This window comes from Photinus pyralis, unplaced genomic scaffold, assembly GCF_008802855.1.
Source record: "Photinus pyralis isolate 1611_PpyrPB1 unplaced genomic scaffold, Ppyr1.3 Ppyr1.4_LG1, whole genome shotgun sequence".
NCBI lineage: Eukaryota > Metazoa > Arthropoda > Insecta > Coleoptera > Lampyridae > Photinus > Photinus pyralis.
This window is the reverse complement of record NW_022170249.1, coordinates 19,036,167-19,107,799: the sequence shown is the minus strand read 5'-3', so window position 1 is coordinate 19,107,799 and position 71,633 is coordinate 19,036,167. Positions and strand designations below refer to the sequence as shown.

The window sequence follows — 71,633 nt, the reverse complement described above, 5'->3', positions numbered from 1 at the left end:
GAATCATCACCTGAAGGTGTGTAATCTTTATCATTAATGGAATCATCTGAGTCAAAAATGGCTGCATCATTATTAATCTAGAACGCAAATGAGTGTAATATGGGAAGATTCTGATATTAACTGGTCACCTCCTCCGCTTGCTGGTCGTCCAAGGGAGTCACAACATGTCCATTACTAATCTCTGACACTGCAGTATTCCCTGAGCATCCTGGTAAATCTAGCGTTGTTGAGTTCTAATATAAAAATAAGTACATAATTGTTATTTAAAGTTAAATCAACTTACGTTATGTGCCTCTAATCCAAAAATGGGATCATTGTATTTCGAAAAATCTACCTCTAAGTCCAATAAAAAGGGTTGATTCGTAGAATACTAAAATAATAAAAATTCAAATAAATGACAATATTATTTGTCGTGAATCATGACAGATTCATTTAGACTTACTTCTTGTAATATTACGTTAGGTACCAACTGGCAATTTTGAAGTTCAGCATACGTTTTCTTTGGTTTAGAGGTGTTCTAAAATACAAATACATCTAGAGATTATAAAACCAAGCGTTTGTTTACTCGAACCTCACTCTCTTTCGGATCCTCGTTTTCAATGTTATCTTTATCTAAAGCCAACTTTACTAACTTTTTTGCACGAGACATAATAACAAACGAATGTGCAATACTCGCTCAAGATACAATATTTGTTCACTTAACACCAAATTAATCTGTTGCCAGCGGAAACAAACACACACTTCACTGTTGTTGGTAGGAAAGCAACTGCGTCATAATTATAGCGGCAAAATAGTTTTTGATGCTATAGAGCCATAACTGTTGTTTGCGGCGGTAGCGCACCATGATGCGCAAGTATTCAAGAATCATATGGCCACAACTGACAGTTACGGCTCTATTGCACCACAATACTATGAACCTGCAATAGGGAAATATCTTACACTGCATTGAATAATATTAAAATGTTACATATGGCTATATTGCAGTGCATGCGTTAGACATAGAAGAACAGCAATATGGACTTAAGTGAAAATTTGAATTTTTTGCACTTATGGCACTATTGAACTAGATGTGCGATATCTCAAATGTATTAAATCACATGGGGGCTATTCCTCTTGCGAAAAATGTACTGTGTCGGGAACATATCTCAACGGAAGGGTAATATTAAATAATATTAATTCTACCTTAAGAACAGATGAGAGTTTTAGATTAAAACTAGATGAGGAACATCACTTGGGTGACTCTCCTCTATTACAATTAAATATTGGACTGGTGACATCCTTTCCAATAGATTATATGCACAATGTTTGCCTTGGAGTCACTCGTAAACTTCTAAATTGATGAGTGGCATTTACAAAGTTAGATTATCATCCCAGTCAGTTCAAATTATATCTGGGAAAATGGTTGCATTAAAACATTATATTCCACAAGAAATAAACAGAAAACCTCGCCCCTTAAGCGAGTTAGCTCGTTTTAAGGCAACGGAATTTCGTAGTTTTCTTTTGTATATAGGACCTATTGTTCTCCCTCAAGTTGTCGATATTGCTATATATGAGCATTTTTTATTACTGCACGCGGCGATAGTAATCTTATGTTCAAGAAAACATATAGTTCAATTTGGGTGCGACTCTGCTTTTCAACTTTTGAAAACCTTTGTACAACACAGCGAGCATTTGTATGGTGCTGAATTTCAAATTTTTAATGTACATAATTTAATTCATTTACCAGCAGATGTTGCCATGTATGGGCCACTTGACTGTTTTTCGGCATTCCCACTTGAAAACTTTTTAGGACAGTTAAAACGGCTAATTAAATCTCCAAAAGAACCATTAAAACAAATATGTAAACGACTACAAGAAATTAGCTTTCTTATTGATGAAAAGCAGCAGTCAGGTATTGATATTTGTGGTAAACCCCAAATTGAACATTGTCAAGGACCAACGATTTCATTAGCATATTGTAAGCAATTTAAAAAGGTTCATTTCAAAAATTTCATATTGTCTATTTATTCATTTTCTAAATCTGATTGTTATTGTATGATTAAAGACAAGGTTATTCAAATTCATAATTTTGTGTCACAATTAGAAGGTAGTATTTTGATTGTTTGTAAAATATTTTGTAGATACTCATCCCTGTATGAATATCCTTTTAGTTCGGCAAAGCTAAACATTTTTGTTGTGAATGATCTATCAGTGTTACAAACTTGGCCACTATCAAGTGTTAGTGGGAAATGTATTCTTTTTCCACACATACAGGGATATTTTTCTTTTCCTCTTTTACATACACTTAATATATAGATTAAGAGACAATGGTCTTCTACAGTAAGCAATATAATATTTTTTGTATTTAATATAAGTCTTTTGTGGTATTCAATATATATAGTTACGTTATGTGCATTTTTATTTATTACCTATATACATATATACACACACGTCAATAGTAACGTATACATCACGTCAATATTGACGTAATATATCAGGTCAATATTGACGTAATATATCACGTGAATATTGACGTAATATCACGTCAATATTGACGTAATATCACGTCAATATTGACGTAATATATCACGTCAATATTGACGTAATATATCACGTCAATATTGACGTAATACATCACGTCATTGGGATGTGACATAATCACGTCATACCTACGTCCAAGTCACGTCTTTTATATGTCATTAATGACGTTCTATATGACCACAAAATGGCGTGATATTGACGTCATCGTGCTAGCTGGGTGGGATGTCATATCATATTTAATTGCTCTCATTGCGAATTATTAGACTTCGCATAGAATGCATACCTATCTCGTTGAGAAATGAATGAAGGATTAAGCAGCAATGCCGACTTCCTACATCATAGTAATAAATCTGTGATCATAGGTAGTAAAGCCATGCCATTTTGACCCAGTCTCAGTCTTGGATTTTGCGTGTTGTAGCGTTTCTTTAGCATTTGAATTTCGAAAGTTGGAAAATTTTTAACATTCCCCCCTGTAAGAAACTGCTCCGTTCGTCCCTTCCTGCTACTGAATTAACGGTTCTGAAAAAACGGAAACGATCCCGAAATCTTTACATTTACCCTGACCTACAGCGTCGCGCTCGCGGGTTCTTTTTGCCTTATGAACGAACGAGAGCGGTATATTCACTACAGTGGTCATGTATTTAAATTCAAATGAGAACCCGCCATGTTTCTCCGCCATCTACAGGCGAACCACTGCACTTGCGTTTCGCTTTCGATCTAAATATTGTGGGAAACACCACTAGGGTCACTTTATAATGAAGAATTTTCGTACAAATTTCCTTTAATTGACCATAAAATCACTTGAAACTTATGTGTTATCTTTGTAATGACCCCAAGAAGGCAATGACGAAAATTCATGGATATTTGATTTCATAAAAAATTAAAATTGCCCATTTTCAAAAATGTAATTAACCTATTTATAGCCAATGTAGATCGATGAAAATTCGTTACCTCCTGCGCTGGTCCTTGCTAATTAATATAAAAAATTGGGCTGATACCACAAACGGTTTTTAAAAATTGTACAAAAATCTAAAGGCATGTTTTAAGTGTGTTTTCTACGCTGATCCCCACCACTCCGGCAGCGCGCTCTTAAGGTATAATTCATATTGACGGCCAGTCGTTTTTGATTGCCTTTTTAGCTTCTGCTCTACAATACACAAAAAATCTAGAATATTGCGATAGATGTAAAGAAATTAACAATATAATATCCTTTATTTTTTCCAGTCTATCAACATACTTTTTAATAATAAGTAAAATCACTTTTGATTGTCATGGCTCCCTTCACGAATGGCTTCTGCTAAATTATTTATTGCAGATGCGAGAGACTGCAAGCCAAGAGATATATTTTGAAGTCCATCAACAGTGGCAAGTGTATGGTTTTCCAACAATTCTATAAAATGTCAAATAATTCAAATCCTGTACTATGATAAATGAATTTTATATACAGGGTGACAATTTGAAAACTTACCACCCCCCATATCTTAGTAAATAAACGAGATATTTAAAAAAATCAAAATCCGTTTCGGTAATTCGAAGGGGGAATCACTATCACAATGACATAGTTGGCGACGCACCTCCTCACACCCTCTGCGCCCAAGCCACCCCAACTTTTAAATCTTAAATAGGGACCCCCCATGTGTGATACGTCGTTGGAAAGCTCTGAAAAAATGCTTTCCAACCATACCAAATAGCATTACATTTAGGTTAGTAATTGTCGTGCAAATCAAAAAATAAACATGGAAAATCGTATTTAACTTGAACTTCCAAAGCCGACTCGACAGCAACTCATTTTTGATCGCCAGTGATAATCTATTCTCAAACTCTTGTCGAACCTTTCCAATGTTGGTTTTGCAATATTTCGACATTCTTGAATTATTCTCTGTCTTAGTTCGTCTAATGTTCGCCGGTTGCGTTTTAAATACGACAGATTTCAAATGTATCATATTAGTTTATTTTTTGATTTGCACGATAATTACTAACCTAAATGTAATGCTATTTGGTATGACTGGAAAGCATTTTTTCAGAGCTTTCCAACGACATATCACACATGGGGGGTCACTATTTAAGATTTAAAAGTTGGGGTGGCTGGGGCGCAGGGGGTTGGAGGGGGTGCGTCGCCAACTATGTCATTGTGATTCCCCCACCGAATTACCGAAACGGATTTTGATTTTTTTAAATATCTCGTTTATTTACTAAGATATGGGGGGTGGTAAGTTTTCAAATTGTCACCCTGTATGTGAATTTATATAAACAATTAATTTATTCACTAATAAAGAACAAATTCAGTTTTCCTGTTATCCAAATTATAAAATAGGTAGGTATTTAACGTTGCATAAAAAGAGTTAGGTGCATAAATTATTTATAAATGTTAACATATTTACCATTAGGTGTCTTTCTTGGTCTGTTTTTCTTCACTGTTGTGCCTTTTGGTTCCACAATCGTTGAAGGACCAGCTTGTTCCATTTCCTGCTCCAGATCTTCCTCCTGTTGATGCTCAATTTCAACATCTTGTAGTTCCAGTACGGTCCCTATAGTTATATTATCTTCGACAGGGAGCATACCAAGTTCAGTTATGGTTTCCATACCCGTAGCTACAGTTGGCAACCCAGATAATTTGGAGCACCGTTCTTCTAAATCCGTTAACGTTGTACCCTCCCGTATTTCTTTTTTTTTCTAAGTGCTTGTTCACAATGGACATAAGCGTTACAAAAACATAACAGATACATAAAACATAATATTGACATAAGACATAATTTTACGCAGGTGGAGAAAGTGTTCACAGTGACCGTAAGATTATAATTATCTGCGTAGGCGAAAATCCAAAATTTAAACTCGGCAAAACGTCAAGAACATAGCAATATTATTTGTGGTGTATATGTGTGTGTCACTGAGATGGATGGAAATTTCAACAGTTTTATTGCTTTTACTGTTAAGAAGACAGAGAGACAAAGTTGTTACAAAACAAAAACGACGTTGGTGGGTCAGACCTATAAATCGAGACCGAGAGAAAAGGGGAGAATTTAAGAATTTAAGCGTGTCTAGAAATGAAGCTGCATGATGAAGAATGGTTTTTTTCATACCAGGATTATTCGATCACCTTAATAGGTCTTTTGTCCCCTTTATTAAACAATTAGGGTTTTAATCGCACCAAACTAATCAGTAATTCGACGTCTATATGTTTTCCATACCGTGTTGGATATAATCAAAGAACAACACACGAAGGACCAAACAACACCAAACTATGAAATAATGCGCCAAAAACTATGTACCAATTTAAAAATAACCAGATTATGTTGGCAGAAGAGATGTCATCGACGTTAGACGTAGTAACTGATATGTCAAACCAACAGCGCAGTGCTGCATCTTTGTACCCAACAGAAATACACCTAATTCCACTAGATTTTTCATAAAACCTACGTAAAGTTGAAACCGACCCAACTTTATGTATTTTTTATGTACCCTTTCGGTAGGACATAAAACATACGCAAACATTTACAAAAAAATAAAAATTATGTAATCATTGTGAACACCTACGTTGGTTTGCTACTATTCAACATTATGAATTATGCATCTGTTATGTTTTTGTTACGCTTATGTCCATTGTGAACAAGCACTAATATGTGATTTCCATACAGTAAATGCATATAAATTATGTAAATAAGTCCTTAAAATTAATATACTTGTTACCTACATTTTTCCAGCCTTCTCCACTTTTGGTACAACCTCCTACAGCGTTTACTCTAGCAGCAACTTTCTCCCAGGCTTCTTTTTTTTACTTCAGATGTTCCTTTCCATATAAAATGGTGTTATTGCATTCCACAGAGTCCATTAGGCACATTAACTGTGCCGGAGTAGCTCTTTTTGTGTTTTTTGTAGTCATATTTAATTTATAGATGAAATGAGCGAAAACAAATTAGGAAATTACGAAACGATTTCAAAGTATGGTTAGAAGAGTGAGATTTAGGTTAGAATAACTAGATTTATTTGAACTACTATACATATTTGCAGCGTTGCCACATAGTAATTATTGACAACTTTAATGTCAATTAGCAGTCTTATCAACGCTGTTACCGAATACCAAATATTTTCAACATTGAGAATATTAGTTGATATCAAGTCAACTATTGACGGTAGTCAACCACGTTAGTGAATAGATCTGAATGTGCATGTTGTTTTAATTTTTCTTGAATTGTTATTCGTAAATATTTTATATTATTAACCATATTTTTTTTTGTATTGGTGGGGAAATGCTCCTTCTGCACACTCTAGAAGGAAGTTCCAGAGTAGTGTGGGGCTCTCCCATTTGCTAGGTATACCCACTAAAACCCCACCTAAGGCTTCGGCTGCTGAGGCCATTTGCCTATCACCCATTTTTATTACTTTTCTTTGAAGAGTTTTTACACAGATATAGACAAGTACGACGAACGAGAACTAAGCAACATACATACATACTAATCTCGCATATCACATTTCATTCGAAATTTTTTATTTGTTTATTATAAATTTTTATTGTAGGGGGTCTTTTAATATCCATTTCCAGTATCTTCTAATTTTTTTCTTGAGTTTTCTTCAATTAGGTATAAAAATTTTATCATCTGCATATGCAATTTTTTTGACATTCTCTTGAAAACTATTGTTAAAAATAATATTCCAAAAAGTAGGTCCTAATACTGATCCTTGTGGACAACCTTTACTGATTTCTTTTGTTATTTTCTGATATTTATTACTATAAACTGTAATTCGGTCCGTTAAATAATTTTTAATAATTTTCTGTATTGATAAATCACATTTAATTTTTCCTAATTCATATAGAATAGCCGGCTACCACACATTATCAAACGCACCGGCTATATCTATTGATATTCGTAAAACATATTTTTTTTCCGAATTGTCGGAGTTGTAGTTTCGAAGTAATTGATCTACCCCATATTAGGCACTATCCTCATATTAGGAGACTTTCCTACACTGCATACACAGCTTTCGCCGTTTCTTTGAATGACACTACATATAATAATATTATCTTCACTGATATCATAATCTATCAAGTTAGCCCCCGAAAATGAAAAAAAATATATTAAGACACATTTTTTAATAGTGCTGGGATTGTGCTACACTGTGCCGCAAATATCTAAATTTGTGCAGGCCATAAAAAAAATAACCCGTGTTAAAAAATTCGGAGGCTAACTTGACGCTCAGCCCCCGGGTTTTTTTACAAATTTCAACTGATTTCAACCAAAATGAATTGTGCTTGTTGCATAATTAATTGTGCCGTTAAAATTTGTTTGATGCAGTCAGCCGGTAGCCAGTTTTTATAAAATCAATTCTGGGGGGTTAACTTGACGCTCAGCCCCCGGTTTTTTTTACAAATTTCAACTGATTTCAACTAAAATGAACTGTGCTTGTTGCGAAATTAATTGTGCCGTTAAAATTTTTTTAATACAGTCAGCCGGTAGTCAGTTTTTATAAAATCCATTCTGGGGGGTTAAATTGACGCTCAGCCCCCGGGTTTTTTTACAAACTTCAACTGATTTTAACTAAAATTAATTGTGCTCGTTGTGTAATTAATTGTGCCGTTAAAATTTGTTTGATGCAGTCAGCCGGTAGCCAGTTTTTATAAAATCAATTCTGGGGGGTTAACTTGACGCTCAGCCCCCGGTTTTTTTTACAAATTTCAACTGATTTCAACTAAAATGAATTGTGCTCGTTGTGTAGTGAATTGTGCTGTAAAAATTTTTTAATGTAATCAACCGGTGGCTGTTTTTTTTATAAAATCTATTTTGGGGGCTAATTTGACGCTGAGCCCCCGGTTTTTTTTAGAAATTTTAACTAATTTCAACTAAAATGAATTGTGCTCGTTGCGTAATTAATTGTGCCGTTGAAATTTTTTTTATTCAGTCAGCCGGTAGCCAGTTTTTATATCAATTCTGGAGGGTTAACTTGACGCTCAGCCCCCCAGTTTTTTCAAAAATTCAAATTGATTTTAAACGCAATTAATTGTGCTTGTTATGTAGTAAATTGTGCTTTGTATTTGCATAGTTATCTTCCTTTCAATTTTAAATCTTAGTTTCATAAATAACACAGAGTGAACCTAAGGGACTCCGACATTCCTCAGACAAGAAGAGCACGTTATTATTGTTATATTTCTATTAATGTATCAATTTTGGGCGCCGCGAGTCTGGACGTAGTCTAAACATCCGTGGTTCCATTGTTCGATGTCGCAGGTTATTACCATCGGCCCGGGACTGAAGGGAACAGTCTCAATCGTATGCCTCATATGAATAGTTGATTTTAATAATATTGTATTCTTTACCGTATATCGAAACTCGAATAATGTTCTTTGTTTAATAAAAAAATCATATTTTAATTTCGTTTACGTTTAATTATATTAATATCTTATTATAAAAGTTATATACCTAAAATATTCGTACTTTCTAAATAATCTAAATACCAAACTGCAAGCAGGTAGTTGTTAGATTTGACATTTTTTCACGTCATAGTTCAAGAAACAAAATTTGCGATGTAAAAGGAATGGATTAACAACTTCTACCCCGAGTGGTATATTCAAAGAACGTGTTTTCTTTTGGGATTAGAAAACAACTACATTTAATAACTGCACAGGTTACCTAAATAAGTCGTTAGCGTTATTGACAGTATTTATGCTTCCTTAAGTCGTTAAGTCAGTAAGCATTTTTACGGTTGTTATTGTACGTAACAAAAAACACATTAATGTTAAATCTTAAGGCAAAGCAAATTTACAAAGTCAAGCGTTGTAACTTGAAAAATAAAAGGGTCTCTTTATAACAAAAATTTGTCATCGAAGTTACGTATTCTTTTTCTTATAAAATTAGAAGTATGTTCGAGAGTGCTTTGTGCAGTACACACTACACAGTACACGTAACTGGTTGAAAATATTTGTTAATTGTGGGTCGTACTACATTGTTATCTATTATTCCACTCTTAAATATGGTTAAAAAAAATTCTAACTTAGCGAACGAATTCGCAACGTTTGCGAAATACAAAGAGGAATTATTTTGCTGTAATGGAAAAGTAAATCCACCTTCCCATTCTGTTTGGAAAATAATCGCAAAGCAATTAAATTACGCTTACACTCCAAAGTTATTATATACTGTTATATTATCTAATCGCTACCAATTTAGAAGTAGACTTCAAACAAAAATTTCAGAGCCATGTAGTCAACCATCCATAATAGATGACGATTCAGATGACAACATAGGCATTACTTCTGATGAAAAACTAATCAACAGTATAGAATTCTCATTGACAATATCCTCCCAAGAATGGTTAAACATTATTCCTGAATCAAAAATGTATAGGGACGGAAGGTTATACGATATTTTACCACCTGAAAAGTGGGCAGGTCTTTTAGCTTCTCATTTTTGGGACGTTACTAAGATTAATTGTACCCTTAGTTTTAAACGTGCTAAAATTAATCAAGGAGAGCATTATTTACTAGTTTTTGGATCATGTACTACTTGCCAATCTGTCTTAACTGGAAAGTTAAAACATATGCCGCAAGGAAATAGTAGAGTAGTCATTCGTTGCAGTTATAGTGGTACTTTTGAATCTTGTCGAAGTACAACAAAAAGACAACTTAGAGGACACCAACGAAACATGCTCGCAAAAACCATAATTTCTGAACGGAAGACAGTTAGTGGTATTCGCAAAGAAATGGCCAATTGTATGATGGATTATGGCGATATGGAACCAAACATACTATCTAACAGTAACGTATTGAGAAATGCTGTATATGAAAGCAAAAAGGATGATAGGTTCCATAATGACCCAATAATGGGAATTTTTATAATGAAGTACTTATATCCTTTTAACAATTACATTAAAGATATTGGTCTGGATCGGTTTTATGTTCATTATTGGAGTACCCCTCAAATTCATCTGTATAATCATTATTGCAAGAAGGTCCCGTATTCAAAGGTGTCGGTAGATGCAACAGGAGGACTAGTAAAAAAATTAATTCGACCTGATAACACAAAAAGTCGAACGCTGTTACTTTACGATGTCACTTTAAGAGATACTGTAACTAGCACTCAATACTCTGTTTCAAACATGTTATCAGAGAGACACGACTCCGATAGTATAACACATTGGTTGAATTTTTGGATTCGAGGTGGTGCAATTATTCCTAATGAAATAGTATGCGACATGTCCCTAGCGTTACTATCGGCAATAGTACGAGCGTTCACAGGATTTTCGTCATTAAATAGTTACATAAAGTATTGCTTCAATTATCTAACTGGATTACAATCTAATTTTGAGGTACCCTGTTATGTCCGTGGCGATGTGGCTCATGTAGTGCACATATATTGTCGTTGGCCGTGCCTTAAAAATGCATTGAGAAGAAGTAGACAATTTTATAAAAGATGCATGGGGCAACTTATTCAAGCAAAAAATATGCTAGAAGTGGAAAATATATTGAAAGCAATATTTACAGTTGCCCTTTCTGAAAGTGATGGTGTTATGTATGGAGAAGAGACACCTTGCCAAACCAGCAAAAATTTTTTATTAAACCTAATCGGGAATGAACTGGCGACAGAAGAACTGCATTCAGAAGAGCAAGATACGGAGGATGTCTGCGAAAAGGAACACTTTGAAGGTGAAGAAAGTAACAACTTTATGCAATGGGGAAAAGAAATAGAAAATGAGGTCCGAATCAAAATCTCATCTTCATCGGGAAATCATGATAACGCACAGTATCTACCTGAATTAGTTCCAAAGATCATAAAATTATTGCAGTATTTACCAATATGGTCTAACGTCTTATCAGGTGAATTTCCATTAGCCAAAAAAAGTGCTTCGGTCGAAAGCAACTTTAGTGAACTAAAAAAACGAATCTTTTCAAATTCTGTACTACCTTTGCGGTTAGACGCGTTTTTGTCTAAACACTTATTGGCGCTTGAAGGAACTATGAAGATTGCATCTTCTAAAATAGAAAACGTTGTCCTCCCGGATGCTATAAAACTCTCGGAAGCTATAAAAACTAAAGGTGACTATATTCGTATAATTCATAAAAAATACAAAATAAATTAATTTCAGATAGCATACATGGCAACGGTGATGACCATTTATTTGTACATCTAGTGCAGTCTAAAGACACAGAAGGTAAAGTATTTTTTTAAACTAATTTAAACATATCGCTTTTCTATACATATGCAGGGCAGGGTAATGGTAAAATAACAAGTTTGGAAATGGTATCAAAACAAATAATTTTTTCTCAAAAATTTTGATGTTGAAAAACTTTCGAATGGCGGCTATTCTTAAAAAAATAAAAATCGAATTTGATGTTTACCTTTTTTGCCAAGAGTTATACCCAGTTTCACAAAGGCTGATTAAAGTTAACAAATGGGTAAGTCAGTGATTATTGATTAAAGAATATGATTGGTTGTTCATTTAGCACTACTATCCAATCAAATTACTGAATCACTGACTTAATCATTTGTTAACTTCAATCAGCCTTTGTGAAACCGGACATTAGTATTGCTAATTATCTGATACGAGTCATTTTTGTGGTTTTTCATAACTTCAAGAACTCCTTCTAAATGCTTCAGTGCTCCGGATCTAGGAGAACGATTGTGTTGATCAAAATATTGATTTTTAAGTAGAATCGTGGTAGAATCCGACAAATTTGATCTGTATTTTTCTGTATATAGTTCCTCAGTCTATAGTGAACTTGCGTCACGGGCGCTTTCGTCACAACCTTAATCTGTGTTACCGTGCACCCATGATTCAACTTTAGTTTTAAAAAAATGCAAGGAAATAGTTCAAATGGTATGAGATACCTATTTATTATATATAGATATCTTCATAACTTTAAGACAATAATTATCAAACACTTCTTCAATGTGATTTTTTAATCAAAGTTATGTCTTACTTTTTAAAACACTGCCCCGATTTAGCAAAGAAAACTAATATTTAGTCTTATTTTAGAACGAATAAAAAACACGGAAGAGTTTTCGGCGGAAGAAAATTGGAAAGGAACTGTCCTGCCCATAAAAAAGCGGAAAAGAAGTTCCTATTTAGAAAAAAATTCGGAATGGTTGGAAATGAATTTAAACGAAAGCGTTAGATCATTAGCTATAAATATTATAAGAAACGGCAGTTGTCCAGATTTAAAAACAGTTAAAATTGAAGGACTACAATACATATTCACCAATACTTGTGGCTTTGATGCAATTGTACATCTCATAGCTTGTAATTGGTGCGATTATCCTAATATGTCAAATATTTTTAAGTTTCAAGAAACGCGCTTAGGAAAATTAATTGAAATGTGTTTCAAAACAATCAACACAAAATTGTATAAACTTAGAGCGGAGCTTCTTTTAGATTTATTCAAAAAAACAGTAACACAATATTCACATAATTTAATTCAAATTGACACACAATCCACAATTGAGTACCTAATTAGGTCTCTTTGTCAAATGGGCGAATTGCAATATTCGTTAACGGAGAAACGCTTTTGCAATCAATGCAATAGAGTAAAACTTTTAACATCTCCGGATATTCCAGTTGCTCCGCATCTAAATTTAAATATTGTTAAAGAACTACATGATGTTTCACAAACAAGAAAATGCACCAACACAGACTGCGACAACTATCTCCAATGTACATACGAATACAATGAAAACTATCTTTTTTTTGAAATAGGTAGCAATTGTCCTCACAAGCTGTCGACCATAAAGCGTTCAGTTTGGATTAATGGCCAGAAATATCTTTTAGGGGGAATAATTACATATTCAGGATCTACTGCATCATTTAATGAAAAAATGTTAGGTCATTTTAAAACCTACGCTTTCCGACTGCATGGCAGATGGGAAATTTATGATGATCTGTTAAAAGAAAAAGAAACATGTATGGACAGTGAAAGTGTATGCATTGAAGCTATTATATATGTAAAGCATAATCAATAAACAATTACCGTTCGTACCCATGTCTTTGATTTATACCTAACTTGCAAGTTCACCTGTTTGTCGTGTGTATTAGAAGCTTTGAATGCCAGGAAAAGGTATTATCTAAAAAAGTGGCGATCAGATGAACGCTAAAAATGTCCGATTTGTTGTTTCCGGTTACATGGCGCACAATATAACGCAATGTATGTTTAAAATCGGTTCTGTTTGTTAAAAAATCCTAGAGCTAAGGTTTAAGTTAATCGCCAAAATTGTTTTATAAAACAACGGCTTTTGTTAAATTGTATTTTAGAATTACCGGCTGACTGTATTAAAAAATTTTCAACGGCACAATTAATTACACAACGAGCACAAATAATTTTAGTTAAAAGCAGTTGAAATTTGTAAAGAAACCCGGGGGCTGAGCGTCAATTTAACCCCCCAGAATGGATTTTACAAAAACTGGCTACCGGCTGACTGCATCAAACAAATTTTAACGGTACAATTAATTACACAACGACCACAATTAATTTTAGTTAAAATCAGTTGAAGTTTGTAAAAAAACCCGGGGGCTGAGCGTCAATTTAACCCCCCAGAATGGATTTTATAAAAACTGACTACCGGCTGACTGTATTAAAAAAATTTTAACGGCACAATTAATTTCGCAACAAGCACAGTTCATTTTAGTTGAAATCAGTTGAAATTTGTAAAAAAAAACCGGGGGCTGAGCGTCAAAGTTAGCCCCCCGAATTGTTGTTAACACGGGTTATTTTTTTTTTATGGCCTGCACAAATTTAGATATTTGGCGGCTACAGTGTAGCACAATCCACACTAATAAAAAATGTGTCTTAATATATTTTTTTTTCAGTTTTCGGGGCTGAAACTTGATAGACCCGTTCATATCACTTTTAATTAGGGGTACCTGATCTTACATGTAAGCATCAAAATGTAACAGTTTTATTCCATATTTATTAGTCAATCGCTTTCTACATGTTGATGAAGAACTTATCGTAAGGTTTTCCCAAAATGTATTCTATTAACTTGGATTATTGGAAACGCAGTCGCTTAACAATAAAGTCTCTCCTGCTCTTGGAACACTACCTCAGTTGGACTTTCGGTTTTAGGTTTTTCCTAAACCATTTGATATGTTGTCCGACCAAAAAATTAAGATATTGGAATCTTGTGATCAAATGTCAGTTTTATATGATAAACTATACTTTCCTTGCAAATTCACTTGTACATTTCAATTTTTAAGAATAGGGACGAGGAATTGATGCGAGTAAACCTTATATATTTGGGAAGTTTTATCTTCCAATTGGAAAAAATTTTCATTTCTAACAGCCTTACTTTGACGAATTTGATTTTTGAACATCCTAGTTTTGTAAGTCCTCATGTCATAATATTTTTTTGCCATTTGTTAAGAGATTTTCACACCTGTGGTGAAAAATCTGCGACGATAAAGGTAATATCCCGTTTCAAAATATTTTAAAGTAAAGAATTTAAAGCAGTCTCAGAGAAGAATTACACCAGATGAGTACAAAACTGACAAAGCCCAATTTTTTATTTTGGCCGCGCAGTTGGTTAACCAACAATATAACAATTTTTATTATATCCTGAATCACAATCTCCGTTTTAAAACACTCCAAATGCGTGCGAAAATGACTTCATTGTATTTTCATTGTATTTCTATTTAAATAGATACTGCAGGTATAATAAAAAATACTATAAGATAGACGTGTATAATTGTTCTTTAAAGCACTTGCAACGTTAAAGGCACTCCCCATGTAGAAATACAACATTGGTGCAATATTTTTTTTCAATATTCCAATATTCTGCAAATATGGTACTAAATATTGACACGATATTTAATGTTGACATTTTTTATATTGTATAAATATTGGTGTGCAATATTGTGTTCCACTTGTACTTTCAATATTTACTACACAATGTTGGCATAATATTTAGTATAAGTATTACCGCAATATTTGGTACCCAATATTTGTACAATATTGGGTATCAAATATTGATAAAATTTTGGTATCTAATCATGATACAATATTTGGTAAGTAATATTGATACAACATTTAATGTCAAAAGAATTTTGATATTGTATAAATATCAAGGTTCAATATTGAGGAATCCCTTTTTGAACATTGCGTACATATTGTGATGCAAGTATCAGAGCAATATTTGGTATCCAATATTTGTACAATATTGGGTATCTAATATTGATAAAATTTTGGTATCTAATCATGATACAATATTTGGTAAGTAATATTGATACAACATTTAATGTCAAAGAATTTTGATATTGTATAAATATCAAGGTTCAATATTGAGGAATCCCTTTTTGAACATTGCGTATATATTGTGATGCAAGTATCAGAGCAATATTCGGTATCTTACAATACATTTAATAAATATTTATTATTCAGCATTCAGCACCAGATAGCAGCTGAATGATTTCAATACTTACACTAAAATTTACCCATTGTACCTACGATACTTCCATATAATAAAAAAACACACCGATTACTAGTCACACTGAACAGAACAAATAAATCTATAGGAATTGACTTGGAATGGAACAAATGAAATGAACACATGCATGCCTTATATTGTGTAAAACGAATGTCATGAAATGAACACATGCATGCCTTATATTGTGTAAAACGAATGTAGTCATTAAATTAAGGTGGCGCCTATACCTATAAATTTTTTTGCATGACTACTCTATTTTGAACCGATTTTAACCAATTTTTTTTAAATAACCACATTTTATATGGGCCAATAAGAGCAAGTTTTGAATTGTAACGGTCAGCGACAATAATCTTAGGTTTTGTTTGGTGGGCGCTTCCGCTCTGAAATGGTGCAATTTGTATGAACTATGATTATCCTCGTCATTGAAGATACTGAATTCAAAACTTCCTATTATTAGTCCATATGAATTGATTAAAATTTTTTTTTGTAAAAATCGGTTCATAAATAAATAAGTCATGCAAAAAAGTCCGTCCATGTTATAGGTATAGGCGGTATCGCCGCCTTAACGCAAGTATTTAAAAAAAATTTAAAATTTCACTAAGGTTAAAAATAAATACACAAAAGCAAAATTTAAACCCAACTGCATTATATTTAAAAAAAAAACTAATAAACAAATCTACTTACAAATACTATATAAGTACATACTAAAAAACCAAATTCAATTTAAAAATCATGAACATAAACACCATTAAGAACTAGAACATGTACATTGTGATTCTTGTGTCAATCTGGAAAAAAAATTATATTAAATTAAAGATCAAACATGTAGATCCACTCACTTAATTCGATAGGTTCCACCTGTTGATCCTCATTTTCTGCGACAACCCCGTCTGCACTGCTTTCCTCTCCCACAGGCTTGCTTTCCTCTCCCACAGGCTTCAGCTTCCTTCTGTTGCCTCCCTCCCAATCGGAAGCTGAAGCCAATGCAAATCCGATCATTTGTGATATAGCTAAATCAGTTGCATTCTCGTAAACACCTCTTGCAGCACCTTAAATAAGTAAAGCATAAGTTACAAACATCACTATTTGATTTAGGAGACTCACTTATAATGATGTTATAGAACCTTGTTTGCGAAAAATTTTTTTTCCCTTTCCGTCCTTTCGTCGAGTATTGGAGAGCGATATCTTTGGATATCAATCTCTTTATCATGAAGGAGATTGTCTGTCTTAGAGAATTCCCTCCTACCAGTGAAATTATTTTCACCTAAAAATTATTCTTATATTATTAAACGTAGGTACCTGCACTAAAATAATATATAACCATAGACAATTAGTGTACCCAAAAATTCCTACTTACAAGACTATTATTGACCTGCCCAATATTTTTTAAATGCCTGATATTTTCCTAGGATACAATGGAGAAGTTTGATGAGGTTGATAATACCACATTCAAATAAAATATAGATCAAAACTAATACCTAAACGTGATCAAAAAATTGCAAAGTCAATACAGGGTGTACATACAGGGTGATTCCTATAGTACCTGCCACCGTTTGGGAGCGTGTAGGTGGTGCGTAGGGGAGTATTTTGATATAGGACACTTGGGGTCGGAAATCTAAAATAAGGGTGCCAGAGCCAAATTTACCTTCTGGAATTTCGCGCCTGTAGGTAGGCAACCCAACCGGCCGGCGGTGCACACGGAGCGATCTCAGGCGGCGATGTGTGGCTGACACTTGATCAGAATTTTGTTTAAACCCACGAAATCCCGTCTGCAACGACGCGTATCAAGTGAATAAACACTATGGCACGTTTTACTAACACGGAATACGCGGACATGCACTTCATGTACGGATTGGCAAATGGTAACGCACGAGCTGCACGACGAGCGTACGCTGAGCGGTATCCAAACCGTCAGTTACCCTGCAGACAGGTCTTTCAAGAAGTTCACTTCCGACTGTGCGAGACAGGGCAATTGCAGGTAAGCTGACGGAGGCTTAACTTTACACACAGATTCGTGATGCACATCGATACTTGGGTCATTTAAGCACCCATTTCGAAAAGTTTGTTTGTTTACACCGACCTCCTCCTATTTCGCAGCCCACTAGCGCCCGTGATCGCGATCGCCCGTTGGTAAATGCCTTAGAGGAGGATGTGTTGGAACGTTTCGAGGCAAACCCGCGTACTAGCACTCGACTTGTAGCAGATCAGGTGGGTTGTAGTCAACACACAGTGTGGAACATCGCCAACAACAACAACTTACACCCCTATAAGTTTAAGAAAGTGCAAGAGTTACGGCCGGGTGACCATGAAAGGAGGCTGGAATTCTGCAACTTAGTCGTCCAGGAGGAAGAAGCTAATCCGAACTTTCTGAGGAGCGTGCTAGTTACTGACGAGAAAGGATTCTCAAGAGAGGGGACCTTCAATCCTCGTAACAGCCACTACTGGGCGGAGCACAATCCTCATGAAACGTTTACGCGAGGATACCAGGACAAGTTTTCTTTAAACGTTTGGGCTGGCATCCTGGGGAACAACCTACTGGGGCCTTACATCCTCCCTCCGCGTCTAAATGCCCATAATTACCTGATTTTCCTGCGCGAGGTGCTACCAGAACTTTTAATGGATGTTCCAGTGAACTTGTACTGGGACCACTGGTTCCAGCACGATGGGTGCCCTGCTCACCACGGGCGGCAGGTGAGGGAACACTTGGACCAAACCTATCCGGACATATGGATCGGCCGTGGAGGTGCGGTGGAGTGGCCTGCCCGCTCGCCCGACATCACCCCATTAGATTTTTACTTGTGGGGTGTGATGGAAGCGCACGTCTACGAGACTCCCGTCGAATCCGAAGAGGACTTAATTGCGCGCGTCGTCATGGCCGGAGAGGCTGTTCGCCAGGACATAGGAGTCTTCACGCGAGTTCGAGGGGGAGTGGTTGGCTAGATGTAGGAAGTGCATTGAGAACAACGGTGGCCACGTTGAACACTTGTAAACGTTATTGCTTTTGACTGTCGTTTTCCCTCCTACCCTCCCATGTCGCTTCCTCGCGCTAACTCGCTCTGCATCGCTCCGTGTGCACCGCCGGCCGGTTGGGTTGCCTACCTACAGGCGCGAAATTCCAGAAGGTAAATTTGGCTCTGGCACCCTTATTTTAGATTTCCGACCCCAAGTGTCCTATATCAAAATACTCCCCTACGCACCACCTACACGCTCCCAAACGGTGGCAGGTACTATAGGAATCACCCTGTATAAGTATGTAAAAAAAAATTGGGTGGTAGAGGGGATCAAAACAAGCACTTTTTCCAAATAAATCGAGGGTCCAACGCGTTTCGTTTGGGAGCCACCCCCAAAAAAGTGGTGAAATTTGCATTATTCTTCTTTAATTTTTTTCTCAGCAACATAAGAGTTACAAAGACGGTTGATACGTCTTTTAAAAACTAATTTCAGATTCGTCATTTTCATGTCCAAAAACCCCCAGATACCAAATTTCATCGAAATCAGAATTTTTTTCGCACCCCCATTTAGGGGTGCACCCATTCGTGGAAGCAATTTTTAAAAAATTTTTGCAAAATCGGAAAGCCCATACCCGAAAACCTATTCAAAGACGTATCAACCGTCTTTGTCTCTTATGGTTGCTGAGAAAAAAATTAAAGAAGAAATGCAAATTTCACCACCAGTTTTTTGGGAGTGGCTCCCAAACGAAACGCGTTGGATCCTCGATTTATTTGGAAAAAGTGCTTGTTTTGATCCCCTCTACCACCCAATTTTTTTTTACATACTTATATGTAACACCCTGTATATCACTAAGAAATATAATATTTGAGTTTACGATTTGAATTGTATTAATGCAAAGTTCGCGCGCCAATCACGAACAGTATACGTACTAAACGAACCAATACGCGGGCGTCAAACGCGGACGCTAATGGAAACGAAATTTAAAGTCTCGTAACTTTTTCATTTATGAAGCTATTTAACCATTCTTTCGCTATTGTGTTGACAAAGGTTTCCATGGAAATTATCGTCCCAAATTCACCAGAACGTTTGAGAAACTGAGCCGTTTATGTATATGTTACAGTCAAAGTGATTAATCCGGTCATTATTCATAATGACCGGTCAATGTGAATAATTAAGGGAAGAAAAATTTTTTGGACAGTCCCCGGAAACTTAGGGGAAGGGAAACTATTGCCATTTATGAAACTGAGAAGAGAGTTTCCCTTCCCCTAAGTTTCCGGGGACTGTCCAAAAAATTTTTCTTCCCTTAATTATTCACATTGACCGGTCATTATGAATAATGACCGGATTAATCACTTTGACTGTAACATATATATACTTACCAGAGCGTCATGTTTTTCCGGCAACAAATTCTCTGCGTCTATAAAGTCGGCGTCAGTTTTTATAGGTAGCGGTAGAGGCCATTCTGGTATACTTTGTTTTTCGTAAACATTAGACAACTTCATTCGGAGATGATTTTGACCATTTCTTAGGTCCTTTAATTCTATAGAGATTTTAGCTATTTCTTCTAAAATTAATTTATAATTCCCATTTATTTTGTCTAGAATTGGCAGCAATGACTCTCGAAAACCATCTCCTGGTGGTGCATGAACACTACTGCACGGCGATGGGCTTTTGTCTGTAAGTAATTAAAATAAGAAACTTTTATGGAATCATAAACATACCTATACATGATCGAGTACCGTCAGTGTCAAGGGAAGAAGTGTTTTCCAGCGTGTGTAACATTTTCTCACCTTCTGCGTAGGAGTTGACGGTCTTTTTGAAAACTGCATCCAACTCAGTGTATACATATTTGGTGGATGGTTCCTCACAGTTTTTAATAATTTTTTTTAATTTGCTGGATTTAATTTGCTTTGGGTACATATACTTATTTCGAACAGCGGAATCGACAACCCAGGATGACGGCACAACATCAGTCGTATTTTCAGTTGTCCAAATAATAACATCCCACATTATTAGTGATGTTGAAAACTTGAAAGTGCCAAAATTATTTTTTACGATACAATACAGTGCTTACCTAATCTAAAACTAAAGCAAGTTACATTTATGATTTGCGTTTAGTAAGTTACCTACTATACTCAAGTACCAAATCAAAGTGCTTATATGATGCAAGTAAATAAATTTCGCTGTTTGATTTAGTTATTTTAACTATTATACATGTATAATTTCAGGTGAAGTGTAAAATCACTGTGCCTACTAATAATACGTATATTAATTTGTGTGATGCAACATTGCAACTGCAACCATATTATTTTCAACAATAAAAACCACACATTTGGAAAAAAAGTCTTTGGCATTTATTTTAAAAAGAAAAGAGCTTTTATCTGATACCACGGATGTGTATAATTTTGAGGAAGTAATTGAATATATGGAATATAAATTACTATATGATTGAAAAACATGACCAAAAAAAAATAATTCTGTTCCAATTTCTTCAATTTTTGCTACATGCATTACTTTATTGTTCTTTAACCATATATATGAATCTGCACTAGTATCAGCTTTAATACAAAAATTGTCGTATTCAATAAAGTTTATAAAACCTAATTTATTTTTTTTATATTAATGATGTTATTGCTTTGGCGATACAACGAAATAGTTGGAAAATTTTCAGACAATCTTCTACAAATTTGGGATAGTGGTTTATTAGGGGTGCGAATTAAGTGTTTAAGTTTTCCTAAAAATGACTCAAAAACGAAGCAACTAATTTGATCAACTGGAATATTTGCTGTAACTGCATCATGTACCAAATGATAAATAGAATGCATATTATATGAAGTTTCTTGTTCACCGTAAATTTTTTTAACACCACAAAAAAAAAATTTTATGCAATCAATAGCAACACATCCATACTCTTCCAGTAGCTTTTTTGAACATATTATTCGTATGGCACAGTGATAATATAGGAAATTCTTATACAGTTTTTTAGGTAAAAAATTGTTTAAAACAATTGGTCCAATGTACAACATAAAAAATCTAAATTCTGTTGCTTTCCAACGGTCAAGCTCATTCAAGGTTCTTGGTTTTCTTTGGAATTCAACAGGAATATAATTTCTGACAGAATGTAGTAGATTACTAATTAAAATTATTTTACAGCGCGATAAGCTGTTTGCACTTCGAATTTTAATCCATAAATTAAGAAGTCTTTTCATCACCCCTAAACAAGCCATATGCATGTAATCCAAAGTTACATCGTTAATAAGATCAATATCTAATTGTACTAAAGGAGATGTGCTAACATGGTGTTCTTTATTATGTCTATTTATAAAAGAGATGTGCGTTCTTAAGTCACAATTTAAATCAGGAAATACCACTTTGTTGTCTAAATAAACACCTCTAATTGTGCACCGTTCACAACCATAATAACTGTTATGGCTTTTAATGCATTTAATAAAAGCTCTTGCAGGAGCATCACAAATAAATGATTTAATTTTAATGGAATACTGAGTGTTATTATGTAAAAGACCATGAATAGTCAAGTGTTTCATTTCAATAATGAATTGTGCCAAAAATTCCCCTATTGAAAACGGTTTACTGTCACCATAAAATATGGCAATTGGCCACGGAGTACTTTTAAAGTCTGGCGATATAACTGATGCTAAGATTGGCCAAAGTTGATTAGAAGTACTTTTTTGAATTGGTATTCCATCAATATTTATGAGCAAGTAAACAATTTTTTCATCATGCTGTAGGTAAATTTGGTGAAATTTATCAAGGAAATTAGTTAAAAAATTGTGTACTCCAAAATACACAAATTCGCCAGTAGTGTTTCGTAAGGATGCCATATTTTTTACTTCATAATTATCACTAGTGTTTAATAATGTTTTTGAACATAAAGGTAAGCCGCTATGGTATTTTTTTAAAATCCGTAATAAAGAATTTAATTGTTTATGAGTAACTTTTTCTGTTATCGACCAAAACTTCAGTTCTTCTGGTAAAGTAGTTATTGAAGGAACCATATGTGTATTACAGTCACTAGGTAAATTTTGGTTATCAATGTCGCAAACACTATTGCTGTTCGAACTTGAATTACTAGAGATGTTAAGTTGTAGATGTTCAATTTCATGCACAGATTCATCATGTGAATCAAAAGAATTGGGTATGTTAGTACCGAACATATGTTTGTTATTAATGTTTGTTTGTTTAGCATCCCCATTAGATTTTAACACAGTTGTCGAGGAAGTCGAGGTACAAGCGTAGGTTTCCATATTCTTTTTTTGATCTGTTGCATAGCGTACATGCTTCAGAGATGCTAGTTTACGTTTAATTGATATATGCTTTGCTGAACGACTTGTAGGTTTGTACATCTACAAATAATCATGGTTGTCAATACTTAAACATACACATTAACCGAAGGGTTGGCCATCTCGTAACATTGGTGTACAAATAGTAGCAATTTTGGAAATGTTGTGTTGAGTTTACTGAATTCATTTAATATTTGGTAATTTTTAATTTTGGTGTAGGTACATCATGATACGTCATGTTCACCCCTCCACGTTACTAGTAAGATATCACTACGTAAGTATGTCAGCTTTCCTACTTATAAGTCCGAACAAGTTTCTGATTTTCGGTTAAAACATTATAAATTCATTTTAGTATACTGATTCATTTTAAAATTTAAAACGTATTTATGCCAAGTACTGCAGTTACTTCTATACAGCATCGCAAGAAATTATTTGTTTCCATAATTATATTTTATATCTAAAGTAGGCACTAATAATAAGATTCCATTATTGAAACTTGCAGAATAGGGTATGAAAAATTACCACGAAGAAATGAAATACAGAACCAATTAGGCAATTATCCTGCGAATCTTTAATGGCGATAAAATAATGTTGAATCGTTCTTCGTACGTTATAACATTAATTAAAATGTAGAAAATGCAATAGAAATTTTCTAGCCATATGAGAATCCCGTCATATGTTGGCAACAATGACACATATTTCAAGTTGAGGAAGTGAGAAACCAATCTTTTAAATAAAGAAGGAAACAAAGAGCATTAAACAACAACAAACAATGAAAGTTATTATTTGTTTTTCTTTAATCTGCTATTCGATTTACTATATGTCATTTTGAAAACTACTTTATAATTTTGTTTTATTTTAGTTTATACGTGGTAATGTTAAAACAACATATTCTGTACTTAAACGGATTTTATTTTTTGTAGAATATTAAACATTATTATTATTATTATTATTATTATTAACATTATTATTATTTGTTAAAGATTACATGAAATGCTGAAACTTAAATACATGGTGTCCAGTTTTCGAAATATAGCAAAATTCGAATATGTCATCCCGTTTTTTTACATTTTTAAGATGCAGGAGAAACGCGTGGCACCCCAAGTTTCCTTATACATTCTTTGCGAAGAGTGCTTTGGAAAAATTGCTGTTGTAAACAAAAGTTTGACAGTTTGATCCTAGTTCAACTAGGTAGCGTTTGTGCTAGACATGGTACAAATTTTCGTTCGGTTGAAAATCGAATGTTCTCAACACAACTGAGTAGTTCCATGCCAATGCAACTACGAGCAGATGGGTAAAACTGTCAAACTTTTGTTTACAACTAAAGAACTTTTTGATTTTCCAAATCACAATAAAAATGTGACAATGAACCACCATATTATGTGATACATCCTTGTAAAGAGAAAAAAGGCTTAATCTAAAATTGTCAAAATCCAAAATGGGGCCCATACAAAAATAAGGCTGCCACGTGTTCCTCAGTCATCTTGAAAATTATTAAAAACTAGATGGCATTTTCGGATCTTCCATAAAAAAGTGTCTGAATAATGTTTTGGTTAGAAATATCTAGTAAGTACGATTAGTTTATCAAGATAATTTAAATTTCTTTTCAGATTATTTTTCAGCACGAAAACTCGCAACTTTGCACTCATTTAACCATCAAAATCCTATCTCTTAAAGATAAGCGAGATGCCCATAGTGGCAAATTGAAAAATGGACACCCTGTATAAAAAATTGGAACAATTATAGCAAACGAGCTCCTCCAAATTTCATAAAATTCGATTATGCACAGATTGAATGTAATTAATGCATTAGAGGTTCATAAATGACCTTATTTGTTTGGCCGTAATTGCTAATTCACGAAATCCGATCGACAAATTCGACAAAGGATCTACCTGCAATGATTTTATCGTAATCGATCATTCATCCTAAGCCCTAAGCTAAGGGATAAACACCGAAAAATGGCGAACTCTCTTGGGAGCTCGTTAATAAATTAAACTAGGTAATTACAGGATTTAGAAAGTAAGCGATAATCTGAATATTAGTACCTACATACTGTCTTTTCAATGATATAAGTACAAGTACTGCTAAAGCTGTTTTTTATATAAAAAAAATGGAATACACTAGGAATAATTATGCAAGCAAATAATTGAGCAGAAATATAATTAGACGATGTGTAAATCAAAATGCCGATTGAATAAGAATTTTTGACACAAAGGACTCTGACATAATAGCTTTTCGGTTTTCAACTTTAGGTACATGCAAGTGCTTGTTTATCATGTTTATGCACAGTCACGGTATCATATCTATTCAATGTAGGAATCTAGATTGCTGGAAAATATACAATTTATAGACTTACCTTACTGTGGCAGATAACGGGCACTATCAAATCAGACACTTAAAATACTTAAACCGTATATTCAATTCAATCAGGGGTTAAACGTTAAACAATCATAAGTACTTGCCAGACCACACTGTGCTAATTGCTAAATGTAAATAGTTAACAATGAAAGAATTGAAAGAAAGCTTGCACACGGATGCGGGGCGAGACGAATGCTTGCCTCTGCCCGTTGAGTGATAAATCCCACTCAACGCTCTGCCTCAATTGCAAAACAGCAGTATAAGCGGATTGACGTTATAGCGTTAAGCTACAGAAGCTCATCTGTCTCGTTCTATTCAGTATTCACACCTCACGTGAAATGAGAAGAAAGCATTGCCGCGTTTGCACTTGCAAGGTACTGACAAACAGAAACGACCAAATGCGTTTCTCAATTCTCGCTCCTATAACTGTGTTTATATTCAATGCTATAACTATAACCTTTGGCCTTGGGTAGTGTTGCCAGATTTGAATGTCATGCTTTACCTACTTTAACCAAAGTCGCATTAATGATTAATAAATAGGTAAATAAGAAATTAATTAAATTAAAGGGGGTGTATCTTATACAAAATTCGCTAAACCACAAGAAAGATTATATTATAATCGCCTACTTGGAATCAGGAGTACGTGCGGCCTTGATTGCGCCATTGATTTGTTAATCAATTCAGACATACGCTCGAAGACACTAGGAACCGGTAACATGTGTGCGAAGTTTATACAAAGCTTGTCTGAACTTGATTGCAAAATGAAAACCAAATAGCGTTTTTATTCAATGTTAAAACGCAGGACCACAGGCTTTTGATAGTACCTACTACACGTTTGGGAAAAAGCCCTTCCTTGAAAATTATATCTAAATAACTGCTTGCTTACATCCTATTTAGAATTCACACAGCTGTAAATCGTATTGCACTTCGGTTATCGTGCATTGAGATCAAAGCGTGGGATCCTTCAATCCTTCTTTCTAAATAGAAATACTACAGAATACTTTACCTGTAGCTCTAGCTGTACCCCCCGCAAAATAGACGGATTGAGAAATTTCAAGAAAATTCCGGTTCTGTTAATCTAAACTAAAGAGAATTTGCATAAGAAAGCTTGACTCATTGAAAACGAGAGGCAAGTGTATACCAGTACTTAACGGATAATTCCTCAAATTTATGGAATATTTCTAATCACCTGTGGCGTGCTGTATTCCATCAGTGGCGTATCAAACTTACTTTTTTTTTTAATGGAACGCCCCACATTTAATTGCAGAATGGGAACGTACTTGAAAATTACGTATTTTTTATGTAACGTATTAATTATGCCCTTAATTTTAACGATTTCGCTGTTTTATAACCCGTTTTTCCTCAAAATTTGACCAATCGACGAATTTTTTTTAGAGAAACTAAATCGCTCCGGCGGCGGCTAAGTTTTGAATTGAGGCACAGACTAAGACCTCTTCCACTATCACATATAATTGAATAGGTATGTGGTTTTTTGTGCTAGTGGAAAGTTTGTAGTTTCGGATATCCAGAACTACAATTTGTTTAGGGAATTGCCATTTCAATTGATACTTGATACTTTGACATATGCCTGGCGGTTCCGCCTCTCCCAGAATTAAGTCAGCTGTCGTGGGGATGTATCCCTGGTAGAGTCTAACAGCTGGGGTACATCTCCACAACTTTGTTGCCATTGCGCTGGGCCGCGACATATGCCAAACAATGTGGTGGATTTTGGGGATTGGGGGGGCTGTGAGGGGGGCGGCTAACTGGTTTTTTTTTTCTTTCCGACCCAAAGGGGTACGGCCACAGCTTCGCCACTGGTATACTGCCTTAGTGGGAACTCAGCTTTCAATCTACTGCCCCTCCTCCCGGCGTTCCTCTCGCTTCTTCGCTCCTACGCTGCTTTTCCCTTCTTATTGTTGTCTTTCCCCTGTATTGCTTTCTGTCTCATCTGCGTCTTCTTCCTGGCTGCTTGTACTTATATCGGATTCTTCCTCCACTTCAAGCATTCGTCTGCTTTCGGTCTTCATTTGTTGTTTATCTCTACTCCACTCTACCCATCGTTCCCTGGGTATCCCCGAGGCCTCAATCGCTTGGTCTATGGTGGTGTTCCATGTGAAGCAGGGCCGCCCTACCTTCCATACCGCGGCGTGTAGATTCTTGGCGACTTGCAATATATGATCTTTACTCCTCCTGTGTATATGCCCCCAGAATCTGAGCTGCCTCATTTTCAGTCTTTTTTAAAAATACGACATTTGACGAAGGTCAATCAAACATTTTATTTTTTCAATATAAAGTATACTAAACAAATTACGTGAAGCAATTATGATCCGAAGGGCCTTAGCCCCACCATGTACATCAGAGTAATTTCATTCCGTCACAATAATCATCAGCTTTATTTCTGTTACAACAATATGCAGTCGAGTATCAGCCATTATTAACGAGCTCCTAGCGAGTTCATAATTTTGCGGTGTCTGTCCGTCCGTCTGTCGGTCCGTTTGCACGATATCTGGAAAACAAATGGACCGATTACGATGAATCTTTGCAGGGAGGCCCTTATGACATCTCGACCATTTGTGAACCGAATTGCATGAAATTGAAACTGGGCATATTTTAGCCATATAAGACGCAATGTAAAAAGTCGAGTCTAATCGATTCAACATTCACAGTGCCCTTTTTTTAAAACTTCCGAACGTCGGTAGTGGATGCCGACAAAGGGAATGCTGGTACTCTCCGACAAGATCTCACTGTTGGTAGGGTCGAAACTTCAAACGGCAAATGCGGGTGAACGGAACGACGGAAGTCGCTAACAACTCAACGATAACCAAGATAATAATAATGTAACAACGATATTTGCACAATATTCAAAATCATTATATTATCGTTTATTGAAATTCCAATATTTGTTCAATATCGGCTAAATGATGTAAGTATAACAGCTTCTAAATGTGTTAACAACGATATTTGCACAATATTCAAAATATTTATTTTTCGTATATTGGAATAGTAGTTCAATGTCGGATAAATGTTGTAAGCACAATATCTTCTAAATGATGTAACAACGATATTTGCACAATATTCAAAATCATTATATTTTCGTTTATTGAAATTACAATATTTGTTCAATATCGGCTAAATGATGTAAGTACAACAACTTCTAAATGTGTTAACAACGATATTTGCACAATATTCAAAATATTTATTTTTGAGTATATTGGCATCACAGTATTTGTTCAATGTCGGATAAATGTTGTAAGCACAATATCTTCTAAATGATGTAACAACGATATTTGCACAATATTCAAAATAATTATTTTTCCGTTTATTGAAATTACAATATTTGTTCAATATCGTAAGTACAATAACTTCTAAATGATATAACAACGATATTAGCACAATATTCAAAATCATTATATTATCGTTTATTGAAATTACAATATTTGTTCAATATCGGCTAAATGATGTAAGTATAACAGCTTCTAAATGTATTAACAACGATATTTGCACAATATTCAAAATATTTATTTTTGCGTATATTGGAATCACAGTATTTGTTCAATGTCGGATAAATGTTGTAAGCACAATATCTTCTAAATGATGTAACAACGATATTTGCACAATATTCAACATCATTATATTATCGTTTATTGAAATTCCAATATTTGTTCAATATCGGCTAAATGATGTAAGTATAACAGCTTCTAAATGTGTTAACAACGATATTTGCACAATATTCAAAATATTTATTTTTGCGTATATTGGAATCACAGTATTTGTTCAATGTCGGATAAATGTTGTAAGCACAATATCTTCTAAATGATGTAACAACGATATTTGCACAATATTCAAAATCATTATATTTTCGTTTATTGAAATTACAATATTTGTTTAATATCGGCTAAATGATGTAGTACAATAACTTCTAAATGATGTAACAACGATATTTGCACAATATTCAAAATCATTATATTTTAGTTTATTGAAATTACAATATTTGTTCAATATCGGCTAAATGATGTAAGTACAACAACTTCTAAATGTGTTAACAACGATATTTGCACAATATTCAAAATATTTATTTTTGCTTATATTGGCATCACGGTATTTGTTCAATGTCGGATAAATGTTGTAAGCACAATATCTTCTAAATGATGTAACAACGATATTTGCACCATATTCAAAATAATTATTTTTCCGTTTATTGAAATTACAATATTTGTTCAATATCGTAAGTACAATAACTTCTAAATGATATAACAACGATATTAGCACAATATTCAAAATCATTATATTTTCGTTTATTGAAATTACAATATTTGTTTAATATCGGCTAAATGATGTAGTACAATAACTTCTAAATAATGTAACAACGATATTTGCACAATATTCAAAATAATTATTTTTTCGTATATTGAAATTACAATGTTGGTTCAATGTCGGCCAAATGTTGTATCTACAATATCTTCAAAATGATGTAACAACGATATTTGCACAATATCCAATATCATGATTTTTACTTTCATTGAAATCACAATATCAATGCAGTATTATGTAAATATAAATTGTACAATATTTAATGACAAATATTCAGACGATATGGTGCCAATATTGAATTTCATTGACAAATATTCAAATATTGGTACGATATAAACACGTTGTAAACACAATATTCATATCTACATGGGTCCGCTTTGCGTCGTGCCCTTAAACTCGTGGCGCGTGCTTTAAAGACTTGATTATACACTTGTATCTTAATATACTATTTTGACATCTCTATTATCTAAAAAGAATGCGTAAAAAGCACTTATAATGTCCTCTTTCGATCGTCCTGAAGTCGCTTCATGCCACACAACAGCCGTTGGAAAGGTCTTCTGCATTTTTCCTACCGGAACAATGCTTTCGTTAAAGGCGATAATGCGCGGTACAAAGATCACCTCTTTGAACATTTCTGCCCGAGGAATGACCTGAAACAAAAAATGCTGTTTTAATTGTGTTCTGGAGGTAACGTTTTTATTACAGCCGTTTAATAAACTATTTATAGTGATGTGTTTACCTTCTGAAGATCTGCGGAACATGTCAGGGTATCAGGAATGTCAGCTTTAGCATCACTCTGGTACTGCTTCCTAGCCAGGTTTGCTTTTTCTATATGTTTCTTCCATAAGGCACATGCATCGCATGCAATTTCTAAGGATTTGGAGTTATGATTAGACGTCTTTTCATGCATTTTTATTTTCTCACAAATGAAGCGCTCTTCGTGTCCAAGAGATGAAAACGAAATATTCATTTTACTAACAACTTAACTTCTCTGTACAGATAGTAGGAAAACGATATATCTGTATATTTTTCCTTAAAGTGATTGTACATCATTGCAATCGTAATGTCACTTGGCAGGTATCTCCTATTTGGAGCATGTTCCCTCCTATAATGTGATATTGTGGGATTGAACGATTCTATATGATGTTGTATTAATGTGCGATCTATTTTCTTTGTTGAACTGGAACGGCCACGTTGACTAGATTTCGCTTTTAATTCTAATCGACCTGCAGATAAAGCTGTTCGTATAACCCGATCGATATTTAGTGAATACCCCAGAGTTGCTAAGAAAAACCTCTTACATACACGGAAAAAAATTACGTAGATCAACTAAAAAAAGATTAGATTCATTGTCTAAAATCTTTCAATAAAAATTAGCCAAAAAATGCAGTTAGGCATTTAATCTAATTAGATAGTTGTATTTTTTCTACTAAGAAATGTGATTGTTTTATCTACTCGAATAGTAAAAACAATTAATTAGAATAATTGTCATTATAAATTTGAATAGATATATGGTACTACATAATTGTTTCATTTAACTACTAAATTTAAGAAAATTGTCTAATTTTTTTTAAATACTAGACATATTATTTAGCTTACTCGACTCTTGTGATTTAGTTAATTTACCTTTTTGTTTATAAAATATCTAACTATTATCCGAAGTTTCAGACACTTATTATGACTAATGTACCTATTAATATAAACTAGACATTTTTACTAATGTTTTGTTCAAATTAAAGAAGCGTGTAAAACATTTTGATTAGATATTTAAACTACATTTAATAAATAAAAACACTATTAAAATATAACTGTTTATTTTTTTTAAGTAAGATACAAAAAACATAGAAAAAGTTTTAGTACTAAATTTAACTTAAGTATACTATTTAAACACACTAATTACGTTTAGAACTATGCATTAATACCTTTCAAAAGTCTACATGTATATAATTTTTTTATCAAACAATGTTGTAAACATTTCCATGCACTAAACTTGAAATCCAAAAGAATGTTTTAATTTAATAGCCATCGACTTATCATATAACGTTACCACATTTGTCGGTGGGTACATAATTTTATTGCACATTAATATAGTGTCAATATTGGAAGTTGGCTTTTCAACAATAAAAGATAGTAAATGTTTATCATACCGTTTAATTTGAATAGATTTTGTAAGAAAATAATAATTTCCTTCAACCCAAATAATAAAATCTATAGAATATAAGGATATTAAACCATTAGAATTGATAGCAACAACATCATTTAATTGATATTTTGTGTTACATACATGTACTTTAGAACAACATAAAACGTTTTTCAACAAATTGGAATTAAACTCTATACTATCAAAGTTAACATTAAAAACTTTTTCACTCAGGTCAAAATATTCTCCCATTAATAAATCTGTTTGATATTTCATTTGCAGAGAATGTAAATGTCCGGCCAAATTAAATTGCCACTTGATTGCTGCACTCATTAAAACATTTTTTCTGCACGCAATATTGTTTAAATATAATTTTGCTTGTTTGTGCTTAGCTTCCTGTCTCATTACCCACAATCCTTTTAAAGGTCCTAGTTTACGTATAACATTTGGATAATGCACCACAAAATGATGCTTAGGAGTAAGTTCTTTTTGAAAAAGATCCAAATAAAGCTCGTGGTGATTTTTTATTGTGTTTTGTAGTTTATTCAATGTATTTTCGTTATACGATGGAAGAAAACATAGATTTGTTAATTTTATAAGCAAGAGGAGGCAGGCCCACACTGGATCTTTCACTGGTACCAGCTCTCCAACTAATAATGGTAAATGATGTAAAAAGCACTGCATTTCACTAGCAGACATTTTTAGCTTATTGCTGTTTAGGTTTTTCACTGTAATAGAAACAGATTTATTACCATAATCAGAACGATGATATTGAAAGTTTGCTTTTCGGTTGTTTAAAATTGATAATGTAAAATATTTTTTATCATATACAAAGCAATTTAAAATTTGACAAAGTTCTACGTGGCAAATCCCCTCAAAAATGTCATGCATTATGTCTACCGATATGTTGTCTGCGGCACGAAACGATGGTATAGCATTGAATACACACATTTCCTTGATTCCTGTTTGAGATACATCATTTTGAAATAAATGTTGCCAATAGTCTTCTGCCGTCCTTAAGACAAGTTTGTTTTCTACCGTTTGTTTTTTCATTTCATCTTTGTGAGATCGACAAATTCTGCAAAAAAAGTTTGCAGAAAAAGACCGTGTAAACCCCATTATAGTATTTAAGCCTAAATTGTCTCCTACTAGAGCAGATAAAATTAAATATACGCGTTTAGGTTTGGAATTAATAGTAATTTGTATACCATTTTCCTCTAAATTTTTTAAAAGAGAGCAAAGAGGTCCAAAATTTTTAGCCAAGCCAAATTCTAAACTTGATGACCGTGTAAGACACGCTACAAAAATGTTATTCAATTTAGAAATATCTTCAGAATTTAATAACGGAAAAGTAATATATACAGCTGAAAGTTTTTGAACTCCGCTTTTTGATCCCAATGGATTGTTGATTTCAAAGTCGTCTTGATATACTAAGTAAGGTATTACACATTTGTTATCAAATTTTAGATCAATTTTGTTTTTCCAAACGCTACCACTGCATATGTTAGTAATTTCGCTTTGATTATTAACTTTTTCCAAATTTGTTTGCATTGATTGAAAAACTTTTGGAGATTCTAAAAATCTTCTTATATTATCTTCTAGAGGCAACAATATACCTTTCGAAATGTTCAACATTTCGTCTGGCGTGCAACTATTGTTTATTATAAATTCCATAGGCTCAGAATACAAGTCGTTTTTTGAAAGATATTGTTTTAATTTATATTCCGATTTAAACATATCAAATAAATTTGTAATTTTTTTCAAGACATTGATCATTAACTGAACGTCCTTACTGTCGGGGTTTGTTTTTTGTTTTATATAATCCATTAAAGGAAGTAGAATTAAATTTTGAATAAACTGTACTATTTGTATAACAGTTTTTCTATTTAAGGAGATGGTGCCAAAAAGATTAATAATAAAACCATTAATTTGGTTCATGATTTCATAATAATCATTTTCCAAATCAGCACAATTTAACATTGGCTGAGGTATATCTGCGCTATGATCTATGAGAGAACCTGCACATGATTCATTTAAAATATTGTTTACATTTTCGGTGGGTACAATGCTTATTTCTTGTTGTAATGGTCTATCTGGTTTATCTACTTTATGATCTTGGACACAACTTTTAAGGGCGTTTAAATGGTGGTTAATATGACGTTTAAATGAGTATAAAGACTGAAAGAATTGTGGGCAATCTGTACATGAAAATGTTGATAAAGTGTTTTTACACTTATGTACTAATTTTAAATGGTTCATATACACGCTTGCATTTTGAAATGTATTATTGCATAAAAAACATTTCATTTTAAGAACAATGATTTGACAAAAGAAGGACAGATCAACGAATCATTTCAGATATAACTGCATTTAGCGCTGTACTAATTTTAGTTAAATTGGGCAATTCATAAAAATAATTTTCAAAAAACTGCCACACTTGCATACATTCAGACGGATACTTTAGGTTAAAAACATGATATATCTGAAATGTAGTTGAAACAGCTTTTAAAAATGAACTGCATTCATATAAGACATCATTAATATATACATAAAAAGATACCAAATTATGAATAGAGTCACCTACCACAATGATGGTGGGTTGGAATGTCCTGTTTTGCGATTCTAATTCCGTTTTTCGTTTTTCTATGTAAGTTTGTACATACGTTTTATCCTGTAATACAAAAATGTCAAATAAAGATAAAACTCAAAAATTACCTTACCGTAACGTGAACTGCAAAAGAATTTTGAGCATCCAAAATAGATGGTCTATATGGTTTTTCTTTCCCCTTTTTTATTATATGAGGAATAAATAAAGCATTTAAATTTATGCACAGTATGTAATGTTTAGAATCTAAAAGTAATTCTTTTAATTACTTGTATAAATTAAAAGTTGTATACAAACCTTCATTAACTGTCGGAGATTCTAAATAATCTAATAATAATTTGCATCTTTTGTCTTTAATATCTCGTAAGTATATAGGTTTAATTTTAATAGCAAATTGATCCCATTTTGCAAAGAGCAATGTGTTTTTGTCAGGATAAATTTTATTAAAGTCCAGTTCAATCTGTAAAAACAAGATTTTTTTAAACATTCAATTAAAAATTTAACTTACCAAAGAAACAGCAATTTCTTGCTTTAATATGGGCCATCTCTCAAAAATGTTAACATCTCCAGCAATATCTTTCTTACGTTGCCTGAAGGTCCTACCCCACTTTTCATATACTAAATTAGGGGGTGCTGTATTGTACCGTAACCATTCGTAATCTCCAAAACTTTCCCCTCCTTCCAAGTCATCATTATATTCACTGGTTGACGAACTTATGTCGTCTACTGCCTTTCGTTTCAAATTGTATCTACTTTTTATAAGTCCTTGTTGACGATATTTTTTGCAAAGACTATAGTACTTTTCAGCTAATTTTCCCCGTTGTTTTTTACTATTTAAGTATGTTTTCTAAAACACAAATTATATAAATTCGAGTAAAAACAGTAGCACTGTTACCTCATCTTCAGAAGGAAAATTGATTTTTATTTGGTTAGCTGCAGTTTCATATTCCTTATGAGACACTTTAATATTGTTGTTTAACCAAAACTCAGCGATTAAAGTTGAGACAGTATTTCTATCATTCACAGATAATGTTTTATGCGTATTATAATTATGGATAGTTACTTTTCCAGTAACTGAACTTTTCATTAGGCTTAGTAGGTCCTAAAAATATTTCATGTAAGTACTTTCCAAAAATGGAGATTGGCAAAAATTAAAATGACTGCAATTAATTAATACTCACCAATTTAACACAATTTTCGGACCCTGTTACCTCATCTAAAACAACAGGAACTGTATTTAACCAATTTTCAATTGCATTAAATGATGGATCTGCACTCACAGAAACAGTACTTGCAAGCGGTGTAACATATCCCTACAATTTGAAATTAAATATTTGCTTTAAATAGTAATTTTAAACCATACATTATCTCGTTTCCAAGCAAATAACTGTTGCCTAAATTTTATTCTCACTCCAAATTTCTCTAATGGAATGAGATTGTCGATGTCAGTAACCGTCAATTCTTTTAATACTTCGATATCAATCTTTTTCCGTTTTCGCTAAAATAAATACAAACTATAATAATTACCTACATAGTACAAAAACAGAGAAAATTAAATCATAGTTGAAACAAATTAGTAACTCATTGAATACTGCTTAAATGCTTACCTTCAAAGTCGGCAATGAGCTCCTCCAGCCCCCACTGTCGAAGCAACACTTCACAATTAATTTCATCCATAAACAAACTTAATTAAACAACAATAAATTATGTTGATAGGTAGGTACAAGTAACTTCTTCAAGAATACTGTATGCGAACTGCGAACGTCAACTTTAACCGGAATGACTATTTTATTTTGTACGGCACAGCGGAGAGATATAAATAGCAAAGAATTGCTTTCTTTAATACAGCCATTTAGTAGTTGATTTTGCAAAATATGGTGACACATTGATTAAATTTAGTAAAGGAGCTATTTAGTGTACAATGTATCTAAAGTTATGTAGCTTCAATATACAATAAGTTTTTGTATTTTTAGTAAAAAGCATTAGGTATTAACAAAACAACTAAATAATAGTTCTTTTAGCCAATGTTGTAAGATGAATTAGCGATAGCATCACCAACTAATTTGAAATATATGTATCATCAAATTCACGTTTCTCGACTATATAAAAATGTAGATTATTTAAACAGTTTTCTTTTATCTAATTATAATTTTTTGTTTTGACTACTAATTTTTTTTCAGTGTACTTCTTTTATTTCACCTTCACCATTTTTTAGTCTATATGTAAAACTCAGGGACCTTCGAGAGTTTAAAACGGTCTTCCTTTTTGTGTCTTTTTTCTCTGTCATATTTAATACAAAACTTTTTTGCTCCAGATTTGTCATTTTCCAAAAATTGGCGTTAATTATTTGCCGTTCATCCGCGGAAATGTTTTCCGTGCATCGTTTTTTGCATGTATTTTCACATGGGGTTGTCACACCATGTTTGTTTTTCTTGTCCTCTATTTTTTTCTTTATTACTTTAGTATATAAACTTGCTTCTTTCTTTTGGCATTGTGCGAGTGCGGAATCAATTATGACATCGATAATTTGCGTCATAAACATACTATCAGAACCGAGATCAGGATCTTCAGTGGTTTCATTTTCGCCTAAATTAGGGACTTGTGAATTGGAAGAGCAAATAACAATATTTTGATGAATAATGATGGTTGGCGATGGGGTTTTGCTTTCTTCATCAATCTCTTCTAAACTTTGTAAACTTGAAGTTCTTGATGGTGGTGAAGGCATCACAAAATCAGGGTCAATTTCTACCTCATCTAATCTTCGTTTTTTATGGTTTTGTGCCTTTATTGCAACATATATGCATATGCATATATGAAAATGCTCTAAAAATGTCATGATAAGCGAAAATTATTAATGGAACGAATAATGAAAGAACACGATGCTTTAGGGACAAACAAGAAACCGATCAAATTTTTAGACGAAACCTACATCCATCCATTATGTGGAGTGCTTGCTAGCAGAAGATGAAACTGGTGTATATAAAACTGACTGAAGCAGGAGGGAATAAATTGAAATGTTGAAAATGCACATCTCATCATCAAATTGAAAAGTAAGTCGGGAGACGACTATAATAATTAAGTAATATACATTAATGATAGGACCGCAAAGATCCATGTGTATCTGTTGAGAATTGTATAAAAACGATTGTAATGAATTGAACTTAAAAACACGTTTTTATTCTCCTACTGCTCTTACAATTACAACCTAAGAACAAACTCAAAAACACCTCCTCGAGTACATTCGTATATAGTCGGAATTTAAAACTTGGATATTTTAAACATGGCGCCCGCCTTGAAAGGCCTGGCTTTCAAAACAATACGTAATAATACATAGTAACACCCCTTCTTAAGAACGGGAACCAGCGGTGTTCCCCTTTCGATTTGCGAAACTTCTCCAGTCTGGAAATTTCTTCTTCCACTTTCGATTTAAGGGAAATGGGAACAGTTCGAGGTTTAAAAAATATTAGATTTACCTCGTACTAAATTGAACTACATATTAGTTTTTGGGCCGCTTTGAAACAAAATCACGGGCCACGTTAATTGGTCTACAGTTTTGGGGATTACAAATCCATAATTGGAATTAAATCAATTTTTTGACGTCCATTTAATCTAAAAGCCGATTTCTATCAAAAGTAAGTCACGAAATAAACTAAACCCATTCATGATTCGCGTTTACGTTTTAGGGCTCATTTGCACTTTCAGTTTGATTGCCCGTTAAATCGTTTGGTTGTGAATCTACATCAGTAGCTGTTTGGTAGTTTCAACGAATATTTCCTTTAAAAAGTATCATTTCAGTTTTTTCATGCGATATCGTTAATTTATTTTCAGTGCATCAATTTTCAAATTTTTTTATTATTTCATTTCCAGTATCTTCTAATTTTTTTCTTGAGTTTTCTTCAATTAGGTATAAAAATTTTATCATCCGCATATGCAATTTCTTTGACATTCTCTTGAAAACTATTGTTAAAAATAATATTCCAAAAAGTAGGTCCTAATACTGATCCTTGTGGACAACCTTTACTGATTTCTTTTGTTATTTTCTGATATTTATTACTATAAACTGCGGTCCGTTAAATAATTTTTAATAATTTTCTGTATTGATAAATCACATTTAATTTTTCCTAATTCATATAGAAGAGATACTGATTGCTTAAACACTTTATCGCGAGTAATGGCTAAGTAGACGTCCCTTACAATTGTCATATATTGTGAAAAATCCAATGAAAAATATCGTTTAGGTGAAGCAGCCATCGAGGTAAAACCGTCGATAAGGATCGCTTGTGTTGCAAGTGGGTCGTTCTTTACGTGAGTGTTTTCTGTTCCGACATCCTTAGGCTTAAAAGCTCCGGGAGGGGTTTTTTTGGCAAGAGAGTTTTTGAACTAACTTGTCGAGGTTTATCCGCATCTTCTGTCTTCTGTGTGTGCGTCCCGAATAAGCTCAGATTAACGCTAAAGTCTTGTCAAGATACCATCCCTCAGTGTCAGCGATACCATTCCTGCCAGTGGATTGGAGACCTCCGACATTCCAGATAAGCTTGTATCGTTACTCGCCTTCATTTTATTTCAATCACGTTCATAGACAATCTTCATTCATGATCATGTTACGCCTTTCACTTCACTAATTATGTACAAACTGCTAATTCATCCTGTAATATAATTAGCATAGTGATGTTCCCTGAATGATCATTGCGTTTAAGGAGGCTACTTATAATTTGTTGTCTTCCTAATAAACTGAATTGTATTGCATTATCGTTTAGTACAGACGCGCTTGGTTTATCTGTCGGTCAGCGCGTACATCAAGACACATTGGCGCCCAACAAATGTCATCATCTCCGACCATGTCCAAGCTCCCGCAGGAATTGAGCTACCCAATCGTGGCAAATTATGCCAAAAGGCCGCGACAACCCACTAACATATTTAAACTTATATTGTTAAATTTAACATTTGTTGTGACAGGGTTTCTATTATTAAATTCTAACATATTTATTACCTCCTCCGATTGTGCATTGTCCTCTACAAAATTCACAGATTTACAGACGGTGGCTAAATGTCCAACTTTACCACAGACATTACACTTGTAATTCTTGTACTTACACATTTGGTTTCCCATGTGTTGCTTCCCACAACACTTGCATGTCCATTTACCTGCCGCTTTGCTGCTGTCACCTAATCTAACACACGACTCCCCTCTTTTCTCCTTTTCATAACCTTTCCTTCCCCGGCAATACATCGCAGACAAATTTGTCTTTTAAAATGTGCTGCAGGTTATTTCTGAATTCACAATTAGTCAATAGGTTGTGAATTCGCGCGTACCGTTCTATTTTCCTCCTGCCGATCTCCATAAAATTCAATTGTTTCTCTGAATACGCATATTGTTGGTGAAAAGGCTTGCGGTAAAAAAAAGTTATTCCTAAAACGGCCACGAGAAAAACGTGGAGAATATTTTTAAGTTTCTGAAATGGCCGCTAAGGGGCGTAACTGCAATCTGGAATCTAAAAAAAGGATGTGTCTGTGAATTCCGCTATATTAACCTAACAAAAAAATGTTCGGTCTTTGAAGACAACGATAATCTGAACCTTTTTTGTTTGACAATTTTTCCTGTATCTCTAAAGATGAAGAGGTGGGGGGTATTCAAAGGTTTCCGTAAAGAACACCCAGTATCTTCGAAACGGCTGAGCCGATTTTAACAAACTTATGTTGATTGAAAAGAGTTATCCATCGGCTACAAATATTATAATATTTGAAGTTTTGTTAGTTTCACATATCGCCACTTGAGGGCTTTTTTCGACATTCCGACAGAAATGGTTAATTTTCTCAAAAAAATTAAATGCGTTGGTTTAATTTTTTTTCATGAAAAAATAGCTAAATTATGCCTAAACAAGCTCGCGAAATCGCATCTCGATATCTTGTTCCTAACCTAAAATTTAGGCCAAAGAAAATTTTATACCCTCAAAATTTTATTTTTTTAAGCTACTTTTTGCGGAATTATTTTTATTATATAATTTATGGCCCTAAGGTGGATCGATTTAAAAAAGGAAGCTTTTAATGCCGCCGTAAATGCTCGAAATGCTGACCATCACGATATATATCTATCTATGTCATATATGTATCTCAAGGTATCGAGAATCACATTTATTACGTCTGTTGTCAATTTAGACGCCGCCGGTCTTTATATTGTTAATTTATAAGTATTTTTGTTAAGTTAGAATAAGTTCCATTTATTTTTGTTTTTTCAGAACTCTTAGAATTTTTTCCCTTTCAATCTTTCACACGCTCTGTGCGGTTTTACAAATTCCATATGTTTATTTCAATTTATGACTTCCGCGTTCTTTCCGTTTTCGCCTGTCACCAAGTTATTTAATACGTGACTAGGCAAAGGAGCCGCTTGCATGCGGTCCTTTGCGCTAATATTGCAGCCCATATGGTTGCAATAAATGTTCTTAGTTTTAGGGTGTTAATTAGTCAATTTTTTAGTTTTCAAGCAGTCACATTTCGCCTACAATCGAAGTAGGTTGACTCAAAAGTTAGTAGTGCTCAATTTACATCAAAGGGTGTTGTAATTTTATAAATAATTGTACATAAATTTGTGTCATGAAATAAATAGTACCTGTATAAGGTTCTGTGTAAATGAAGATTTACAACCTCGTTTACAACAAAAGGTTTAGCTCGCGAACCAGCTACCAGAGCTATCGTCTCCAAGTTCCTATCGGGAACTTTTTCATTTTATTCCAAACAACGTCATTTTAAGCACCAGTGAAACAAAGTATATCAGATGGTGACATATTGGATACGATGCCACAAACTTTTAATATAAATAATTAATATAAGAAAACTAAAAATCTTCTACGCTTAGGGTAATTCGGGGTGAGATGGCCAATCGCGAAAAGTTGGAAAAGTTATTGTTACATGGTGTTACCAGTGAGTGTACTCGTAGTTACAGTAGTTGAAGTGACTCACATGAGCACGTTGCAGCGGAATGTGTAACAGTACAATTTTTAACGTTATTAGAGGTTAAAGATTTCACAGCATGTAAAAATTTTGTGAACATTGTAGTTTTTACTGCCAGTAGATTAAAAAAAGCGGTTCTATAACCACTGAAGTGAGTACAATGTTGTTTGTAATATTATAACCCTTCATAGCGTTTGCACGTGTATTTAGAAGTCGTAGGTATAAAAGGCATGGCCAATGGCCATCTCTCCCGTAGTAGTCGGGATAGATGGCCAATATATTTTCGGTAGAGTTGGCCATAGTACGTTAATACATATTTTTTCATTTTATGGAAAAATGCCAACTAATTATAAAAGAAAAAATTCAAATCGTGGTAACTACCCTCAAAAGAACTTAAACAGTGCAGTTGAAGCTGTCAAAAATGGCACTTCTGTTAACCCATTCAGGATGGTTGACGTATTTGTACGGTTTGAAAAGAGGACATTGCTGGCCTAGTGCCGTACATGTACTACTTTTATGTGGAATAGATTCAGGCTGCTGCCGTACGCTTTTTAGAGTTTTGGTAGTTTTACTGGACGAATGCCGTACATATACTACGTTATTACAAACCCAACATAACCACACGCCGTACATGTACGTCGAAAATATTATCTGAAAGAGACGGACGCCCTACTGGTACGTCAGTTGTAAAAACCATTAGCAGCAGTACAGCTGACGTACACGTATGGCATTTAGTTTTTATTATAAAAGAAACAGAAGGGATAATAAAACAATAAATGTCTTTACTCTTAAAAAAATGAAAAATGGAAATGGAATCAGAAACTTAAAATTATAGGTAAAACAAAGTGTTTACATAGTTTCCCTAAAATCTTTTTAAAGGGTGAAATTTTTCAAAACAAGGGTGCACGCATAATGCAACGTTACATTCTTTACACATAAACCGAGTGTTTCTTCTGCCCACGCTGTGTCGCTGCACAAACATGGCACCTTCTTTGAGTTCTAGACCCTTGAGCTTGCGTTTGTGGCACGGGGTGTGGAAAATGCCTTTCAGTTAGTCGAAGTGGGTTATCCACGCCAGGTGCTGCGCTTCGTTTCTTCAGAGCAATGGGATATTTTTCAAATATCTGCGTCACAACTTGTAATCGAAAATCGGAAAAAGCTGGTTTATTTCCGGTTGACACTTGAAACAACACATAAGCATTATACAAACACAAGTCCATCAAATGAAAAAACAACTTTTTGTACCATTTTAACGATTTCCTTGCACAGTCCATAAAACTAACTTGCATGTCTATTTTATCAACTGCGCCCATCTTTAGATTGTATTCTAAAACGCATTGTGGTTTCAACATACGATTACCCGTCTGTCGATTTACTTTTCCGGTTTCCTTCAACATGGCTTTATTCAGTAACAAAAGGAAAAGATGACTGGATACAATGTCTGTTGTGCAAGGGCTGGTGTCACGAAAACTGCACCACCTTTGAAAATATGTGTCAAAGATGTGGCGGCAAGATTGCAGCGAAGAAGAAAAAATAAAGTTAATTTTGCGAAACACAACTAAAATTTAATTATACTACAGGAAAACTACAGGAATTCAACTTGGTGGTTGGGAAGCATTTAAAATTGAAAATAGTCTAGTAGGCACATAATTTTGACCTGCGATAAGTAGCACATTAGCGGACGTGCTCGTGAATTAAAATCCGAGGCGAGGCCGAGACAAACATTTTTACAAGCGATCAAAAAGGCCCAATTTTTCCAACGAATTTCAAAAATTGGCCAAGTTTTAAATTGTTGGTACTCTTTTAACTCTCTGATTCATGTTCTACAATATTTAGGGAGGGAGGGGGAGGGGTAGTGGATTTTATCGTTCCTTTAGGAGCCACAACGCATTAAAAAAAGGTTAACTTTTTAATTGTAAGCACACCAATTGTAGAAAATTTAAAATTGAAACATGGCAAACACGAGAGTGGGAAACTATTGTTGTGGTTAAATTCGATAAACTAGAGAATAATTACGTTGGTGAAGAGTATTCATACCGATTAGCCGAAAAAGAGAGGGCAAAAGAAAAAATTCGATTGTTGAAGGAGCTCCCTAGCAAAGTAAGACACGAACATATTGAAAATGCAGCGATAACCTCACTTCAAGAAGGGAACTGGCAAAATATCCGGTCACTTGCCGTATATCAGAAAACTCGATCTGAAGCAAAAGCGGAAACCGATTTTGCATCCAGATTCCTTCATGGATCTTCGCCTAAAATCAGTCCAGCAGGATAAGGGCCCGGGTACATCCAATTTCCTAACGGTAGAGAGCCAAAATACTTATATAGCATAGATCAATTAAAAACTTTAGTTGGCCGCTATAAACAAGATGTTTTTTTATGCCACCGAATCAGTAATTCAGGCTAGAGAACATGAATTGGAACATAGAGTTTATTACTACCCCCTTGTGGTAAAAGTCAAAAATGAGATATGCCCACTCGCAGAACTCATAACTTCTAAGCATGATGCAACCACGATCGCATGCTTTTTTTGCAGTTTAAGCGCTACTACTACATGCAATCTAATGTCTTCGTAGTTGATTGCAGTTTTGCGCTTATGTATGGTGCTTGCCTAGGACTAAACGAGTTAACGCTTTTTTTATATTTAAAAATTTGTTACAGATTCAAAAGTTGCAGCAATCTATGAAGGGAACACGATTGTGATGCTTCTAGATCAACGTTGGTCAGGTCATCTGGCAATCGTTAATGGTATTTCGACGAATTATAAAGAGATCTTGCGGACACTGGACATCATCAAAAATCCTAAATTTAATGGAGACGATATTTTGCAATGCATTGGACTGAAAAGTGTCATGAATGGAATGGAATTTAGATTCTGCTTAAACCTAATGAAAAACGTTTTGAGGGTTTTGCAACCTGCCGATGCAATTTTGCAAGCTCGCTCAAGTATTTTGACTTCCCAACTAGCAAAATTTATTTTATAAAGGTTATGAGAAATGCTATACAGCATATCTTATAGAAAGCCGAAAATTGTATACGGCGGGTAAATAATACTATACAACGGTTACACAACCAAAAAGGGCCCTAGTTTATAAAACAGTTTAGTAATTTAGGGAGTTCTTCTAGTAAACTACAAAACTCTTACACAATAGCCTTATGTAATGTTTATAAAATTGTCGTATAAGTATATCTTCAAGAATACTTATACAACATATTACATGAGTACTATGGGACTGCGTATTTTACGAACATCTATAGAACTTTAAAAAATAGTATATTAAGATACAAGTGTATAATCAAGTCTTTAAAGCACGCGCAACGAGTTTAAGGGCACGACGCAACGCGGAATTTACTATTCTGTCTTATCTTTGAACAAAAATTTTATATAGCAGGATAATTAACCGATCAAAAGAACTTACCTGAAGTTCGATCGGAATTATATGAGGCGTCCGGTCCGAATATATCATTTTGTAACACACTGTAGATGTTTAAAGAATATATACGTCGTAAAAACAGCTATATTGTATGTAACGCAACAGTGTAGTACGCAAACACCATAAAAAGAAAAAAGAATTCTTAAGTGTACTCCTCCAAAGGGTGGTACCACTACGGTAAACTGGACAGAAAACTTAATAACTAATTAAAGTTTAAATACGGCATTCATAAACTCGTCTGAGACTGCCAGTGGTCGATTGTAAAAACGAGCGAAAGACGATGAATGTTCGGTCCAGCCCGCTGACTTCCTAATAGTGTCCAGGGACATACCATTCCTTAGGGCTGCAGATGTGGACGCATGTCTAGTGGAGTGGGCACAAAACAGAGTCATGTCCACTCCCGCTTCCTTAAGTGTCGCTTTTACCCAACGGCTCAGCGACTGTTTGTTTGCTTGCCCATGTGGTTTCTTGTAGGTCAAAAACAAGTTGTCGCAGCCCGTGGGTCTTACAGGGTCAGTCAGGGTTAAGTAAGACTTAATCAATCTGGATACGCACAGTCTTGCATTTTCCTCAAAAAAGGGCAAATTCAAACAGGGTTGTTTCCTTCCGGGTGCTGACGTTTTTATTTGGTCTGGAATTAGGATCTTTACGCCAGAGTCTAAAAACTTGATGTTGCTACACTTAATCAACGAGATTGTTTGGATCCTTTGTCCTGTTGCTAGGGCTAGCAAAGTCACCAGTTTCTGCAACAGTTGTTTTAGATTGCCATCAGGGGTGCTTCCCAAAAACTTTAGCACCTGTTGGGGGTCCCATGTAGCTTCATATCTAGGCCTTTGTGGTCTAATTCTAGATATCCCCTTCAAAAACCTTTTGAGGTTAGGATCTGAACTAATGTTCCCCGAGGTGATTAAGGTTAAAGCTGCTCTGTGGGAGTTGAAGGATCCATATCTATTTTCCGTGGTTTCCAGCAGGTTTTGTAAGAAGGATATTATCTTTAATACTTCGCCTTCATATGGGGAAATTTTCTGTTCCTCACAGAATTCCCACCAAAGTTTAAGTGTTGTGTTGTATTGCTTAACTGTGGAAACAGCTAAGGAGCTGAAAATAGTCTCTATGGCATTGTCCGGTAGTCCTTTTCGTTTGAAGGCCTCCCTGATAACCTCGCGACCACCAGGGTAAGGCTTCCTGATAAAGGGTGGAGGTGTCCGCTGAAAGGACAGAGCAAAAGATTATGTCTAGGTCTTAAAAACATAGGTTCGCCTACAATCAAATTTACAAGGAGTGGGTACCAAGGCTGAGCTTGCCAAAAAGGGACTACGAGGATCCCTGTTGCCTTGTCCTGTATTATCTTTTGAAGTACCCTAAGTACAAGCGAAAAGGGAGGGAAGGCATAGAAGAAAAGAGACGACCAATCTAAGGTAAAGGCGTCTACTGCCTCTGCCCCCGGGTCCCGAAACCAAGAGACGTATCTACTACACTGGTGGTTACTTTGTGAAGCAAACAGATCTATTTCAGGTTACCCAAAGACTGAGACTATGTGAAAGTAAACAGTTCTGTTCAGCGCCCATTCCGTTTCAGGTAGCAGCAAACGCGATGCGTGATCAGCTTCAGAATTATCGCAAATGTACGAGGCGAAAATCCAAAGATTACTTGCCTCGCACCACTGTCAAATTTCCCTTGCCAGTTGATTTAACCTGGGGAATTGAACACTACCCATTCTGTTTACATAGGCTAGGGCCGTAGTGTTATCCGTTCGAATAAGGACATTAACATTCCTCAGATCTTTCGCAAAGCATTTCAGGCCATAAAAGATAGCCTTGAGTTCTAGGAAATTTATATGATTGTCCTTTTCTACATCGGTCCACCAGCCGCGTGTACTTTCACCATCACAAACCGCTCCCCAGCCTGACAGGCTGGCATCGGTGTAAATTGTTAAATCAAAAGTATCACTCTTAACGTCATTGTACGCTTTGTCAATATTATTAAGCCACCAAGACATGTCTGAAAACAGATGAGGCTTCAGGCTCATTTTTGAGTTGTAATTTCCAGAGTTTTTAATTAAAGCCTGGTATTTGGCACGTTCGAAAACCTTCGTGTATAACCACCCGTATTTTATGGCTGGGCAGGCCGAGACAAGAATACCAATGAACTGAGAAAACTTACGTATTGTGCAAGTTGGGTGCTTTCGAAGAGAAAAAATCCAAGATTTGATTCTTTCTCTCTTTTCTGGTGGCAGTTCTACTGACATTCTTATAGAATTCAAAAGGAATCCAAGAAATTTGCAATTCGTGTTAGGTGCGAGTACGCTTTTTTCGAGGTTGATCAAGAAACCTAGAGATTCTAGCAACTGTATTGCCGTTAAAATATTATGGGAACACTCTTCCTTAGATCTACCCAAAAACAAAAAATCATCGAGGTAACTTACACATAGTATACCCTTGTTACGTAACTTTTGAATGACGGGCTTCATTAGCTTCGTAAAAGCATATGGAGCAGAAGCTAGACCAAAAGGCAAGCAAGTAAATTCGAAAAGCTGCCCTTGCCAGGAAAACCTGAGGTATTTTCTATGATCCCTGTGCACCGGCAGTAGAAAATATGCCTCTTTCAGGTCTAGAGTAGCAAAAAAAAATCCCTTTTGGATTAATCTTCTTGCAGTTCGAACATCCTCCATTTTAAAATGGGGAGCAGATATAAAGGAATTTAACTTTTTGAGGTTGAGAATGAACCGTTTTTTACCATTGGGTTTATCAACCAAGAAAATTTTGGAGATAAATTGGTCCGGTAGAGGGTCACACCTCTCTATTGCGCCTAAATCTAATAGGTGGGCAATTTCTTTCAAAAAGTGCTTATTTGTCGTCCCTGAAGAACAGAACAAGGGCGGATGTGACTGAACAGGTTTAAAAATAAGCGGGAGCTTGTAACCCCGTAACCAATCCAAAACAATTGGATTAGCTGTTAGGTCTGTCCACTTTTCGTAAAAGTGAGCAAGACGTCCAGCGAATTTCTTACTCACCGATATTAATCCCTCCGTTGTTTGTGATAAGGATGGCTCTGCTGGCCCTTCTTTGTCCAACGTGCTCCCTTCGAAGGCTGTCCCTTGTATGGTCTCGTCTCGCCCCCTCGACGGACCGGGCGTTGAGAGTTTAAATTCTGGACCTGAAGGGGGGCCCGTTGCTGGCTACTCCCTCCCCCCCACCACTTCGACGATTTATTGCGAGTGGCAGGTAAAATAGTGGGTTTAACCAACTTTAGATCTTTAGTGACGCTTTCCAAATTCTTCGCCAATTTTATTTTTTCCCCAAGGTCATCTCCAAAGAGAAACGACGACGGTGGACAAATCTCCACCTGTTCCTTGACCTTCTTGTTTAGAGAGGGGTAAATCAAATTTCTCCTCGTCACAGACTCGCGGTGAAATAAATTTGTCAAAATTCTGCCGGTATCGCACAGATACTCGAGCAACTCATTTTTTATCACAGTTGTGTCACCATTTAACAATAAGTCAATGCCCTTACCCAGGGCACACAAACCCTTGCCCAGGTGGTTCTGAACCTCGACATGAGATCCATCCCGAGCAAGATTATACCTGTCGAGAACTGCAGGAATCTCTGGGTTCATTTTTGGAGGTATCAAATCGGTGAGATTTGCCGGGGTCAGGTATTTGAGCAACAAACCAGTTGCTTCATCTTTTTTTAATTTCTTAAAATATGTCGCCAACGAGAAGCTAACGAATCGTGTAAAAACGGATTGTTTTCTTTGCTATTCTCAGGGTCGTCCCCGAGGATTTTTACGACCTCTTCAGGTAGTGTCTCATCGTTATGAATAATTAGCGTATCGTTTGGCTCATTACGAACACTACACGTGTCAGAAAGCCTCGAAAAAACCTCATTTCCAATTTCAGAATCGTTACGCGGACGTGTAAAAGAGGGCGACGGGCTACAAGCCCGGTCCTGTACCCTGCCATCAGCTGCTACAGGCAGCCGTTGTAATGGCGACCGCGATCGCGACAACGTGACGCGGCGGGTATGGCGCCTGTGATTACGAGTCCGCCAGGTAGAACTGCTGGGGCTGCGGGACCTAGAACGCCGCGTCCTTTTTTCCAAAACTTCTAACCTTTTAAGCAACGTTCGCGTATCTACAGGATACTGAGAATCGTTGCTCGGCGACCGGCTTCTGCCCCGCGGTGAAAAATTATCCCGCGGCGATCGACTTTTATTTCTCCTATGCTTCTTCGATTTTCCCATCCTTAACTAAAAAAGCGCTGCAAATGATCTGTCAATGTATACTTACATTAGCCGAAACTTACTTTTAACAAAAGTACGGCAAAACAACAGCAAGCGAAGAGCGTAACCTTACGCATGGAGCACAAAAAACACAATGAACAACCAACTGCTAGTGGGTACGAGGCGCCGTTTAGGGGGGAGAGCGAGTTTTTTCTTTATCTTTTAACCTTGTGCATGGTAGTAGGAAAAGCACGTACTACAGTGTGTTACAAAATGATATATTCGGACCGGACGCCGAAATATAATTTAATTGAAGTAATTAATATACCCACCTTTAATAAATGCTCTTGCAGGGGAGTCGCAAACGAAACATCGAATTTTCACTGTAATTTTCTTTTTGTTAACTAAGATTCCATCTTTGAGTATTTGCTTTAGTTCGTTAACAAAACTCTGCAAATAAGTAGGTATATATATTGGCAGGTTTCCCAATGCCACTGTATATTCCTACGACTATTGGTTTAGCTTCTGGGATTTCATGAATGTTACATAAAATTGGCCAAAATTCGCACTTTGAACTTTTATATATGGGAAGCCCGTCAATGTTCACTTTTAGGGAAATGGATTCTATATGAGAATAGTTTTCCAAACAAATTATTAAATTTGGCGTAAGACCATTGTGCCAGTAAGTTTCATTTTCAAGTGTTACCAGATTATCTACTTTTATGGGAGTATTTAGAAATGTCCTTGGATCCTTAGGAAGAAGGTTAGGAATAGCTTGGTTCCATATTTTAAAAAGCTCTCTTAATCCAGAATGAGTAATGTTGAAAGACGTTGCCCATATTTTAAGTTTTTCCTTTATTTTAATCTTCTTGTCAATTTCAGAAAGCGAAGGTAAGAAATTTTCCTCATCGGTATCCATCATGTATTCATTGACTTCGTTAGCACTATTAAGGTCGCATTCCTTTTCTGTACCTTGTTGGATTTCAGTTTGCGGTTCAATATTACTGCAGGAGGAAGTTGTAGGTACTACCGATAAACCTTCTACTTCTAAGTTAGCCTCGGAAAGGTAACTGCAATGCTGTAGAATTCTGTGGTATTTCTTTTTGGCTAATCTTTTAAAGTGCCCACTCTTTTTAATTTTTTTCCACTTAGACACAGCCGATTCCATTTTCTAAAAGTTACTAAGATAATAGTTCCATAGAAATGTTGTGTTATATGGCAGAGTTTTCGATAACTACATTTTCATTGTAGAAGTTCTGCATAAGGGAGTAAACTGTTGTAGTTATATGCTAACTATGAAATAGTTTTGTGTATATTGTATAATGTTTTTCCTCGTGTTTTTCAGTCTACAGTTGTATTATTTAGCATAAAGACCTTCAATATAACTTCTTATACAACTTCTATTACAACTATATTATAACGCAGAAATGAAAGGTATTAGAATAGCTATACAACTGCATTATAATGTTTATACAATTCTTTTAAAATGTAGTTATAACGGATTGTATAAAACGTTAAACAACTGTTACAGAATGTGTGCATTTGCAATCATTATTTGTTCTGTAACATGAGTTGTAAGAATATCTACACAACAGCTTTAAAGAAATTCGTCTTTTTTATGACAAAACTATCGTATCATCATGCCTTAAAACAATAAACGATTCTCTAAGTAGCGCTAGACGATAGTTATGAAATAATTCCGCACTGTTGACATTTTAATTGTTTCAACGCCTAACGACTTCAACGAAGCCATTAGACGCAAAAACGACAACTTCATAGATTGGTACGACTTGTTCTGCAATAGAAACGGTTAGATTAAACAATATAATAATAAAATGTCACTTACCGTCAAAATGTCATTTGTACCAATCATTACGTACACTGTTGGTGCCAGCTTATACCCGTACGTCTCTGATTTGCATCGAACGACCCTCTTCTGCAGCTGAGAGATAGTTTGCCCACCAATAGCCAGTTGTGCAAACAACTTCGGCTTCTTCTTTCCCACTGGGACCGCTCCATCAAAGGAAGACCCAAAACCGCCGTCAACAGCCTCCGTGCGTTGGACGCTCCCAAAAACTCCACTTCTTTCTGAAACATTAAAATGGTATTAGAACAAGAATACAAAGTATAAAAAATATTATACTTACATCATAGATGAGCAACATTATCGATAACGAAGACAGCGAATTTGCAAATACCAAAACAGCACTGTTGATAAATATTTCAACTTTAGGGTTTTATAATATTTTGTAGATAAATGTTTAGTTAATTACTTAAGCATTAGTAGCATAGAAAGTTGGTACAGTGTGGTGACGACGGGTAATTACCCTTAATGTAATGTAATAAACAACACACTATCATGACATCATGTAATCTAATTTATGCAGATGTAGTTTCCCCTGTTGCGTAAACATAATAACGATAATGTACCAAATAGAAAGTAATTGGTAGATAATTAACATTCATTCCCTTTAGATCAGCTTAGTTGATTATGTAAACAAAATTAAAAAAAAATTTTCGACCATGAGCAATTATTTTTAAGTTTAACCGTCCAGATAAAAATTGTGTGCACCATTTTGTCGTATATAAGGTTTTTCAAATTTTTTTACAATATTACAGAATAATAAAAATCTAACCAATTATGTAAAAAATTATTCCCGTCTGTAGATCTTATGATTTGTTGAAAAAGAACTAAAAAATACAATTTTTGACGTTTTTATAAGGGTAGCACTCAAACATAACGTTTCCGACTTGCACCTTAGTTATAATGCTCTTTAGTACTTAGTTTTTTTGGTAACACTTTGTATAGCAAATTTGATGTTTTTATGCTTTTTTCTTGAATTATTTGTTTTTTTATCTGGATAAACGGAAATTTGGTGTATGACGGTATCCTCGACGGTATCTAAATTATTTCCGATTCTTGCTAAACCGGTATAGTGTGATATAACCTTCCAAAATGTATCAAAGCAAAAAATCTAACAGTAACCAGAATAGATTTTGATATATTGTTGAACAAAACGAGATCCCCGCGTTATGTAAATACAAAAAAATAGTAAAAAGGCGTAAGAATTGAGAGCTATATATATATATATATATATATATAATTATATATTATATATTTCCAAAATGGATAAATACATCCAATACAAAAAAATAGATTTTTGTATATACGTAAACATATAACACAAAGAAAGCGGAAATAGAGATCCACGCAATGTTGCAAAACTGGTTATAAAATAAAATACGTTGTTTTGGTTTGTCTGAATATTATCTGTGTCATTTTACTTTTTAGCACTCAAGGTATTCGTTTTGTACATTGAAGAAATGTGACAATAATAATAGTTATATAATCGCAAGGTAGGCGGTTTTGCATATAAGCTATTTTTTGTTTATGAAATTTTTTTAATCTAAGCGCGACATTTAGGGGCGTCACTATATAAATTTTACAAAAGTTAAACATATTTTTAAAACTAATTTCGATAGATTTATATTTGGGTTGCATTCTAAGATAAGTTTTTTAATTTATCAAATGCGCCCTAAAAATAAGAGTTCTGTTGGCATTACAAATCTGATTTGTTTATTTAGTTAGAATTATCTCTTGCTCTTTGTACTATTGTTTACGACTCCTTCATAAAACGTTGGGTTCAAATCCCATTCCGTTGGTATAGAAACGTAGAATTTTTTCCTAGAAAGTTTGCACATAGAATCTAATAGCTGGTAAATGATGAAAAACGCTATATTTAATTACGGTGACTTTCTAATTACTTGTGTATTATGAAACTATTAATACATATAATAGATATATAAATGCAACCTCTTGGCATTTATCAGTTTGCACCTTTCGAGCGATTTGTGAGTATTTCGATCATTCGTTTTTTTTTTTGCTATGGCTCCTGCAAACAAAGCACAAATTGAAAAGTTCGCGTTGTTTTTGGTGAGTAAAGTTAATAGTATTGACGAAGTAGACAATGCAGGAAGTGGTTACGGGTCTTTAATATGCGAGGCAAGTGTTCATGTTTTTGATACGGATATCCCAAAACGGCGCATACAGCTAGCTCAACAGTGGAAGAGAAACACTGGAAACATTCGTGGTATGTTACATGATTTATTAATGACTAAAAACCAAGTTTTTGACGCCCAGAAATGTACTGACACCGAGACTGACACTTTAGATGACCTAGAGGATTTTACTGGAGGTTTAGATAATTCGTTTGACAGCTTATTTATCAACGACTTAGATATTATTACTAAATTAGACGAATACAATGTAGAAGTAGATGAGGCAGACACCACTAACACACCTCAGATAGATAATGATACAGACGTTAATGTTGAAGGTGACTTAGAAGTTGCACTACAGCACCCTTTTATCATCGCGAATACACCACACTATCAGCATTATGAAATTAAAAGCTTAGACCAAGACCCAAATAATTTAGAAAATTTAAATAATATTGAGAGAACCGTATATAAATTTACAATCAATGCTACGTTAGTTTTTGCAGATCGGTTCATATTTGGAAAACATTATAATTACTATCTTTGCAATAAAATCAGGGAATTTTATAGAGATTGTGCTTTATACGTTGAATCAAAGCGAATAAATCGTTGTAGTGCTACCGCGGTGGTTTACATGTACTGTTGTTATACGACATGCCGCAAATTTAAGTGTAGGCTATTTTTGGATACTTTAACTCAGGATGATTTTATTCAGGGTACCTTTGAAATTATTGGAACTTTTAATCACGACTCAGAAGATGCCGTCGTGCACAAACAAATTCGGGGCTATTCCCGTTATTTAGCGAAGCAGGGTTTGGAACACATGAGCGCTCTTCAGTATAGACAAAAACGAATACTAGCAGCCGATGAAGAATTGTTAGCAAAGAAAACTATCCATGATATTCCTACTTGTGACGTTGCTAGAAAATTAAAATCGGAGGGTAATTGTGAGAAAGACTATGCTCAGGACGACTATACAGCCGTTGGGTTAATGTGGGAAAAACAGGACGAAGAATATATCAGATTTTTTTATAAACTATCTCATATAGCACTGTACTTAGGATTTGATTGGTGCCTTAAAGCGTGTTGCGAGTTATTTGAGAAAGAGGGCAACCTTACTTTGTATTTAGACTGCACAGGAAGTGTCGTTAGGAAGCTTAACCGTAATAGTAAACGAGTTTTTTATTATGCCGGCGTCATTCAGTATCCAGTAGGAAACAAAAGTATTATATTACCTCTCTCTCTTCTATGAATTTTCAAGAATGTGCTAGTAAGTCATTTAAATGTAGAATTTGTTCGGTTGCACATTAGATAACATTACAAGGTTCATCAAATACCATATCAAAAACTGTTAAGAATTATGCAAAAGTTTCGGCTCACGCCAACTGAGAGGGTCTGCATTTTAGGGCAACTGTTAGGAATTATGCAAGAGTTTCGGCTCACACCCACTGAGAGAGTCTGCATTTTAAGGCAACAACTGTTAGGAATTATGCAAGAGTTTCGGCTCACACCCACTGAGAGGGTCTGCATTTTAGGGCAACAACTGTTAGGAATTATGCAAGAGTTTCGGCTCACACCCACTGAGAGGGTCTGCATTTTAGGGCAACTGTTAGGAATTATGCAAGAGTTTCGGCTCACACCCACTGAGAGGGTCTGCATTTTTGGGCAACAACTGGTAGGAGTTATGCAAGAGTTTCGGCTCACACCCACTGAGAGGGTCTGCATTTTAGGGCAACAACTGTTAGGAATTATGCAAGAGTTTCGGCTCACACCCACTGAGAGGGTCTGCATTTTAGGGCAACTGTTAGGAATTATGCAAGAGTTTCGGCTCACACCCACTGAGAGGGTCTGCATTTTTGGGCAACAACTGGTAGGATTATGCAAGAGTTTCGGCTCACACCCACTGAAAGGGTTTGCACTTTAGAGCTACCCCACTTGTAGGACTAAGAAGGTTGCGGTTTGACCAGTAGCGTTTCGCTACGGATCTACATATATATTTATTGGTGAAGGGTATATTTTGACCATGCCACATTTAAATGTTGGTATTGCATATTGACAACACTGCATGCAGTGACTTTCGGATTATTACCTTGCTCTGCTGTTGATTTGAAAATCAGCATGGGTTTAGTAATAGTTTGAAAGGACAACGAGAATTCGACGTAGAGCTTTTGAAATATTTAAAAATTATAATTAAATAGTTTATGTATGTAAAACTGAAAACTGTTTACTGCAGCGTATAGTAAACAATGCTTTTTGCGTAAGAGCATCACCTTGTCTAAGTAAACGTATAGCAAAAATAAAATGCTTCGTAACTTTTTTTATCTTTAGACATATTTTTATAAAAATTGGAAATGAAATAGTTTATTTAATGTAGAATCTAAAATTGTTTACCGCAGTTTATGGTTTACAATACTTTTTGCGAAATATTACGTCGACGATGATCACTTTGTCTAAGTAAACGTATAGCAAAAATAAAATGCTTCGTAACTTTTTTATCTTTAGAGATATTTTTATACAAATTGGAAATTAAATAGTTTATTTAATGTAGAATCTAAAATTGTTTACCTCAGGTTATGGTTTACAATACTTTTTGCGTAATTAATGATCTAGTAAATGTCCGCTTTGTTTATATGCATAATGGTTATGACGTCATCGTCGTTGCGCATAGTTCGTCGCTAACTTCCTACACATCGAATAATGAACATTCGATCTGGGTTTGTGAAAGAAAAGGAAAATGCAAAGGGAGGGTTTGGACTACAGGTGAGGAATCTATTTTTCATTGCTTTGAAAACGCGCAAAAACAAACGAAAAATTAGATTAAAGGTTGTACTTTTCATACGCCGTCGTTAGCGTGTAAAAGGTTAATATTTCCGAAAGGCTAAATTCGAAATTGCAAAAATGTCGAAACATATTTAAACGGCTTTACATTTCTGGGTATCCTTATCTTGGACACACTGTACACGGAGTATAATGTAGGTATACGCACGTATACAGTGTGTCAATTTGAAAACGTACCACCCCAAATATCTGAGCCGCAACAAAAAATCTACGGAAAAACAAAAACACGTAAACTTTATTTTGAAAGGGAGAATTTTATAGGATAGTTCTCGGACTAGTCATATATGAAATTGGATCAACTCCGTAAAGGGCGTAGGAGCAACCCTTAAAATTTAAATAGGGAGAGGGTTAAGCGACCCTCGTTTTAAAGGTCATTCAAATGTCTTTTCAAAAATATTAGCACTTGCTGTTTCTTTTCAGTATTTTTAAGAAAAAACAAGCAAAAACCGTAAATAATTTAAAATAAAACAAACTGAACTTCTTTTATTTTAACAAATTTTCGAAATGCTGTACATTGTTTTCTAAGAAGTGATAAAGACTGTTTTCAAATTCATGCCTAAACTTTATGAAAACATGGCTGCCGTTCTTCTAGCGCACCTTCCACATTCACCATAAATGAAAATAATTTCGATTCTTTGTTAAAGAGAAAAAATCATTTTTGAAAATAACTTAAGCAACACAAAACTTAAAATTTCACTGACAAAATTTGTAAACTGTTTTGGAAATGTCAACACAACAAAAGAGCGATTGTTTTTGTTTTGTTTGGATCGATAAAGTGGCGGTAAAATTCTTATCATATTTTGGTCGATTTTTCTTTTTTTTTGTTTTTTTTGTTTTTCAGTAGATTTTTTGTTGTGGCACATATATTTGGGGTGGTACGTTTTCAAATTGACACAGTATCTGTGGTATACGTAATAACGGTTAACGCATAGGTAATAACAATCTACACAGTATAGTATACAGTGCGTCCAAGGGATCATTTTAAGAATGAAGATCTTGTTAACTGTAAGAGATACAGATTCTGTTAAATGGAACAAAATGTTCTGCATTGTCAGTTTAACTAGAAATCATATTGACAGCGTTCAAAAATGTACTCGACGGAAGTTAAGGAGGAAAAACAGAATTTTAATTAATTCTATGTATGTAATTAATTGCCTTTTTTATAGGGGATTCATTTAATATTACGCGCAGAGTAGTTGCACACAACCATGCCGCGGACGCCACAAGGCCTCCTACTTTAAACATCATACGGACACTTAAAGAAAGAGCAAATAATACCGAAGAAACGCCGCAATAAATAATGGCTACATGTTTGGAAAATATACAAGATAATGTTTTATGCCGGCTACCAAGGAAAGACACTCTCAAGCGAATGGTTCGACGTGCGCGAAATGAAGCTGATGTCCCTGCAATTCCAGCAGATGTTGAACATTTGGTGATTCCGCCCGAATACCAGGCAATTACCATTAACGGAGAAGAACAACAATTCCTTAAGTACGATTCTGGACTAACGTTGTTACCAGGGAGAATGTTAATCTTTTCGACAACTGCAAATTTGAATATTTTGGCGAGAAGCGATAAATGGTATGCAGATGGTACATTTTCCGTGGCACCAAATTTATTCTATCAGTTATACACCATCCACGTCGAGCATGGGGGGACCATTATACCGGTCATATATGCTTTATTGCCCAATAAAACAAAAGCAACATACGATAAACTTTTAGAAGAAGTTAAAAATATTTGCCCAGGTGTACATCCACAACAATTGCTCCTAGATTTCGAAATAGCTGCAATAGAAGCTTTTCAAGAATCGTTTCCCGAAATTCAAATTTCCGGTTGCTTTTTTCATCTAGCACAGAATACGTGGAGGAAAGTGCAATCAGCGGGACTGCAGGTATGTTTATTGTTATCTATTAAAAAATACGCATACATTAATAGTTGCTTTTTGAAAATTTACGTGCTCACTGTACACAGGATTGTAACAATTGTATTGTAGGTGAATTACCAGACAAACCATGAATTTGCACTATGGATACGAATGATTCCGGCCCTAGCATTCATACCAGTGGAAAGCGTATTGGAAGCTTTTGATGTGTTGGTAGAGCATGAAAATTTTCCACCCGAAGCTCAAGAAGTTGTGAATTACTTCGAAGACAACTACATTGGTCGCCGCGGACGTAGGCAAAGACGCCCACCCAAATTTCCTGTTGGCCTTTGGAATATGCACGATCGCACAGTCCAAAACACATTTCGGACAAACAACCACATTGAAGGTTGGCATCATCATTTTCAAGGAATATGTGATAAATCTCCCAATATCTTTAAATTTATTTCTGCCCTAAAAAAGGAACAGCTACTAAATAATTATGGAATCAATCAACTGATTGCGGGAGCACCAGCCCCTACGACAAACAGAAGATACGCTCAACTGTCGCAACGATTAAGGGACATCTGTTTAGATTACGAAAATAGAGAGACTATTGAATTTTTAAGAGGGATAGCTCATAATTTAGGATTTTAGTTTTTTGTTTTGATGTATGATTTGCATGCTGTAGCTAACCAATTATCGATTGTGCTATATTAAAGAAATATATTTGTGAAGTTATTTTATTCCTAAACAATGATACATTCGGGGGCGAATTGTCCGGGGGCGAAGTGTACTAGGGGCCAATTGTCCGGGGCCCAATTGTCCGGGGGCGAATTGTCCTAGAACCATTGGTCCATTCACATCTGTATGAATGAGATTTCAATCGCTCTGCGTCTATTATTTTTAAACGGCAAATTTGTCATTTTGCTTTGTAAACATATTTCGCATTTCAAGGAATCATTTTTAATCGTTTTTGGTAACCCTTTGGTCAACTGTAACTGACAAAGTTTGCATATTTTGAAAATTTGTATGACCCAACAACCGATGCCATTTCTCTTGATCGGAAGCCTTCGAATTGTTTGCATAAACATTATTATCTACCTTTTGAATTTTGCCATGTAACTCATAAAGCTTATTCTTTTTTTTAGCAATAGTAATTAACTCATCTTTACAATTATAAATATTTGCAGTTTTATCGTTAAAGACAACATGATTACTTTCATTTGCAAGATACACTTAGCAAATTTTGATTCATATTTGGTACGTAATATACATTCTTAATTTTAACTTTGATAAATTTGTTTGACACATTAAAAAGGACATCAATATTGCCTATTTTATTTTACTTTAAAGCAAAACCATCACCTACTTTAATATTGACAGGATTATTCAAAATAACATATTCAGACTATAGAGTTTGTTCACACTAAGGGGGGTGTGCATAATAAGATAAAATTTGCGTTTTTATACATATACATAATTATGTATTTAATAGAAAAAATAAAAATAACAAAAGTACATATTTTCTTAAAAAAAAGTGAGTACATATGTAATTATTTGGGTATTTCTTTGGAAAAATAATCTTGTATTTTCGTTTGCTGTCTCTTTTGTGATATTTTTGCCATTACAGCCTTTTCATGGATCTTTTTCAAAACCATTAAGTCGCTAATGTGAATTGCATTTTGTTTTGACCACTCTATTGTGGTATCTAATGCTTTTAATACTGCACCATGTGCTATTTTCACGATTGGTGGTTCGTTCTCTTCTTCCTCGCTACTGTCTGATTCATCTTCCACTTCTATTGTGTTTTCTTGATTTAAATCTTCATTCCATACTTCAACATCTGTGAATTCGTACTCGGCAGGCGCTACTTCATCAAGCAGTGAAATCGTATCCCTTACGACACTACGCATATCAACATTTTCGTTCCTCCATCTTTGTTGTAAAATATTCAGCGGTACCTCGTCATCGGGATCATCAGCTGCATTGTCGGACACATCATTGTTAGGCATTACAACGTTCCAGCATTTTTTGATAGTGGCTGGTGTTAATTTATCCCAAGCAGACGACAGATGAAGAATTGCGTCTCTCAATGTAATTTTTTTTAGTGCTGTGGCTATTGATTCCTCACTTGCTGCGATGCTGCTTAGCAAGCTATTCCTGTAGTATAATTTTGTAAGTCTTAGGATATTTTGATCCATAGGTTGTAATAAAGGCGTAACATTTGGGGGGAGGAACATAACGAAAATCATGCCATCTGCAGTTTTGAGTTCTTCAGCAGATGGATGAGAAGGCGCATTGTCTAAAAGTAAAACTGCTTTTTGTTGCAAATTCATGCTTCGCAAAAACGATTTCACCTCCGGGACAAAGTTTTTAAAGAACCAATCTTTAAAAATTTGACCTGTCATCCGGGCTTTTTTGGTGTTCCTGTAGATCAAAGGATTTTTGAAATTCTTGAAGGATCTTGGGGCATTAGATTTTCCGATTATTAATGGTTTTAATTTATGGAGGCCAGAAGCATTTGCACATCCTAAAAAGGTTATCCTCTGTTTTGATGTTTTCATTCCAGGAGCAGTTTTTTCATTGATGGAAACATAGGTTTTATCTGGCAATAACTGCCAGTATAATCCCGTCTCGTCGGCGTTATAAATTTGGTTAGAATTAAGACTGTGCTCTTCCATCATTTGTATAAATTTTTGCTTGAAGGGATCGACCACTTCGGGATTAGAGGATAACCTTTCGCCAGTAATTTTCAAAAATCTTACACCATGTCTACTTTTAAAACGGTGAAGCCAACCCTCACTGGCAGTGAATGTGGGAATGTTTAAATTTTTGCCTATCATTAATGCTTTTTGTTTAATCATTTCTCCTGAGATCGGTAAGTTGTGTTCCCTTTGCTTGAGGAACCAGCTGTATAATTGTTTCTCTAACTTTGGATTTTCCGATTTTTTGAGAGTGCATTTTTTTGAAGGTTTCAACATGTTACTGACCACTAAGAATGTTTTGTTGTTTCTTTTTGAGAGAACACACTGTAGATTTAGCAATACCGTATTTTTTAGATAATGAGGTAACACTCATACCTCTATTATGGTCATCTAAAACGCGCGCTTTTTCACTTAAAGGTAGACACTTTTTTTGTAATTTAGGCATTTTTATTATGGCACAACCACACACAACGTTCTAATCAAGTGATATAAATAGACTAATGGAAATTTACATGATAAATGGCAAGGGCGCAGGTATTCACGCAGTTCATATTATCGGGGGTTGCCGCTGTTCACACTATGCGGTGTCCAATGTTAACAATTTTGATGTTCACATTAGCGAGATGTTCATATCAACGCGTATTTACATTATCGAGAGTGTACTGTATTTACGATGTGATCAGAACATCCACTATCTAGCAGCCATTTCCAGTCCCCTCGGTCAGTTGGTTGCTCTGCCTGTGACTTGGTGCTCATTGCTGTAACCTCCAACATTGAACGCATTACCGGACTTGTCTCCTACGTCTTCCACTTCCAAGTTGCGACTACTTTTATTGGTTTGTTGTCATTTATCAGGTCGTTGGTATCCACCTCGCCAATTGACTCGTGCTCGACAGAAACGTTGAATGTGCCCCAGTTGATTACATTTAAATCTCTTCACAAGGTGCACTTTTTAGTTCGTTCACTTGCTTTTCAAATTTGTTCAAGAATTCCACAGGATTTTCATCTTCTTTCATTCGTAAATCAAGTAATCTTCGTTTGCACATTAACTTCATAGCAGTATTTTTAATCAGGAGATAATTCGCATTTGAAATGGTTTTTTTCTAAAAAAACCAAAACGAATGCGATCTAAGTCACCTTGTATTAAAATTTTTTTTTGACGCTTCAATTTGTTAAACTTAAGTGAACCTGTCAGTTCTCCGAAACGAATCAATAGAATTTAAAAAGCAAAGCAGATTACTAATCACGATTAAATTGGCTTTCAAATAATGTCCCATTTGCCACAGGATTCCATTTAAAATTTTAGGGGTTAAGCTCCCTACGTAGAGGGGTGAAGACTTGGGTTCGTGATTTGTATTCCAAAAGTTGTCCCCCTCGAATACAAAATTGACGTGTTCGAGGATTTTTCGAAATTTCTAAATGTAATACCCTAAAAGCCCTCTGTATACTTTTCGTTAGGCCCCTCTGTATTATGAGTGTGGTAAGACAAACTAATTTATTGCACTAATTCAGCATTTCTTTTATACACCGTTTTTAGACGAAATTGGTCATCGAACTATAGAAATAGAAAGGTCCTCTGCCACTGACTACATCGATAATCCCGACGATAATTCTAATTGTAATGGTAAATATTTACTCAAGTTGCCTACTTACACCTTTGTGTATATTTTTGAATATCTAGTTTACTTTTTTTGTAGTTTCAGATTGTAGTGCAAAAGTTTCCGATCAACAATTACGTGAGCATACTGAGAACAAAAACACTGCAAGATCAGAACCGTCTTAAGTAAGTTTAGTTTTACACAAGTTTTAAAGTTGTTGTTTTTAAACAAAAATGGAAATGGTTTTAATGGATGAAAGCCATGAACCTTTTACTTTAACATGAGTTAAGCTTTCCTAAAATATGTGTGAAGTATTTTAACTTTTTTCAAAATTGTGGCTTGTTTTAGGGCCTATGAAAAGTAGAAAACGAAAAATAAATACACAAAGGCAGGGGATTGCGTATCTTGAAAAATATGATGAACATCAAAAAGATCTTAAAGAAAAAGAGTATGCTTTAGAAGAAAGAAGAATTGCATTAGAAGAACGGAAATGTGCTTTGGAAGAAGCTAGACTTGCGTTGGAAGAAAAAAGACTTCTTTCACACGAAAAACAAAGTCGAGTGGGAAATCGAAAAAGAAAAAAATAAAATGTTACAAAAAATAGATAGTTGTCAGAAATTGAGGAGAAAAAATGTTTAATTGATAGCATTACAAAACAAAATGTGCTATTCGCAACCCTTGTAAATCAATTAGTAATTATTTTTTAATAACATTACCTATAAAAAAAACACGTGTGTAATAATCTACTCAAATAAATATTATCGATTTAAATATATGCTCCCTTCAGATTTACAATAACTCCATCGGGACAAATGAGTGATTGATATTTCACACAATGCACTCTTTTGTGACCCGAATAATACTCTTCCTGAAACTCTGTTGGCCTATATATTGGTCTAGCTGTGCCGTCAATGAATGTCCAACAGTTTTGTGCAGCACCTCCCTTCGCTGAAACCGTCCATAAGCATTTACGGTAATTACTACATTGTCAGGGGGTTTTCCTCAGACATACGTAGCTTCGCATAATGCTAGCATTATGTTGAAATCTACGAGGCGAATGCTGGAGCAGTACTCTCCCCCTCAGCACCCTAACTCCGTTCCTTCCATTCCCATCCCTAACTTTACCTATCACCTTTACATTCCCGTTCTCTGACTGAAGAGGTTCTGGCAAGCCGGAGGAATGAAACACGACGGCCTTTTCCTTTTTTTAGCGCATTTTTGGTAACAAAAAGGAGCTTATCATTTCACTTTGTCCGGCTGGCTGGCTGGCTGGGCGGATTGAAAAACTTTTGATCTAGACATCGTAGAGAGGTCCGGTTTTTTGCATTATCTCCGTCTTGTCGAGTTATTGGCGCAATGGACATTCATTAAGCCCGTAGTGGTTGCGTTTAATTAGAATTTGCGAAATAACTAACGCCGCTTGAAAACTTGTCCGTGCGTATATCGATTTTAAGCCGATCCGATTGACGTAGAGGAATGGCTTTTTTATAAAATATACTTTTGGCATTGCCTAACTACGGTCACTAATATGACTTATCTAGGATAACTACTTCAAGGTGAAAACTAATCAAAATCATAACACGGTGATGAGTTTTACAGTTTGTGGTATAATTTTGGTTAAAAATATCGTATCCAGGTCTAAGCGGTTTTTAGCGTAACACAACGAAGTTGAGGTAACGCTTATGTGCTCGTGTTTCCGTCTGTCCGTCCGCCCGTCCGTCCGTTCCATCGAGATCTCGGCCCCTGGGACACCTAGAGACTTCGGGTTTTCGCTAATTGATAGCTGCTATGGTCTATATTTGCCCATTTCAGACAGTTTTATTGCACTCTCTATTTTGCGCAGACTGCGCATTGCCAACTTTCTTATTTATGGAGATATTTCTTTGAAATTTTAACCACAGATGCTTCTAGTAAAGGCAAACATTTCACACATAGTAAAAATTATGTAGACATGCGCAGTGACTGCGCAATGCGAACTTTCCTATTTATTGAGATTTTTCTTTGAAATTTTAACCACAGATGCTTCTAGTAAGGGCAAACATTGCGCACATACTAAAAATTATGTGTGCGCATGCGCAGTCCCTGTGCAATGCCAACTTTGCTATTTATGGAGATATTTCTTTGAAATTGGAACCACAGATGCTTCTAGTAAAGGCAAACATTTCACACATAGTAAAAATTATGTAGACATGCGCAGTGACTGCGCAATGCGAACTTTCCTATTTACTGAGATTTTTCTTTGAAATTTTAACCACACATGCTTCTAGTAAGGGCAAACATTGCGCACATACTAAAAATTATGTGTGCGCATGCGCAGTCCCTGCGCAATGCCAACTTTCCTATTTATGGAGATATTTCTTTGAAATTTGAACCACAGATGCTTCTAGTAAAGGCAAACATTTCGCAAATAGTAAAAATTATGTGTAGGCATGCGCAGTGACTGCGCAATGTCAACTTTCTTATTTATGGAGATATTTCTTTGAATTTTTAACCACAGATGCTTCTAGTAAAGGCAAACATTTCACACATAGTAAAAATTATGTAGACATGCGCAGTGACTGCGCAATGCGAACTTTCCTATTTACTGAGATATTTCTTTGAAATTTGAACCACTGATGCTCCTAGTAAAGGCAACAACTTGTTGATTGCAGCGTTATCGGATATCGGGGATTTCATTGAGGCAACTGAAGACGTCTTGATTATGGGAGACTTTAATTTCCCATCAACTGTCGGAAATCGGGTAGAGAAATTTCTTCAAGAGAAATTCAATATAGTGATCATCTCTCCCCGAACAGTGACAACGAATGGCGGAACAATAATTGACGGAGTTTTTGGCAAAATGGTCAACTACACTGTTGATTGTTCGGTTTACGAGTCGTACTGTTCATACCATCGTCCAATTATTATTAGAGTTCGAAAATTAATAAAGAAATATATGTTTGCATAAACCTTATTTTATAATTAAAATTTTCTGATAAAATACTGATTGCTAATGCAATACTGATCCGTCACGCCAAAAATGCGCTGAAGTCTCATCGATGCACATACGAGGACTTTTGTAATTTTTTCTAAGAAGAATACAAATCATTTAAAATGATCTAAATTGAATGAAGAAAAGTGTAACTTACACACCTTCACAGGAATGCCTAGACCTTGTTCTAATCTGTTCAGGAATTCCTAATGCCCTAGTAAATCTTGCAATGTCTTCTCGTTTGAATCTGAAGTACAATCGTATATATTTCAATAGTGTTTAAATCAAAGTGCAAATCAGGATCGCATTTACTACTTCATTTCCCAATATATCGTTTAAAATGATTCTTCTTAAGGCGGCTACAGACATGGGAAGTTTGACGAATTCCAAATAGCAAATGTTTGCCATCTGACAAATAGCTTAGATACACACATATGAGTTAAAGCAAATGTTCGGGATTTGCCAAATTTCAAAAATTACCCGTCGATTGTCTGTAAATAAGCACACATCAAAGGGCTGAAATGTTCGTCAAAAAGCAAACTTGTCGCTGATACACATATGCGTGCTTTGCAGCAGTTGCAATTGCGACCACCTGGATGACTAATTATGCGTATTAAAGAATATGAATATGTTACTGTGCACATTTGGGCACAATTCATTTATTATATTCTACCCATGATACTTGTAGTATATGTATTGTACCTATTGCGTGCGCGATGGAGTGGACGAACGGAGATCGAATTTCTAGAACTGTACGAAAAGGAACCCATAATATGAGCTCTTAATGCCGTCTGCTTTTTTTTAAATAATAGACATGCACTAATTATAACAGTAAATATAGCAGCTACAAATTCTACCTCCATCGTGAAAGCAAACTAGCGCAATGAGTTTGAAGTTCCCGTTTTGATTTGCCATTTGCCAAATAGGCACATGTGTGTATATTTTTACTCGTGATTTTACGACTAGCTGGACAAACAGTTTGGCGATTGACAAACATTTGATATTTGACAACTTTTACATGTCTGTAGCCGCCTTTACTAAATTGTTATCAATTTCATTATTCGCCCTCGGACTCTTCTGATAACGATATTTAAGGCTTCTTCAATATTATATAAATCTTGTTAGGATCTCACGGAAGCCATCAATCGCAACATGGGACAAAAACTAATTATAGTGGAATAGTTTGTTTTAAGTGTGGGAAACGAGGACATCGATGGTTTGAGTGTCGCTCTAAGCAACAGGCAAATTTAACTAGTTAGGACGAAGAAAAAATTGCACTTCTTTCGGCAGCGTGGAGGGAAACGAAGAAGAGGGCAAGATAACATTCATTATGGATTCCAGGGCTACCGAACACATGACAAATCGAAAGTTCTTCATGAGCAATAAGAGAGCACGAGCGACCAATCCAGATAAAGGCAGCAAAGGCAGAAACGGCAACAGAAATTGGAGAAATTGAGATCAAGCTCGAAGGACAGGCAGGTATAAGCGCCTAGCGTTACTTTTAGGTGACGAGTGTAGGCATCTACCTTGAACGTTAGTAAAAAAGGTAATTGCAAAAATTACCATCAGATGAGTTTACAATCGCACTTCAGAAACCTTATTTTGTCTAAAGATTACACGTGTTAGCTTTGATTCCGTGCTTTACTGTGTTTTTTTACGGAGTTTTGTTAGAGTATCGCGTGAAAACGAACATTAGTGATGGAGGTCAACTTTGAGTAAGTAAAATTTTTCAATTATTTTGTATATCGTTGGTTAACATGGCAAATCATATTTGCAAAACTCGTACTTTTTGTTACATATAACGCTTTATCGGATCGCATGTCAAAAAGTTTACCAACACTTAGTGAAAGCTTTACGCTTCAAGAAGCATTGGAAATGATATCCAATGAGGACAACGTGGAGGAAATATACGTTGAACCGCCAGAGGCAAATGTCCTTACCGACGAAGATTCCGGAGACGAGGACGGAGGTGGCATGGTTGACAATCTGAGTGGACCACAACTTCGTGCTCCAGCTGAAGTTCGCTTCATAAATAGTGAAAATTTGGGATCAATCGTCGTCTGAGAGGCAAGAAAACCCACCCTTCTCCACTGCGCACCCAACACCCACTGCTAATCTATCATCTTCAAAAGCTACACCGCGAGTGATTGTACCAAGTAAGTTACGAAAGCTGAAGTGGATAAATGGAGACATACAAAGTGTGGGGAGAGCATTTGATTATCCAAATTCGACCGAATTCAAAGAACTTTCATGTGTTCAACTCTTTGAAAAATTTATAGATGATGATATTATTAAATTGTTGGTCAAAGAAACACAAAACTATGCTCTTTTCAACAATTGCGCCAATCCCAATATTTCCGCGGAAGAAATAAAATGTTTCATAGGAATCCTGATTTTAACAGGATATAACCATTTACCAGGGAAACGGTATTATTGGGATATGGGGAGTGATATGAGGAACAATCTTGTGTACAATTCTATGAGAAGGGACAGATTTCTTCAAATTTGTCGATTTATACACTGCGCCGACAATAATCTTCCAGATATGAGCGATAAAATGTGGAAACTCAGGCCACTTATGGATAAAATAAAGGCTAAGTGTTTATCTAATTTTCAACCAGAAGAAAATTTGAATTATGATGAATGCATGATTAAATATTACGGAAGACACGGATGCAAGCAATTTATCCGAGGAAAACCTATTAGATTCGGATATAAAATGTGGTGTTTCAATACAGCGTCCGGATATTTAATTAATTTTGATATCTATCAGGGAAATAATCCCAGGCGGAGAGGTGACTATGAAGAGGCTTTTGGAAAATCAACAGCTCCTTTTATTCAGATGCTGGATGATTTACCTACTGACAAGAAAAAATTACCGTATAAATTATTTTTTGACAATCTCTTTACCGGCATAAATAGTCCAGGAAATAAAGACTGAAAATGGACCATTTCCTGCAAAACGAGAAGTAGTTCCAATTTCTTTTGCATGTCATGAAAGAGTATCTGGTGGTTAAGAATCCAAGTTTTCTACCTCCCACCCCCTGTGCTTCCCCCGTACCACCCTTAAAACCAAAGAAATTTGGTTGGTTTTTTAGTTTTTCAATTATATCTTTTTATAAGTTCATTTTACAAAAAAATATCGGAAATTGTAGACTATAAAATTCTACACAACTTTGATATACACTACTTTTTTGTGAAATGTTTATTAACAGCGTTATAGAGCTTCAGAGTTGCTTATATTTTTAAGAACTCTAAAATTTGTATGTAGATGTTTTAACCAAATTTTATACTTTATCTCTATAATTAAGAGTTGTATGAGAAAATATCTTCAACTTATCGTGGCATAAATACCCTTACGCTGCACCCTTACCAAAGGGGATGCATAATAATTCAACTTTCAACCCTTGCTAGTGGGGATATTTGAATCACTGTGAGATTGTAGGGCTTCCTAATATACGTTTGAAACAAAAAATTATCTCACTTCAGTTCAGCTTCATCCTTCATGCCCTATAACGCGCAAGCAACAAAATGCAAGGCACTACAAAAATACCATGGGCTTCATAAATAAAACACACGCCGCTGACCGGCCAGCTAGCTCTGTTGACCAAATAGCAAACAGCGGAGAGAGAAAGACTAATGTACAGGGTTGTGGGTAACAGAATTAACTCAATTGGTAATTGGCACTTATAACTCCTCGATCCAGCCTAGGTCGTCAGTACTTACTTTTGGGTCGCTTCAATTAAAATCTCTATGGGCGCCACCTAATTCCAAGTTAAGTTTCGCTTGCCACTACCTTCGGAAAAAACCAAACAAAAAAAATAAATAAATAACCCCGGAATCCCACTCATCGATCCCGCCGTACCAACACAAGTGACTCATTCATAACAACTATTGCCCTAGATTCGGTAGGCAACAGCCAAACTCTTCACGCCTTCCAAGAGTTCTTCAGCATTCGGCTGGTACAAGGAAAAAAAAGTGAAAACCCAAAAAAAACAAGTCAAAGAAGGTGTATCGTGAAGCAATGCAACTTCCAAAAACAAAAAAAAAGTGAAAGGATCAAAAATAAAATAAAGGTATATACTAAGTTTAGGGAAGCAAAGTGGAAAAGGATAGGGTAGCAAAAGTGGTAGGTGTGTAGGCTATTACCCTCATTCATACAAAATTCACACTCCCATGTAGCTCACCCAGGAAGATACAACAGGATCCACAAATGGCATTCCTTCCCGCCCCCGGTAAAAACTCCCCCACCCCAAAAATACAAAAGAGAAACTAAACAAAATAACCCACCCCAGAAGAGTACGATAGAGGATAGATGTACATGAAACCCACCCCAGACAGTCACAGAAGAAAAAGATGCCTCCTCACTGCCACCATGTACTAGCACGATGAAATGACAGGAGGTGCTATGAGATAGAAATGATCATTAACACATTCGCAGAGAAAGAAAACTTAGTCACTCTGATTCCGGAGAGCCTGTGGTCACCGAAGCTTGCACAGGTCATCTCCTTCCTCGTGTTCTCATACATTCAATAGTTCATACTGAGTCGGGGGAGTCCTGTGATCTCGAAAGATACACAAGGCCTCACACCCTTCTCGTAGCTCATTCATTCAATGTTCATACTACGAAAAGATGAGGATGAAATGAAATGATAACATAAAGAAGAGCTCTGGTGAACGAGCAGGAAAGTTGCACCTAGAAAGAAAGATCGGCACAACCCCTTAATGGACCAACCGGCAGTCCCCAACCAACCATCCCTAAAATGTGAAGACAAAGTGTCAACACTAAATGAAGTCAAATCCGATAATAAAAGTCAAAAAGAGTGAAATCCAACAAAACAGCTGTCGTCCGTCAACGGTAGACAATCCTACACACAAGAAACCTAACCATGGTCTTCCGGCTCAACATAGGGCTTAAGATCTTGGACATGCCATAGGCCTGCGGGTTTTCTATCGGCATCCCTCAAAGCGTAGGTGAGATAACCTACTTTACGATCAATCGTAAAGGGTCCTAAAAATCGAGGAGCTAATTTAGCAGAATAATCCCTAGTGGCGTCTGAAACAGACTTGTTTTTACGCCAGACCTGATCTCCAATTTCATAAGTCACATGCCTTCGTCGTAAGTCATAGGTTCTCTTGTTTCGGTCATGAGTATTCCTAATCCGTTCGACTATTTTAGTGTAAAGTTGTTGTTGTTGGGCTAGTCGTTGTTCAACATCAATTGGTTCCTGGTCAGTCAAGTCAGTGTCGAAGCTGTCCCCTCGAATACGGAATTCCTTCCCAAAATTAGCACGGTAGGGAGTAACACCAATAGTTTCGTGTTTGGAGGTTCTAAGGGCACAGGCAATCGAAGCTAAATTGACATCCCAATGTCGATGATTGTCCTTAATGTAAGTAGAAATTAGTTGCTTTACCACCCGGTTCACACGTTCCGCAGGGTCGGCTTGAGGATGATAAAAGGGTGTAAATCGAAGTTTAACACGGTAACGGTCACAAAGGTTCATGAAAAGACGGCTGCGCATTTGCACACCGTTGTCGCAAATAATGTGTTGAGGTACTCCATATACAAGAAACACGGACTCTTCAATGCACTTGACCAAAGTTTGGGCATTCGCAGTCCTTACGGGGAAAAGAAGTACAAACTTGCTCAAATAATCAGAGACAACCAAAAGGTGAGTGCGTCCCTGAGTAGAACGTGGTAAGGGACCAATGAAGTCTAGGCTGATCATTTGCCAAGGCTCGTAAATCCTAGGGTGAGAACCCATAAGACCAGCGGGTCGTAGTTGCTCAGGCTTCTGTTCCGCACAAGTGGAACAGCGTCTAATAAAACGTTTGGTGTCAAGGAGCATTCTGGGCCAGTAGTAACGTTGGTGAATGCGCCAGAAAGTTTTATACACTCCGAAGTGTCCAGATGTGACATTGTTGTGGCATTCTCGTATAATGGCACGGCGAAAATTATTGGGAACAACGAGTTTCCATTTTTCATAATCTCGGGCGTCTGAAGCGGTTTGAATGTACTTCTACAGTAACCCATTCCTTGTATTCCATCCAGGATATTTCTGTGGATGTAGTTCCATTCGATCAAACATACCACGGTACCAAGGGTCGGTGGTGTTACGAAATTCTTCGGGATTGACAGTTTCGTCCGAAGGGGTAATAGCATCGACGAGGGGTACGGTGCGTGATAAAAGATCAAGTACCACATTGTCCTTACCTTTACGATGTACAAGGGTAAACGTGTACGGTTGAAGACGAAGTGCCCAGCGTGCTAAGCGTCCCTGGGGATCTTTAAGAGAATGAAGCCATAGGAGCGAATGGTGGTCAGTTACGACGGTAAAGGAAACTCCCTCGAGGTAGTGACGAAGTTGCTCCAGTCCCCAAATGACAGCTAAACACTCGCGTTCAGTGGTGCTATAATTACGTTCCGCATGGGACAAGGATCGCGACAGATAACAGATCACGCG

The 71,633-nt window shown here is 35.4% G+C and overlaps 5 protein-coding genes across 6 annotated transcripts in view; 1 reads left to right on the top strand and 4 right to left on the bottom strand.

Moving 5' to 3' along the window:
- The window catches only part of LOC116179523, a 2,916-nt gene extending 1,871 nt beyond the window's left edge, over window positions 1-1,045 (bottom strand). Inside the window, exons 1-5 of the mRNA XM_031499346.1 lie at window positions 572-1,045; window positions 443-517; window positions 284-370; window positions 129-233; window positions 11-77 (exon numbers count right to left, since the gene is read on the bottom strand). Coding sequence (XP_031355206.1) covers window positions 11-77; window positions 129-233; window positions 284-370; window positions 443-517; window positions 572-649 — 412 coding nt within the window. The 5' untranslated portion in view covers window positions 650-1,045. The remainder of the gene's footprint in view (window positions 1-10; window positions 78-128; window positions 234-283; window positions 371-442; window positions 518-571) is intronic.
- A 10,379-nt stretch (window positions 1,046-11,424) lies between these two features.
- On the top strand, window positions 11,425-13,463 carry LOC116179440. Its single transcript, XM_031499260.1, has 3 exons — window positions 11,425-11,542; window positions 11,593-11,658; window positions 12,484-13,463. Exons 1-3 carry the CDS (start codon window positions 11,464-11,466, stop codon window positions 13,461-13,463), a joined length of 1,125 nt encoding a protein of 374 aa, XP_031355120.1. The 5' UTR covers window positions 11,425-11,463.
- Window positions 13,464-16,549: 3,086 nt separating this feature from the next.
- Window positions 16,550-28,363, bottom strand: LOC116176023. 2 transcript variants are annotated; one of them, XR_004146406.1, is made up of 6 exons: window positions 25,530-28,363; window positions 20,594-23,236; window positions 20,252-20,547; window positions 17,025-17,184; window positions 16,760-16,969; window positions 16,550-16,708 (listed from the first exon to the last, which is right to left on the bottom strand). XR_004146406.1 is itself a non-coding variant. In XM_031494460.1 (6 exons), the coding sequence occupies exons 2-6, from the start codon at window positions 20,880-20,882 to the stop codon at window positions 16,704-16,706; spliced, it is 960 nt and encodes a 319-aa protein (XP_031350320.1). In that variant the 5' UTR covers window positions 20,883-20,900; window positions 25,530-26,283; the 3' UTR covers window positions 16,550-16,703. The 2 variants fall into 2 exon arrangements, 1 of the variants encoding a protein (XP_031350320.1); XM_031494460.1 differs by having other exon boundaries at window positions 20,594-20,900; window positions 25,530-26,283.
- A 5,890-nt stretch (window positions 28,364-34,253) lies between these two features.
- Window positions 34,254-45,001, bottom strand: LOC116179349. Its single transcript, XM_031499169.1, has 8 exons — window positions 44,954-45,001; window positions 35,951-36,085; window positions 35,769-35,900; window positions 35,483-35,689; window positions 35,096-35,434; window positions 34,885-35,047; window positions 34,703-34,833; window positions 34,254-34,653 (listed from the first exon to the last, which is right to left on the bottom strand). Exons 1-8 carry the CDS (start codon window positions 44,999-45,001, stop codon window positions 34,324-34,326), a joined length of 1,485 nt encoding a protein of 494 aa, XP_031355029.1. The 3' UTR covers window positions 34,254-34,323.
- Window positions 45,002-45,174: 173 nt separating this feature from the next.
- LOC116179267 lies at window positions 45,175-48,583 on the bottom strand. Its single transcript, XM_031499050.1, has 3 exons — window positions 48,212-48,583; window positions 47,982-48,146; window positions 45,175-46,176 (listed from the first exon to the last, which is right to left on the bottom strand). Exons 1-3 carry the CDS (start codon window positions 48,581-48,583, stop codon window positions 45,175-45,177), a joined length of 1,539 nt encoding a protein of 512 aa, XP_031354910.1.
- Between the last annotated feature and the right edge of the window lie 23,050 nt (window positions 48,584-71,633).

Excerpts from the sequence above, each read along its gene's own strand:
- LOC116179440 (XM_031499260.1), top strand. The coding sequence starts at position 11,464 with ATGAAGATTGCATCTTCTAAAATAGAAAACGTTGTCCTCCCGGATGCT. Across the intron at positions 11,543-11,592 it reads GGAAGCTATAAAAACTAAAG|ATAGCATACATGGCAACGGT; the intron begins GTGACTATATTC and ends AATTAATTTCAG. Across the intron at positions 11,659-12,483 it reads GCAGTCTAAAGACACAGAAG|AACGAATAAAAAACACGGAA; the intron begins GTAAAGTATTTT and ends GTCTTATTTTAG.
- LOC116176023 (XM_031494460.1), bottom strand. The coding sequence starts at position 20,882 with ATGTGGGATGTTATTATTTGGACAACTGAAAATACGACTGATGTTGTG. Across the intron at positions 20,548-20,593 it reads CGGTACTCGATCATGTATAG|ACAAAAGCCCATCGCCGTGC; the intron begins GTATGTTTATGA and ends AATTACTTACAG. Across the intron at positions 16,970-17,024 it reads GTTCTATAACATCATTATAA|GTGCTGCAAGAGGTGTTTAC; the intron begins GTGAGTCTCCTA and ends TACTTATTTAAG.
- LOC116179349 (XM_031499169.1), bottom strand. The coding sequence starts at position 45,001 with ATGATATATTCGGACCGGACGCCTCATATAATTCCGATCGAACTTCAG. Across the intron at positions 35,901-35,950 it reads TTGCTTGGAAACGAGATAAT|GGATATGTTACACCGCTTGC; the intron begins GTATGGTTTAAA and ends TTCAAATTGTAG. Across the intron at positions 35,690-35,768 it reads CCGAAAATTGTGTTAAATTG|GACCTACTAAGCCTAATGAA; the intron begins GTGAGTATTAAT and ends AAATATTTTTAG.
- LOC116179267 (XM_031499050.1), bottom strand. The coding sequence starts at position 48,583 with ATGAACCCAGAGATTCCTGCAGTTCTCGACAGGTATAATCTTGCTCGG. Across the intron at positions 48,147-48,211 it reads TCACTAAAGATCTAAAGTTG|CCAGCAACGGGCCCCCCTTC; the intron begins GTTAAACCCACT and ends GGGAGGGAGTAG. Across the intron at positions 46,177-47,981 it reads CAACGGAGGGATTAATATCG|CGGACACCTCCACCCTTTAT; the intron begins GTGAGTAAGAAA and ends CTGTCCTTTCAG.